General features: G+C 45.5%; 1 protein-coding gene across 1 annotated transcript; it reads left to right on the top strand.

The window, feature by feature from the left end:
• The first annotated feature begins 1,317 nt into the window (after positions 1-1,317).
• RWDD1 (RWD domain containing 1) lies at positions 1,318-47,225 on the top strand. Its single transcript, XM_040350278.1, has 7 exons — positions 1,318-1,707; positions 20,156-20,221; positions 25,129-25,259; positions 35,186-35,329; positions 38,388-38,520; positions 40,747-40,809; positions 46,197-47,225. The coding sequence occupies exons 1-7, from the start codon at positions 1,635-1,637 to the stop codon at positions 46,304-46,306; spliced, it is 720 nt and encodes a 239-aa protein (XP_040206212.1). The 5' UTR covers positions 1,318-1,634; the 3' UTR covers positions 46,307-47,225.
• The last annotated feature ends 24,864 nt before the right edge of the window (positions 47,226-72,089 follow it).

The raw sequence follows: 72,089 nt of genomic DNA on the forward strand, positions 1-72,089 counted from the left end.
TCTACCATACTCTACATGACACCATCCACATTAATGAGAAAAATTGTCGATTATCTTTATTAACATTTTTCTATGTATGTACACTTGAACTTCCAAATAAAACAATTGTAAACAAACAAAAAAAAAAGAATAAATATTGGCCTAAAGCCCTAAACTGATGAAGAAATTTGTTTTTTTGTATTCTTTTATTGGGTGTGCTTTATAGCAGAAAGGATGAAATCCAGGGGTCAAGTCCTGGGGAAAAAAGTGTGGGAACTCCCACCCAAGATCCACTCCCCCACCAAAAAAAAAAAAATTATACGCTCATATGCATAATTACTAATACGCATGTTTTTTTCCCCGATCCACTGTATCTTAATAATCCTTTATGTTACTGGCCGCTTCCTGTATATGGATTCATTGGGTAGTGTGCGGGTATTCCGTCACTTCCTCGATGCCGCAATGTCTCCTGGGAGCTTTTGTCATTGTTCCCATGAGAAATTGCGGAGGTCTACCGCGAGTTGTCGCGGGATTTAGAAAGAAGCAAGTTCTTTCTAAATCCTGCGATAACTCGGGATAAGGTTCGCCTGCCCCTGACAGTGACTCAAGCTGGGCATTACCGCTTGGTGAAGGATTGGCTTGGGCGGCTCGGCTGCTCTAGTCCTGCAAAGGGAACTGAGTTCCTGCTGTGAAAAAAGTGCAGGAACTCCGTTCCCACGTGTTCCTGCAGGACTTGAGCCCTGATGAAATCCCGCGTGTTCGCACAGTCCATGTGCAGAGCCCGCCAGGAAGTCGGGCACCATGCTACGCTAACCACAGGCAGGGAGACATTTTCCGATCTCTGCAGCTGAGCATCAGGACCCCATCCTTAGCAGAAAGTAATATTGTTGTTGTTTTTTTTTTCTAAATTGTCAGCTTTTATTTGATTATAGCACAAAAAATAAAAACCGAAGAGGTGATCAAATATCACCAAAAGAAAGCTCTATTTGTGGGGGAAAAAAGGACCGTGCATTTGTCAGTTAAAACGACGCAGTGCCGAATTGCAAAAAATTGCCTGGTCATTAAGGGGGCAAATCCTTCCAGGGAAGTAAAATTAAATTGGATTGGCTGCAAAAGTGCCCCATCAACACATTCCATTCCACTAACAACTGAAAGCAGATGACAATGCCCAATGGAATAACTGTGACATATAAAGAATACATATTATATTTCCGTTTTATCTATATCAGAGCTGACAGATGGGCAGTACATTTATACACACATGCTAAGAAACGCTTCTTGATGACATCATATCCTGCGACAATTCAAGCACAATCTGTCAATAGCCGATAGAAAAAGAAGGGAAACTCGAGCTTTAGTACTTCCACTTTCATGTGGCACGCTTGGCGGGCCCTGTTATGGTATACACATTGGTGTCTATGGCAGCTGCCTAAAAGTGGAAAATTAGTGCTCTGTAGCCAGCAATCTCTTGTGCGACGTGCCCGGTGTCCTAAGGCTGGCACCGGAGGAGTTAAGAGGGTGGAGGTGCAGTCTAGACGAGAGCAATCGATGTCGGAGCGAGCGATTCTTTGCCGAGCGTGGCCGGCTGGGTGTCAGTAAGGGGTTCGCTGTACGTATTGGTCTCTGTCCCGTCCTCGGTCAATGGCCCGATAACCATGACGGATTACAGAGAGGAACAGCGCAATGAGCTGGAAGCTCTGGAGTCCATCTATGCTGACTCCTTCACAGGTGAGCCGGGGCCCAGGGCCGGGGTGGCATAGACCAGGGTGACATAAAGGAGACCCCTCTCTGGGGTGGTATAGACCAGGGTGGCATGGAAGAGCCCCTCTCTGGGGTGGTGTATACCAGAGTGGCATGAAGAGCCCCCTCTGATGTGGTATAGACCAGGGTGGCATGGAAGAGCCCCCCTCTGGGGTGGTATAGACCAGGGTGACATGGAAGAGCCCCTCTGGGATTAACTCAGCCTGGATTGTGAGTCTGCTTTACAATTCTCAGTCCCCCTGGACCTAGCTATAAAAGTAGGGGAAACGCTTAGAAGGGTACTTACATTCTTGTAGAGCCAGGCTCAGCATAGGTTCACATATGTGCATGCACAGCGCTTCATTCATTTGAAAGGGCTGCTGTGGCTGCGGGAAACACAGGGAGAAAAGCCCCCGACCCTTTTCTATAAAAATTGCATCACATGGAACCGCAGGGTGCTGGAGTGCCAATGCGTGGGGGTGTCTTGAAGATTTAAAGGCTACCCCAATGACATGCGTGCAGCGAGTTTCTGTGTGGGTCAGGAACGCATGCATAATCTCTCGCACCCAACCCACACAGAAACACGCAGCTCTTTGCACATATGTGACTCTAGTCTGACAGAGGAATCTGTCAGGCCAGGGTGCAATAACCCCCCCCCCCCCCCCACTGATGCCAGCGATGGGTGCAATTCCCACACACACGCTGTTGCCAGTGATGGGTGCAATTCCCCACCCCCCTTACTGTTGCCAGCGATGAGTGCAATTCCCCCCCTACTGTTGCCAGTGATGGGTGCAATTCCCCCCCCTTACTGTTGCCAGTGATGGGTGCAATTCCCCCCCCCTTACTGTCACCAGTGATGGGTGCAATTATCCCCCTCCCTACTGTCGCCAGTGATGGGTGCAATTCCCCCCCCCTTACTGTCACCAGTGATGGGTGCAATTATCCCCCTCCCTACTGTCGCCAGTGATGGGTGCAATTATCCCCCTCCCTACTGTCGCCAGTGATGGGTGCAATTATCCCCCCCCCTCCCTACTGTCGCCAGTGATGGGTGCAATTATCCCCCCCCCTCCCTACTGTCGCCAGTGATGGGTGCAATTATCCCCCCCCCTCCCTACTGTCGCCAGTGATGGGTGCAATTCCCCCCCCCTACTGTCGCCAGTGATGGGTGCAATTCCCCCCCCCTACTGTCGCCAGTGATGGGTGCAATTCCCCCCCCCCCCTACTGTCGCCAGTGATGGGTGCAATTCCCCCCCCCCCTACTGTCGCCAGTGATGGGTGCAACCCCCCCCCCCTCCCTACTGTCGCCAGTAATGGGTGCAATTATCCCCCTCCCACTGTCGCCACTCACTCTCTGCCCATTTTTGCTCTGCTGTTCCCAGGGCAGCTGTGCCTTCTATCCACCCCTTGTCCTGGCCCTGCCTTACACTGACCCCCAACGATGGGACTTTATTACCCCCCCCCCCCCCCATAATACCAAAGATTCATTGTTTACTCACACTGAAACCAGGGCAATCTATTCCCAATGGCCACAGTCCCCCCCCCCCCCCCCGCAAACTTTGAAGGACCTTAAACAGGTGGCTCTTTGCTTAGAATGTTTGGAGAGCCCTGGCTTAGAGGTTAGGAATGTGGGAAGGGCCATTTCCAATGGCTCATTCACACGGACGTGCTGTTCTGTAAAGCCTGGGGTAGATTCAGATAGAAGATACGACGGCGTATCTCCAGATACATGGATTTCCCTAAGATCTGACCGGCGTAAGTATCTTACATCGTCGTATCTTAGGCTGCATATTTACGCTGGCCGCTAGGTGGCGCTTCCATAGATTTACGTGAGGAATATGCAAATGAGCTAGATACGCTGATTCAGAAACGAACGTCCGGCGCATTTTTTTACGTTGTTTACGTTAGCCTTTTTTCGGCGTATAGTTACCCTTGCTATATGAGGCGTAGCTAATGTTAAGTATGGCCGTCGTTCCAGCACCGAGTTTTGAAATTTTTACGTCGTTTGCGTAAGTTGTTCGCGAATACGGCTGTACGTCATTTACGTTCACGTCGAATCCAATACGTCCTTGCGGCGTAATTTGGAGCAATGCACACTGGGATATTTTCCGGACGGCGCATGCGCCGTAAAAAAAAACGTGAAAAACGCGGGGTCAAGTAAAATTTAAATAAAACACGCCCCCAACATCCCCATTTGAATTAGGCGGGCTTACGCCACCACACATACGTTACGCCGCCGTAACTAAGGGCGCAAGTTCTTTCTGAATACAGAACTTGCGCCCAAAGTTACAGCGGCGTATCGTATCGGAGATACCCCCCTGTCTTTACCTGCATGGGTGGCTTGATTAACCTCTTGACCACTGGGCACTTAAACCCCCTTCCTAACCAGACCAATTTTCAGCTTTCGGTGCTCTCACAATTTGAATGACAATTACTCAGTCATACAACATTGTACCCATTTGAATTTTTTGTCCTTTTTTTCACACAAATAGAGCTTTCTTTTGGTGGTATTTGATCACCTCTGGGTTTTTTATTTTTTGCGCTATAAAAGAAAAACGACAAATTCTGTAAAAAAAAAAAAAAAAAACTTGTTTCTGTCATATTCGCAGGTTATTTCTCACACACAGCATATGCATACCACAAATTACACCCCAAAACACATTCTGCTATTCCTCCCGAGTATGGCGATACCCCATGTGTGCGACTTTTACACGGCGTGGCCACATACAGAGGCCCAACATGCAGGGAGCGCCATCAGGCGTTCTGGAGCACCCAGGCCAATTCTGACATTTGTCTCCTACATGTAAAAATCACCATTTATTTGCTAGAAAATTACATAGAACCCCAAAACATTATATATGCAGAGTATTTGGGTATTGCAGAGCATCGGGGTATTGCAGAGCATCGGGGTATTGCAGAGCATCGGGGTATGGCAGAGCATCGGGGTATGGCAGAGCATCGGGGTATGGCAGAGCATGGGGTATGGCAGAGTATGGCAGAGTATGGCGCAGGGATAGCTGAGCTGGGATGGATGGATGGCTGGATCTGTGACTGCAGTTGTCACAGATCCAGCCACAGAACTGCTGACACACGCTCTCCCTCCCTCCCCCCCCCCCCCCCTCCTCTCGCACTGTACAGAGAGGAGAGGGAGGAACCGGCGTCATCAAATGACGCCGGTTTGTTTACAAGTGATCGCTCCGTCATTTGACGGAGTGATCACGTGGTAAACGGCCGCGATCAGCGGCAATTTACCGTGATCCGTGACGCGCCGGGTCTTCTAGACCCGGCGAGCACGGACACTTCCGCGAGCGCGCCCCAGGGGACGCGCAAACGCGGAAGTGCACGAGGACGTCCTGTCACAGTAACTCGACCGCGCTGTAGCAGTATTTTTTGTGGTTAAATCACTGACAGGCCGATGGCTGTTTAGATCTACAAATGCATCCCAGAGCAATCCATGCCGCATTGATGCACAGATTAGAACTCAAACAGCTTAGGACACACTGCGGATTCCTGCAGCTGAAATTACAGGTGTGTGTAAAGAGTTGCAGCTGCCCATATAATGCAATGACTAGGTAAGCTAGCAAGCGTAGCTGGATGCAGACACGATCATCTGTCACTAACCACAGGGAATTGCTAGCTGTTCGAATAGTCATGAATAACTGCGGTCACCCTCAGCCTGTCATTGCATTGTATTGTGTTTCATTTGCCAGTATAAATGTAGCCTAATTAGGTTGCTAAAGTAAATGTGTTGGGGTTTCATAGTAGGTAAAGTTGAATAAAGTCAATAGTCCATCAAGTTCAACCTGTGTAGGTGCATGTGTTTCAGTGTCGATAATCATTTCCCAAATTCCTGTATATTGTGTTCACTAAGATGCACATCCAAGAGTCTCTTAATAATATAAATTCTCCTTGCTGACACCACCAATTGTGGAAGAGAGTTCCACATCCTTATTCCCCTGACAGAGAAAAACCCCCTACGGAGCTTAAAGAGCAAGTTCACCCTTACAGAAAATCTGTAAAGTAAACTTACCCTGGACCCCCTCCCAATCCCCCCCATCCCGCTGTACACGAGTCCTGCGATCACCTTCTGTGAGACATCAGGTCGCCACTTCACTGGTCCAAAGATATGAAATCCCCACAGCTAAATCTCCTTATTATACATTGTAAAGGTATGTATAGGAGGCATTCTAATTGGTCGGCGCCAACCAATCAGGATACGCCTAGCCTGTTCTGTCAGCACTGGAAAAGAGGAGAGAAAGCTGCATGGATTCCAAATACTCTGACTGGTAAAGTGGCGACCTAATGTGTCACAGCGGGTGACCGTGGGACTCGGGTACAGCTGGACTGGGTGGAATGGGGAGGGGGTCCAGTGTAAGTTCACCTTATAGATTTTCTGTAAGGTGATCTTATACTTTAAGGTTAAACCACTTCTGCTCTATTCTCATTGTGTGACCCGTGTACCCTTATATTCCCTGAGACTGAAAAGTTTTTTTCCTCTGCTGGGATCACCTTTGAAGTATTTTCCCATTACTATCATATCTCCTCTCAAGCTTCTCTTCTCGTTCCTCATCCTGGTCTTGGCTTTGATATGTACTCAGTCATTGCACCTGATTCAAAAATGTTTTTTTTGCGTAAATACATTTTTGAGGTTATTCTAAAGGTTAGAATTAAAATATAAATAAACCTGTTCTACTTACCTGCTCTGTGTAATGGTTTTGCATGGAGCAGCGCCAGTCATCTTCTTTTTGAGTCCCCTGCTGAGTACTTCCAGTAGGAAGCCTCTTTCCATGAGGGCATTTGAGCAGGCTCGCACTCAAGTCGCACTCCTGTGAATGGACATTGTTCATTCATACACAGACCGCAGCTTGACCCTGCTCTCTCCTCATTGGCTCACTGGCTGTAATTAACACAATGATAAGAGAGAGGTCCAGCAGAGCCACTACTCTCTTGTACATCGCTAGATGGAGATGGCAAATATAAGGGGGGTGGGCCTGTACTCAGAAGTTAAAGTACTACTCATCCTTCTCCCCACCCTTTTAACATTTGAGTTTTTTATGTTTTACGGAGATCACATTTTTTTTTTTTTTTTTTTTTTTTTTTTTTTTTTTTTTTTTTTTTTTTTAGAGGTAGTCCCTTAACTCTTTTCTGGGTTAGTATGGCATCGCTGGTACCACCCAAGCCCTTAGCCTGCCAGGACAGATCACTTGAGGCTGCACAACCAGTCTTGCGCAGTAGGGAGCAGGCTGTTATTGATCAGAAAGTCACAGCCGGCTCCCAAATGCAAGATGGCTGCATCAGGGAACCACAGTGGTGGGAAGATCGCACTGGTAAGTTCCTGCTTTTCTTAAAGTCAGCAGCTACAGTATGTGTAGCTGCTGACCTTTATTTCTAGAGAAATGGATGAAGTTCCTCTCGAATTGCTTAAAGCGGAGGTCCGCCTAAATTTTTTTTTTATTAAAGCCTGCAGCTAAAAATATTGCAGCTGCTGACTTTTACTATATGGACACTTACCTGTCCAGGGTGCCCGCGATGTCAGCAGCCAAAGCCAATCAGTTGCTTGGCTGCCCCTGCCGCCATCCTCGGTGAGGGAATCGGGAAGTGAAGTCTTGCTGCTTCACGCCCTGGTTCCCTACTGCGCATGCGCGAGTCGCGCTGCGCGTCCTCACTGGTCCCTGCTGTCTTCTGTGACCTGTGTGTGGGGGAGGACAGTGTATGCGCAGGAAGTGGCGTAGGTCACCGTGGTGATCTATGCCAGGGAGTGGGAGCAAATACCTGTATTACACAGGTATCTGCTCCCTCCTCCCCCCTGAAAGGTGCCAAATGTGACACCGGAGGGGGGGGGAGATTCCAAAAAGTAGAAAGTCAATTTTTGGGTGGAAGTCTGTATTACCCCCTTCATTATCTTCATTTATCAGTTTTTAGTACTGATGGTATGACTGAAAATTACGCTGTCATGCAACACTGTATCCACATTAATTTTTTATCCATAATATAAAAGACCAAACATTTAAAAAAAAAAGAAAACCACTTTCCTTACTTTCCCGTAAAATAAAAATGTCAGGACAGGGCACCGGCAATTTTTTTTTACAAATTTACAAATTTCTTTTGGGGGTTTTTATTTTTTGCGCTATAAACAAAAAAGGGCAACAATTTAGAAAAAAAATATTTTCTTTTTTAAGTTTGCACAAAAGTTTTAGCATCTACAAATAGTTTTTTTTTTTCCTCCTCTTCTTTTTTTTTTTTTTTTATACTAGTAATAGCTGTGATCAGCGAATAATTTATTTTTCTCTTCCGTTCATGGACGGACACAGCAGCAATCTTGACAAAGTGGGTATTCAGCCTTCAATCAGGAGAGGACTAGGCAGAAAAAGGTAAATGTTTAAACACATCAAAAAACTGTAAAGTACCGCCCCGGGGGCGGTCCCTCTAGGTACAACCCCTCTCCCTACATCATGCAGCTCAGTTTTTTTCTGCCGAGTGTAGAAGCCCATGGTAGTAGTTCCCTTGCTTCGGCAGGCGGACTTAGCTGGACATTCCTGGGGGGGGGTCGATTTGGGGGTTTCCCAGCCTACCTTCCCTCCTCCCTGGACTCTTGAGCTGGGTGGCTGCGTGTGTCTGGGGGTTCCGCCCGGGGGGGCTCCATCCGCTGGCGGAGGGCTGCGCTGTTGCTCCACCCTCCTCGGGTGCTCATTGGGCTGCCATAGTGTGGGGGACCTCTGTGCGGAGGTCCCGGGTGTTGCGGCCTGCTGTGTGCGCGCTATGTTTTTTCTTTCTTGGGAAGGCGGCGGTTTTGTGCTCTATCTTCTTACAGCCGCCATTTTCTTGTGGCTACGTGCCTATTTACAGTGCGGCCGCTCGGCGGCCATTTTGGGGAAGTGCTTGGCCTCGTGTGTCTGGGATACGGAGCGAATAGCATAGCCGTGCTACAGTGAGGCAGGTTGACACAGGCAGCGGTGGGAGACATAACCTCAGGCGGGAGGCGACAGCTGGGCAGTACCGTTTGGATGGCGAGTCCTCTGGGGGGAGCCTCTCATTCTTTCTGTGGCAGCTGGGGCTGTGTAGCTTGCCTTACATTCCAGAGGTGTCAGGCGCGTGGGTCAGCATGGCGTTGGAAGCGGACACCTCCTCCTCAGGAACATCTGAGTTGGCAACTGGGGCCCCTTGCACCTGCTGTGTCGGTGGACGCTATGTCGGGGGTCCTGGAGGCCTCTGTTGCCAGGGTGGAAGCGGCGCGTAGGAAAACGGGGGGTAAAAAACGCCCCCTCTCCCCTCAATCTCCCAGGGATAATTATGCAGAGCCAGGCCCAGCTATGGCTCATGGCCCTGATTGTGATGCGTCAGAGGACGCGGATCGCGACCGGTCAGACAGTGAGGATTTCCTGTCGTCCTTGGATATCAAGGACGCATACTTGCATGTCCCCATATGGACCAGGCATCAGTGATTTCTGCACTTTGTGGTCAGCGAAAGCCACTATCAGTTTACGGCTCCCCCTTTGGCCTGGCATCGGCCCCGGGGGTGTTCACCAAGGTGCTCGCCCCGATTCTGGCCCTACTAAGACAGCGTGACATCGCTATCGTGGGCTACTTGGACGATCTTCTTCTGAGGGCCACTTCAAGCTCAGAATTAGAGGTGAGCGTGTCTATAACCTGTCAGACCCTCTGAGATATTGGTTGGGTGCTGAACTCTCAGAAGCCAGTGTTGGTGCCGTCTCAAAGAATAGTGTATCTGGGGTTGATTCTGGACTCCTCAGAGGCAAAAAAAATTGTCCCTGGGGAAAAGTTGCAGACCCTTCGGGCTGCGGTGCGGCAGCTGACATCCCAAGGATGGTTGTCACTCCGCTTTGCATGAGAGTCCTGGGTCTCATGGTAGCCTCCTTTTGAGGCGGTACTGTATGCTCAATTTCACACTCGAGTGTTGAAGAAGGAAATTCTGTCCAGATGGGACAAGTGCCCATCGTCCCTGGATTGTCCAATCCGGGTGAGCCACCTAGTCAGGACCTCCCTGGACACTGGCACTTCTGTCCGGGAAATCGTTTCTTCCTTTTCACTGGATGGTGATCACAACGGACGCCAGCTTTACCAGTTGGGGGGGGGGGGGGTCTGGGGGGTTCAGTCGACCCAGGGTCGCTGGACTCCGGAGGAATCCTACCTGCCGATCAATGTCCTGCAACTCCGGGTGATCAGGCTGTGCCTCTCCGCGTGGTCTCAGAGGCTCCAGGGGCATCCCGTCAGGATCTAGTCGGACAATACCACAGCGGTGGCGTATGTCATCCACCGAGAAGGAATAAGAAGCGCGGCGGCTGCTTCAGAGGTCGCTTACTTTCTGAGGTGGGCAGTACGGATTGTGCTGGCTCTCTTGGCCGTATACATATTCCGGGCTTGGAAAACTGGCAAGTGGACTACCTGAGTCGCCAGATGCTGGACCAAGGACAATGGACTCTACACCCGGATGTGTTTTCATCTCATTCACCGGGGATGGGGCATGCCAGACGGGGACTTCTCGTCTCAATCGGAAAGTTTTGAGGTTTGTGGCCAGGTCGAGGACCCCTAGGCAGGCGCGACAGACGCGTTGGTGGCACCGTGGGTTCGGTATCGGCTGATCTATGCCTTTCCTCTTCTAAAACTTTTTGCCACATCTGCTTCGCAGAGTGGAGGTCGAAGGGATTCCAATGATCCTGATTGCTCCAGATTGGCCTCGGCGTCCCTGTTGCGCCGACCTAGTGCGTCTGGTGGCAGACGTTCCCTGGTGTCTGCCACTGTGAGAGGACCTTCTGTCGCAAAGTCCCATACTTTATCCTGCTTTGCGGTCGCTGGTGTTTAACAGCATGGCTGTTGCAAGCCAGCTGTTCCGGGACCTAGGCCTGTGGGTTTCGGTGATTTCTACCATGTTGAGGGCACGAATGTCATCCTCTCGGAAGATTTACCGTCGTACCTGGATGGCTCGCAACTGTGTGTGTGAAGAGATGAAGTGGCATCGGCGTACTTATTCGGTTTTCAGGGTCCTGCTGTTCTTACAGCGTGGGGTGGACCAAAAACTTGCCTTAAGTACATTTAAGGGGCAGATTTCTGCTTTGGCTGACTTCTTTCATAGACCCTTGGCTGCTCACTCTCCCGTGACTAAGTTTGTACGGGGGTTCACCATGTGGCCCCTCCGGTCCGTCTTTCACTACATCCATGGGACTTGACCCTTGTCCTCTCGGTGCTTCGGAATCCACCGTTTGAGAACTTTAGGGGGATTCCCTTACTGACGCTTTCTCAGGAAGTGGTCTTCTTGGTGGCTCTTACGTCAGTTAGAAGTGTTTCTGAGCTGGCAGCCTTGTCTTGCAAGGCTCCTTATCTGGTCTTCCACAGAGATACGGTGGTGCTGCGTCCGCAGCCTTCTTTTCTTCCTAAGGTCGTTTCAACGTTTCATCTTAATGAGGACGTTGTACTTCCATCCTGGTGTCCTCGCTTGTCGCGTCATAAGGAGGCGACGCTGCATTCCTTGGACGTTGTCCGGGCTCTGCGGGTGTACCTGTCTGCTACTGCTCCGTTCCAGAGGTCAGACTCACTTTTTGTCTCGGTGGCTGGTCCTAAGGAGGGCCTGGCAGTCTCGTCGCCCACCATTTCTAGGTGGATCAGGCGCCTCCCTTTTCCGATCACGGCGCATTCGGCCAGGGCCATAGGTGCCTTTTGGGTTTTCCGACACCAAGCTTCTGTTTCCTGGTGTGTTAGGCGGCGACCTGGTCGTCCGTTCACTCTTTCTCAAAATTTTACATGATTGATGTGAGTGCATCTTCGGATGCTTCCTTCGGCCACAGGGTTTTGCAGGCGGCTGTTTGAAAGTTGCAACTCCTCTGTTGAGCTCTGTTTTTTTTGGGGGGGGAAGTTGGTTTTAATGCTGTTCCCACCCCTCGTTTTTTTGACACTGCTTTGGGACGTCCCACTTTGTCAAGATTGCTGCTGTGTCCGTCCATAATGGAAGACAAAATAGGATTTTTGTACTTCCCCGTAAAATCCTTTTCTCTGAGTCAATGGACGGACACAGCACCCACTGTTTGTACTGCTTTTTGACGAACTGAGCTGCATGATGCAGGGAGAGGGGTTGTACCAAGAGGGACCGCCCCCGAGCGGTACTTTACAGTTTTTTGATGTGTTAAAACATTTAACCTGTTTCTGCCTAGTCCTCTCCTAATTGAAGGCTGATACCCACGTTGTCAAGATTGCTGCTGTGTCCATCTATGAAGTCAGAGAAAAGGATTTTACAGTGAGTACACATCCTATTTTTGTTTTTGACATTGCGGTGGTCAGATCAGACACCCAACTGAAATTTTTGCCACTTTTTTTGAGAACCAGTGACATTATTACCGTGATCATTTGTCATATAAATCCACTGACCCTCTTTTGGTTTCCTTTTTTCTTTTGGTGATTTTAAAGTTTATTAGAACCTAACTGCTAAAGGTATTGATACAATTCTGATTGATGTGTCAGAGTAGAATGGATGTATACTTTAGGGAAATAAATTCTGACTTTAGTCCTTTTAGTTTACTTTTTCTGATAGTTGATAACCAGCATTTTCTTAAAGTGAAGTTCCACCCAAAAGTGGAACTTTGACTCCTCTGATTCCCCCACGGTACCACAGTTGGCACTTTTGGGGGGGGGGGGGTACCTGTCTTTGATCAGGTATCCTTTTTTTCCTATTTCTGGGAGCCTCAGCCGCGGATATTGACGTCACGGCTGGGGTTCCCCCCTCCTCCCTCCCCCTGTCGCCGGGCAAGTAGGAGAGAGGAGCGGGCCTCGCGCATGGCGGCGGCAGCACCCGACAGCTGATGAAATCATCGCTGATGCTGATCTTTTCTGCACAGAGCCCTTAAAGTGATTGTAAATGTTGGATTTTTTTTTTTTTTTTTTTTTTTTTTTTTTTTTTTAAATCAGTTTTTTTAAAGGCAGTACAGTACATAGCATGAGCCTCCAGCACAACCTGGGGCTAAAAGGTATACATACAGTACAGAGACTAAGGTAACAATATTGTCAGAAGGAGTTTAGTGCAAGGACATCACATATACATGTAATAGGATAATTTCACCACTTTGAGACTAAAGTCTTCAAAAGGGAGAAAACGAGAATAAGAATGCGATCAAAAAAAAAAAAAAAAAAAAAAAGGGAATAAAATGGCACCTGGTACTGACTGCATTCCCGGCACCCCCAATGGGTTCATACTGTGCCTAAGAACCAGTGAATGCGTTCAGCTTGCAATGTGTGCCTAACTAGGGTAAGAATGGACCCCCTATCCCGGAATAACAGAAATTTCCGAGACCATGGGCCCATCCCAACGTAGGGATTAACCTAGCCTATTTCCATATTTTAGTAAAAGCATGAGACTCCTGACGAGAGCTTACTTAACAAGCAGTAATCTCCAGTGCTCACTATAACACATAAACATAAACAAAGAAGAGAGAAGATAAAGTTCTCTACTGTAGTCTTTTCAAGATGCAACTGCCTATCATACCTTAATATATTTATGGAGATATGTAAAGGAAAAGGAAGAGAAAGAGGGTAAGAAAAGAAACAGAGAGACAGAGGAAGACCAGAAAGAAAGAAAACATAGATTAGTGTCGCCAGCTACGGACTATATGATTCGCTCTATACGTCCCAATATCAAAAATAACAGCAATCCAAAAAGGATGGATATCCCCCACCTTCCCTTATCCTTATAACAAAGAGATGCCTATATATCTAGCCCAGGGTTCCCATACTGCCTCGAAAGATTTGGAAGAATCGAGTATTGTACTGACCATTTTCTCCTGGTGCATGATCCAAGAGATTTTCCTTTTGGTCTTCTGGAATGATACAGAAGGTTGTTTCCACGCCCCAGCCAGTGTGATCCTAGCACCAGTGAGCAAGAAGGCTATCAATTTTTGAGTGTATTTGGTGGCCTGTGGGACATTAACCCCCAATAACGCTATTTGTGGAGATTTGTCCACCGGTATCCCGGTCACCTTCCTAATGAGAGAGAACACTTTGTTCCAAAATCCCCTGATTTTAGGGCATTCCCACCAGGTATGCAACATAGAACCCTGGGCTAGGCAATTTCGGAAACACAATGGAGAAGTGGTTGGGAACATTGCAGCTAGCTTGCAAGGAACCAAATACCACCGCATAAATACTTTGAGGTTAGCTTCTATTAGAGAGATGTTGATGAGACCCCTAGAAGCCCTCAACCCTACCTCATGCCACCTCTCCATGGTCCATGACATCTGTAGATCCCTCTCCCACGCCTCCATGTAGGAAGATTTGGATGTAGGTTCTGATAATGAATTGTATACAATGGAAATGCCACCTCTTTGTTCTGTAAAATTGATGCACCATTTCTCATAAGGAGTAAAGTCAGGGGGATTTGGCTTATTTTTCCAGATTGAGTTAATAAATTGAGATATTCGGGAAAATCTATCTTTTTCTGTATCCGGCATTCCTAAGGTCCCCACACAATGTGCTAACGAGATCAGTCCCGATGGGGCAAGAAAGTGTCCAATCCTGTAAAGTCCCTTGTCCGACCACCAGCGATAAATTGTAGAGTCCCCCCTCGGATTAAAATAGGGATTTTGAAATAGATTAGCCAAAGGTTGTATGGCAGAGGTTATAGCTGGAGACTTCCGCAATTCGTCCCAAAGCCTGAAGGCTTGGGAGAGTGTAGGGGCCATAATGGCCGGTCTCAGTCTTTGGGGACACCAAAGCAGGTCATCCAGAGAAATGTGAGGAACTGCCTGTCCCTCCATCTCCATCCAATCCGGTTTCTCTCGACCGGAGTAGATAGAAGACAACTGAGCCAGCCGGGCTGCTTGATAGTAGCGAAAGAGATGAGGTAGTCCTAGACCCCCTTTAGTTATGGGCCCATATAAAACATTTTGGGGCAACCTGTATCCTCTACCACCCCACACAAACTTAAGCACCCTTCCCTGAAATTTTTTAAGTTGATCTTTCTTTATTGCAATGGGGAGAGATCTGAATAAATATAGCAGTCTGGGTAGGAGCGTCATTTTAACAGAATTAATTCTCCCTAGCCAAGATATTTTGTGAGTGGCCCATGTTTTTAGGTCCATTTCGAGTTTGCGGTACATAGGAGGAAAGTTAGCCTGATAAAGATTTTCAAATCTGTTAGTTAGATTTATCCCAAGGTAGCGAATGGAAGAAACAGCCCACTGGAATTTGAAGGAAACCTTCAGATTCTCTACCATTGTGGATTTCAAATTTATATTTAAAGCATGTGATTTGTTCATATTCACTCGCAATCCCGAGACATGTCCGAAAGATTCAAGTACTTTGCAAATGGCCGTCAAGGATGTATTTGGGGAGGTAACAAAAAGGAGACAATCGTCAGCAAACAAAGCACACTTATGAGTGTGTTGTCCACAACAAACACCAGTAATGTCTTGATTAGATCTAATGGCAATGGCCAAGGTTTCTATTGCCAATGCAAAAATCACCGGTGACAGGGGGCAACCCTGCCTGGTTCCTCTTCTAATCTGTATCGGATCTGAGAAGTATCCCTGTAGTTTGACCTTCGCCTGTGGTCCTGAATATAAGGAGCGCAGTATACCCATAAAACTCTCTCCAAATCCCCACCTCCTTAAAACCTCAAATAAGTATGGCCACGATATAGAATCGAAGGCCTTCTGAAGGTCCAGTGAAAGGAGCATTCCCTCCTGGGGATGACCTCCATCCCACCCCGACTGCAATATTGAGACCACATCAATCGCCCGCCTGATCTGGTCCGGGCCCTGTCTCCCTGGTATGAAACCTACTTGATCTCTATGTATATAATGGGAAATGAACGAATTTATTCTGTTAGCCAAAATTTTTGTGAGAATTTTCATGTCGTTATTGATCAGCGAGATGGGTCTATAATTTTCAACTAATTCCAGGTCCTTATCAGGCTTGGGGATAACAGATATGAACGCTTCGTTCAGATGAGGGTGTAGGTCCTCCCCCGTTCTTTTGGAGTTGAAAAACCTTGTAAGGTGAGGGGCCAGGGTATCGGCAAAGCTTTTATAATAGGGGTTTGAGAAGCCATCCGGCCCCGGGGCCGAACCGCCCTTCAGGTTCTTGATCACCTCCAATGTTTCCCTCACGGAGATAGGAGCCTCCATGAGTTCCACATGCTCCCTGTGAAGGCTAGGAATAGGTAGCTTGGCAATATAGGACTGAATCTCAGGAATCCCAGCTGAGTCATCGGACTGGTAAAGTGTAGAGTAGAAACCTTGGAAGGTTTTAAGTATGTTTTCAGGGTTGAGGGTTGTAGTCCCGTCCCGAGTTTTAATTTTTGGGAGAGAGAATGTGCGATAAGTCGGTGATAGTTTGGTGGCCAGCATAGTGCCCATTCGATCCTTATGTTGGTAAAATTTTGCTCCGCTCCAACCCAGGGACCCTTCCGCCCTTACGGTAAGCGCTAGATTAAGATTAAGTCTAGCGGATTCCAACTGGGAAGTCGTAATTGTTGTTTGTTTTTTTTTGTGCTGTTTGCAAAGTTCTGAAAATTCCTTGTCTAATTTTTCTATTTCCAAAGCTTTGGCCTTTTTCAGTTTAGCAGCAATTTGTATCATCTTACCTCGGATCGAGGCTTTATGCGCGGCCCACAAAGTCTCAGCTGAGATCCCTTCTACATCATTTAAGCTAAAGTATTCCTGTAATGCTTTCTCAATGTCCATGATAACATTTGGGTTTTTAAGGAGGGTTTCATTAAGGCGCCAATGAAATTGACGATAGTCACCTGTTCGACCTCGCAGGGAACAGATCACCATTGAGTGGTCGGAGAGAGACGTATCCTTAATAAGTGCTTTAGTGATCAGGGGGACATGCCTCGAGGTGACAAGAATGTGGTCTATCCTTGAATAGGAGCGATGAGGGTTGGAGAAATGAGTATAATCCCTTTTAGAGGGATTAAATTCCCTCCAGACATCCACAAGACTTCGTTGGAAGACCAGCTTTGCTAAGTGTGAACTAATCCTTGTAGGACGGGTTAATTGTGATGATAAAGGTCTGGACTTATCAAGACTTTGATCGAAAGCCACATTGGAGTCTCCTCCAAATATGACTATCCCCTCCAGTAGTGAATCTAAAGTGTTAAACATATCTTGAAAAAATTTAAGTTGGCCTCTATTAGGAGTGTAGTAAGAAACAAAAGAAAAGAGTTGCTCATCTAACCACCCCTTCACTAGAATAAATCTGCCGTCCGGGTCCCTGTGTATCAGCTGCGATTTAAATTTACAAGATTTAGCGAAAAGAACTGCGACCCCTCTGGTCTTATCCTCAGCATTTGCCAGGAAGAACTGTGGGTAATGAGTGTGGATGAACGAAGGGGAGTAACTTGCAGGGAAGTGGGTTTCTTGTAGAAGAAGTACTCCCAATTTTTGTGAACGATAGGATTGGAACACTTTCTTGCGTTTGACCGGGGAATTCAGGCCCTGGACGTTGTGGGACACCACTCTAAGGAGTGGAGACGGAATGGTATTACGTGGCATAACCATTGGAACACAAAATCATATCATAGCTATGAGAACTTACCCCGGACGGTAGGAGGCGTGGGATCCGAGAGCAGACGATACCAGTGGGACCATACCCCCGAGAAGGGCATGGAAGGTGCTGTGTCCGTAGACTGGCGACAATAGAGGACAGACTAGAAGAACAGGAAAGAAGAAGAAAAATGCATATAATAAAGCATATTAAATGAAACCAACGAGAGTGGTGGGGGGAAATCCCCAACCCCCTCCCGCCAAACAAAACATTCACATAGCCCAAGTTAAGGGCTACCAGTCCAACTCCCGACTGCGAAGTATCCACAGTCGAAGGTCGGACGTGGGCACAAGGCGTCTGCCCCGGCCATAGCCATCCCTGAGAGGAATAAGGCTCATAAAATTATCATAGTTATGTAAATCCAGAAAAACTGTAACATAGTAGAACTTGTAGAACGAGGGCAGCCGGAGCCCTTTGATCAGGAATATACTTAAATCAAACACAGCAACATGTAATTCTAGAACAGTAGCATATTGCTAAATTTTGCATCTATGTTCAATGACCATGAGTCAATGATAACTAAATTGAGGTTCTGAGAGGACTAAAAATAAGTGTAGATGTTATCAAAAAATACCAAAAAATACCAAAGGAGTATTTATCTCAGATTTTCTCACCAAACTGGAACAATCAAGAACTTGTATAAGTAGCCTAGTAGTACTGAAAAGCCAAAAAAAAAAAAAAAAAAACAGGTAATAATAAGATTTGCAAAAGTCGATCCTGAGGAGGAGCAATAGCAAACGGAATTGGTTGAACATATTTTGGTCCAAGTAGACCAGAGATTCCCCAATGAACTTGGGAACTCCTGGCAGAGAAGCCCCCATAAGGGACATCTCAGGAAACCTTTTAGGAGGAAAGCAGGTGTGTTGACATGAAAAAGTCAAGTCGCGGCTGATTCTTTTATGCGTCTGCTTTTGTTAGACTTCCATGGCGGCGAAATAGGGCTAGTGGGAGTCGGCCTTTTGGACGATCCTGTCTGTGGGGCAGAAGTGTCCATTGCTGGATCCAATGAAATGAGCTTCAGGGACAGTAGGATCTTTTCTCCCTCAGCTAGGGATGTGAAGGAATAATTTTTCCCATTAATGGAAAATTTCAGGGCAAATGGAAAGGCCCACCAATACCGAATTTCCTTTTGAGACAGAACAGATAGCAGGGGCTTCAGGGACCTACGCCTCTGGATGGTTAGGGGGGATATGTCTGCGAAAATTTGAATGTTGAATCCTTGAAACAAGATGGAGGGGTGTTGACGTGAGGCTTTCATTACTTCTTCTTTCACTGAGTAGTAATGTGGTTTTACTACAATGTCTCTGGGTGAGCCGTCCTTCCTGAGAGGGCCTAAGGATCTGTGTGCCCTGTCCAGTTCTAATTTATGACCATTAATTGACGGCAAAAGGTGCTTTAAGAGGTCTTGAACTGCTGTGGGAACATCCAAAATGGATTCAGGGAGCCCCCTGACCCTAAAATTCTCTCTTCTCGAACGATTTTCGAGGTCGTCAATTCTGTTCAAAGCAGTGTCCAGTTGTTCTTGTAAAGACTGTATATGGTCAGTGTTCTGGTTGGCCCTGGAAACTGTGATATCCAATTTTTGCTCTATCACCTCCATTCTGGATCCAAGGTTTTGGAAATCAGATCTAATATCATTAGTTATCTTATTAGCAGTAGTGGCTAAGCCCCTTTCCAGCAATTCAGATAGTTTTAAGAAAAGTTCCCCTGCGTTTTGAGGCATAATGTGTTCCTGGCTGCCTGAGGAGAATATGGCGCCTGAGGGGGACAGAGCGGCTCCCATATGGGTATTATGAGGGACAGAGTGCTGCTGTGATGGGTTCCCTTTATGAGGCTCTGAGGCAGCAGATGAGAGGGACAAGAGGAGAGGAGCTCCATGTGCAGCCATTTCAGCATAAGAGACCGGGTTCTGGGATGCAGCCTGTCTGCCCTCCTGCTTTCCCCCAGCGTTAGCGTCTGTTACCTGAGGTGCGGTCGCCATTTTGGATTCGACCGCGACCTCCGTCGGCGTATAGCTTGTCCTCCGGTCCCGCCGGACCGAGCTGCTGTGCATGGGCTAGTAGCCCTGAGGTTCCCCGGGATGTACAACCAAAATTATCGGCTGCCCTCGTCCGAGGCTAGGACGGCGGAATGGCCGGGGCAGTGCGGAGCTCCGAGCTTAAGCCGCCATCACAGGAGCCTCCGCGCATGCGCCCTCCGTTGGATTTTTTTTAAACCACAAACTTATCATACTTAACTGCTCTGTTTAATGGTTTTGCACCGAGCAGCCCTGATTCTTCTCTTCTGGGGTCCCCCGCTGGCACTTCTGCCTTTAGAGTGCCCCTATAGCAGTCTGAAAAGTATAGTATAGAGTGCCCCTATAGCAAGATAAAATCTTCTGCCTTTAGAATCATTTACTTCCTTCTCCTGCCCAGGACTATATGTCCTATGAGGCAATGCCATTTACGCATTCACAATTCTCAGGCACTTGCTACATGTACACAAATAATGCATTCTGTATGCAGGCCAACTAATCAGCTGACCTACTAATCGATTATGAAAATAGTTGGCCCCTCCTTGCCGAGTGCCCCCATAGCAAGCCGATTGTTGGGGAACTCATGCGTGCTGGCTCTCTGCGTCTATAAGACGTGATTGACAGCTGCACGAGCCAGTCAGGAGGGGAGAGCCTTAGGTCTAGTGCACATCACTGGATTGAGATCGGGCTTGGGTCATGTATAGAATGCGTGAAGGTAAAACATTTTCAACCTTTACAACTACTTTAAATATTCCTCTTGTTATTGATAGGTTACTGTAATGAGGACTATCATCACTCAAGCTGCACATTACTGCCTTCACTGTGACAAGCTTTATGCGACTATAAATTAACATAAGTTCATTTTTTTTTTTACAGTTTTAGCTACATCCCCAGCAAGTTTCTCTATCACTGTGTCATCTGAAGCAGAAGAAGATGAAGAAAGTAAGTTATAAAAATGTATACATTTATATTTTTAATTACACTGGTAGTCTTTCTTAGTCCGTGAACAGGTTAAAGTAAGTAGTCAAGCCAGTTAGAAATAGGTTATTTGTGGCTATTGACTACAATTTAGGTAGAAAAAGCTGCAAGCTTTCTCTTGTTTGTAATGTACTATTCTAATGCATCAGAGAAGGCTTAAATGCTGATCTATCTTTCAGTCTTTAAAAACCACGTATCAAGAGTATTACTGTATAGTGGGATTTATTAATGGATTGCTGAACCCGCCGCAGTACATTTACTGCAGCAGGTGAGCTCGTACAGGCACAATCGTGTCCCTGTATGTCAAGGCTCGCCGACCCATAAGACTGTGCTGCCATTCACTGCAGCACAAGCCAATCAACAGGTTACAGCCAATAATTTATGGTCAACACCCACTAATCAACTCAGCGAATAACAGAAGAGAGCCCTGTGTCCGTATAGTGTGTGGTCCTCCCCCAATGCATTCCAGGCTCTTGGGAATGGTATGCTTCCACATAATGCACTAAAAAACGCATAGGTGTGAACCTAACCTTAAAACTTTTACATAGATTTGGCTGGAGATACTTGCTCAACCTAAGTCCTTTTAAAGGGTAATTTTCACCTTTTTACAGAAAAATCTGCAAGGTGAACTTACACAGGACCCCCTCCTCGCACCCTCCCAGTCCCGCTGACCTGGATCACGGCAATCTCCCATTCTGACCCCCGGTATAGCCGCATCACAGGTCCGGGGCTTAGAAAAAACCTGCAGCTGAATCTCCAAAACTTACCCCATCAGGAGGGTCGATTTGGAGCATTCTAATTGGTTGGTGCCAACCAATCAGAACCTGCATGGCTCGTCCTGTCAGTGGGGAAGAAGACATGTGAATGCAGAGGAGATTTATAAGCCCGGACCCGTGACATGGCTATACCGGGGCCCAGAACGGTGGCATTGCAACAGGTGGTTAGCGGGGGTGAGGGGGGTCTTGTGTAAGTTCAACTTACAGATTTTGTGTAAAGGTGAACTTACACTTTATACCTAACAGGTTGCTTTTTAAAGCAATTACTCTCGTTTCATTCATTGGATAATGTCACTGTTTTTAAGACTTAAAGCGGGGGTTCACTTTATTAATACATTTTTTTTTTTTCCCTCTAGCATAAAATGAGGCATAGTAGCGCGAGCTACAGTATGCCTGTCTTTATTTTTTTATCCCCGTACTCACTGTGCACTCGTAGATACAAGATTACGACTCCCAGCGGGGAATGGGCGTTTCTATGGAGAGAGAAGGTGATTGACGGCCGGCTCTGGCACGTCACGCTTCTCCGGAAATAGCCGAAATAGGACTTGGCGCTTCACGGCGCCTGCGCATAGTCTGTGTGCAGGCGCCGTATAACGCCGTGAAGAGCCGAGACCTGTTCCGGCTGTCTTCGGGGAGCGTGACGTGCCAGAGCCGGCCGTCAATCACCTTCCCTCTCCATAGGAACGCCCATTCCCCGCGGGGAGTCGTAATCTTGTATCTACGAGTGCACAGTGAGTACGGGGATAAAAAAATAAAGACAGGCATACTGTAGCTCGCGCTACTATGCCTCATTTTATGCTAAAAAGTTGTTATGGAGGGTGAACCACCGCTTTAAATCTCTTTCACCACAGTCATAAAATCTAAAATTTTAAGAGCACATAGTAACCAAAATGTCAAGTGCACTTCATATTCTGTACACTAAAATTTGTTCATAAATGTTTGGAGCTATATGTTAACAACAATGTTCCTTCTGATAAATCCCTAGTCTACAGTGTTGCATTTTCTTCTAATTTAAGTGAATGGCCATGTGTCTTATAAAATTTCCCTTTGCGGAAAAGCTTTATCCCTATTATGGGGTCACCAGTATGGTATTTGTACATTGAAATCATATCCCCTCTTAAGCGTCTCCTCTCCAGAGAGAACAAGTTCAGTGCTCCTTAACATTTCCTCAGAACAAAGGTCCTCCAGTCCCTTTATTTGTTTTGTTGCCCTTCTCTGGACTCTCTGGAGTTCTAGCACATCCTTCCTGAGGACTGGTACAGTTGGACCAGAGACTTGTAGAGTGGGAGAATTATCGTTTTATCTCTTGAGTTGATCCCCTTTTTAATGAATACCAATATTCTGTTGGCTTTGCTTGCAGAAGCTTGGCATTGCATGCCATTGCTGAGCTTATCATCTACTAAGACCCCCGGTCCTTTTCCAACCTAGATTCCCCCCAGAAGTTCTCCCCCCCCAGTGAGTAGATTGCATTCATATTTTTGCCACCAAAATGCATTAGTTTACATTTTTCTACATTAAACCTCATTTCCCATGTAGTTGCCCACCCCATTAATTTGTTTAGATCTTCTTGCAAGGTTTACACATCCTGCAGAGAAGTTATTGCCCTGCTTAGCTTTGTATTGTCCACAAATACTGAGATTGAGCTGTTTATCCCATCCTCCAGATCATTTATGAATAAATTAAATAGGATTGGTCCTACGACAGAACCCTGGGGGACCCCACGTTCCACCCTGGACCATTCCTTGTACTCTCCATTTATCACCAACCTCTGAACTGTAGTCCCTTATCCAGTTAGTAGACTGTTCGTAAAAATTAGGAACAATGGTCTGGCAATTACTTAACCGAGTTCCTTAAGGACCCTCGGGTGCAAGCCATCTGGTCCCAGTGACTTATTAATGTTATGTTTTTCAAATCTATATCTAATTCTTTCCTCTGTTGGCCATGAGGGTGCTTCCTGTGACACTTTAGGAGAATAAACATTGCAGTTTTGGTTACTGAAGCCCCCCGATTTCCTCGTGAAGACCGAGGAGAAGAATAAATTCAAAACCTTTGCCATCTCTCCATCCTTATGCCGCGTACACTCGACCATTTTTCATGACGTGAAAAATGCCATTTTTTTTTTAAATGTCATTAAAAACGATCGTTTGTAGGCTCCAGAGCATTTTTCATGACGTGGAAAATGGGCATTAAAATTTTAGAACATGCTCTATTTTTTTCACGGGTGTGAGTAGGCTTTAACGACGTGAAAAAACGCGCATGCTCAGAAGCAAGTTATGAGACGGGAGCGCTCGTACTGGTAAAACTAGCGTTCGTAATAGAGAAAGCACATTCGTCACGCTGTAACAGACTGAAAAGCGCAAAACGTCTTTTACTAACACGGAATCGGCAAAAGAAGGGTAGCTCCATCCGAATGGAACTTCCCCTTTATAGTGCCGTCGTACATTTTGTACGTCACCGCGCTTTGCTCAAGCATTTTTTTTTCCACAATCGTGTGTAGGCAAGGCAGGCTTGACAAGAATCACGTCCAAAAAAGCTTTGTTTTTTTCTACACCATTTAAAAATGGTCGTGTGTATGCGGCATAAGTAACGAGAATCCCTTTTATCATTCTTTATGGGACCAATATAATCTGACCTCTCTTTCTTACTATTTATGGGCCAGATTCACAACGAGCGGGGGCGCAACTTAACTTTTCCTATTTAAGTTACACTGCTGCAAATTTTCTGCCTAAGTGCCCGATCCACAAAGCACTTACCTGGAAATTTGCAGCGGTGTAACTTAAATCCGTCTGGCGCAAGGCGGGCCCAATAGAATGGGGCGAGTCCCATTTAAATTAGGCGCGCTCCCGCGCCGGATGTACTGCGCATGCTCCGTCGGGTAAATTACCCGACTTGCATTGCGCTAACTGACGTCGCACCGACGTCATTTGCTTAGACGTTAACGTAAATGGCGTCCAGCGCCATTCACGGACGTCTTACGCAAACGACGTTGATGTTTAAATTTCGACGCGGGAACGACGGCCATACTTACCATGGCTTAAGAGAACTAGGGCTCAGCCCTAGTTTTACGCGGCGTAACTCGACGGAAACTACGTAGATTTAGATCGACGGGACGTTCGGGGATCGCCGTAAGTCTTCATTTGCATATTCTACGCCGGCCGCAATGGCCTCCCCACCTAGCGGCCGGCCTAGAATTGCATCCTTAAGATCCGACAGTGTAATTCAATTACACCTGTCGGATCTTAGGGCTAGCTATGCGTAACTGATTCTATGAATCGGTCACATAGTTAGAAACAGAGATACGACCGCGTATCAGTAGATACGCCGTCGTATCTCGTTTGTGAATCTGGCCCTATATACTTAAAGAATTTCTTTACACTACAGGATAGTCAGGACGCTCTCTACATTGCAGATAAAGAAGCTGTGTGTTAGTGGGCATCCTGACTCTTCTGTAGTCCAAGGGAGGGGTCGAGCACGACACTACACACCGGGGAGAAAGCCTTGCATTACTGTATGGAGTTAGACAGAAGAACAGGAAGTGAGGATTTCTCAGAAGAAATAACATTTTAAAAGCAAAATGGAAGGATGAGGTAAGTGAAGGAGGACTGCACTAAGTTAAAGGAAGCTATTTAGGGAACCAAATTGTACCTTTACAACCTCTTTTAAGGTTCAAGTTACCAAATGTTAGCCTCAAAACCTTAAAGGGTAAGTTCACCTTTACAGAAATATCTGTAAGGTGAACACACAGTCCCACCTCCCGCCATTGGCATTGGACCAGCTCCTGTGATAGACAGAACACTGCCGGTGGCAGAGGCAGGACTGTGTGTGTGTGCGTAACGTGAGAGCGTCGTAAACGGGAGATGACGGCTCGGTGAATTCCGGCTGCACTCGTTCCCCTCCGAGGTACACTATCAGTGTATAACACTCACCCGTAATTTGCCCCCTATTTTCAGGGGGAAAAGGTGCATGTTATGCGCCGATAAATATGATCCTTCCCCCCCCCCCCCCTCACTGTGTGTGCCCAGGTCGGATTTCATGAATCGGGTTTACATCCACTTTAATGATCTAATATATGCTGAATTTCATTTGTCTTTACAGATGTGGTGGTAACAGTTAAATTTACATATGTAAAAACTTATCCAGATGAAGCTCCTCTTTATGAAATAATTTTCCAAGAAAATCTTGAGGATAGCGATAGTCCTGGACTACTGGCTTTATTGCAAGAACAGGTAAGTCTTTTAGATGTGAAGACCTGTGTATTCTCAATATGCACCACTATGGGAATATTTAAACTTTATTATTATTATTATTATTAGAGCTGGGCGTTCTTAATTGATTGACATCCTTCCGACCGGCGCATACAGCGCGTCACGAGTTGCCGAAAGAAGCCGGACTGCGAGTCGGCTCTATACGGCGCTTGCGCACCGACGTTCAGCTTCTTTTGGCTAATCGTGACGCGCTGTATGCGCCGGTCGGAAGGATGTCAATCAATTGGGAACGCCCAGTGCCGCAGATTACATACCCGGAAGCGGCGGTGAAAATACGGTATGTACGGCAATGAAATAAAAAAAAAAAACACAGCCGATTGTCATTCTGGCAACTCGGCTGAAAGTAATGTTAAAAAAAAAATTTTTGGGTGAACCCCCGCTTTAAGGACCTTGGGTGTTTTTTCAGATTTGGCATTTACAAGACTAAAACATTTTTTTTTGCAAAAAAATTACTTGGAACCCCCAAACATTATATATATTTTTTTCTAACACCCTAGAGAATAAAATGGCGGTCATTGCAATACTTTTTGTCACACCGTATTTGCGGTCTTACAAGCGCACTTTTTTGGGGGAAAAAAAACACTTTTTTGAATAATAAAATAAGACAACAGTAAAGTTAGCCCAATTTTTTTTTATACTGTGAAAGATAATGTTACGCAAAGTAAAATGATACCCAACATGTAACGTTTCAAAATTGCGCCCGCTCGTGGAATGGCGTCAAACTTTTACCCTTAAAAATCTCTATAGGCGACGTTTAAAAAATTCTATAGGTTGCATCTTTTGAGTTACAGGGGAGGTCTAGGGCTAGAATTATTGCTCTCGCTCTAATGCCGCGTACACACCATCACTTTATGTGATGAAAAAAAATGACGTTTTTAAAAACGTCACTTTAATTGACTGTGTGTGGGGGAAAACGTCGTTTTATGTCTTGTAAAAAACGACCAAAAAAAATTGAAGCATGCTTCAATTTTATGTGTCGTTTTTCAAAAGTGCACTTTTTACTTCACAGAAATTGACCGTGTGTAGCAAAAAACTTCGTTTTCTAAGACGTTTTTTCATCCACGCATGCCCAGAAGCTACTTATGAAGCAAGCTTCAATGGTAAAACGTGGTGGAACGTAACCTCGCTTTGCAAGATCATTGTGAAAAAAAGGTTGGTGTGTAGGCAACTTCGTCTTTGAAAATTGAAGTTTCAAAAATGTCATTTCTTTATCGTACATCACGGGACACAGAGCGGCATATTCATTACTATGTGGGTTATATGGAGTACCTTCAGGTGATGGACACTGGCAATCTCAAACAGGAAATGCCCCTCCCTATATAACCCCCTCCCATAGGAGGAGTACCTCAGTTTTTACGCCAGTGTCTTAGGTGTTGGTCATGGTTTAGCTCGCCTCCACATCCTTGGGATTAGGTGGGCTAACCGGTTCTGTCCAAAGGCCTCAGCGCTAAAGTGGTCAGTAACCGGACCCCAAACCAAAGGGGTCGGTAACCGGACCCCAAACCAAAGGGGTATAGCCCATAATGCTTTTCTTTTTAGAGAGCTGGACCCTGGGCCCAGAACTTAGAAACCTTTGGGGGCCTAATGTTTCTGTTGCCAGAGTGCTATATGGGCCCAGGACAGTGGATCCTTCATAGGAACCCAGGGCCTGAAGGTCAATGCCCCACGGAGATGGGGGAAGATTGGGCCTCTTGCTTTGCAAAGTCCTGCGGCATGGAGCAGGTAAGTGAGGGGAAACTTGCGGAACTTGGTTCTTAGCAGGTTTTTCTGGGGGGTTCACAGGGGACATGCCTAAAGTTATGCGCTGCATCTGGCAAAGTAAGTCACATGTCTTAAAGATAGGATGGCTCTATGTGTATTCCCCATAAAAGGTGAACTCCCTGGTAGTATTGTAACATTGAGAAAGAAGCCTGTGTGTGTGTGTGTGTGTGTAAAGAGAGCTGTGCTTACCTGCAAAGCCTCCAGGCGATTGCTGCCATGGTTTTTCCTCCTAGCCTGGAGACAGGACAAACTGCCTCCTCGTGTGGTCTCCTTAACAACCCCCCCCCCCCCCGCCGGCGGGCGCGCGCGTCCCCGTGATATGGGCGCAATTTCGCGCCGTTAGCTGAGGGGGGAAGGGCGGGCCAGCATGTTAAAGGAAGGGGCGGCCCTTCCATTTGTTCCCAGCTCAGTGTATGCTGGAACTAAGAGAGGAAGAGACCAGAGCGGCAGCACGGGGCGCCGAGGACACACAGTGGCCGAAACAGATATTACAGTCTTCAATAAGACTGTCCTGGAGCCTAGAGTTAGGCTGTTCTTTTCTATCTCAGCAGTTTTTTGGCAATACTACTAAGGGGGACAGAATGTTTTTTCTCTCTTGGGTTTGAAAAAAGAAAAAAAAAAACAACCATTAAAGGGAAAGAAGGCATTTTTTATCCCCCAAACGGGTTTTTGGGCAATAACTATTTATAGTTCCAAACACCAATAAGTTAGCGGGCGTACCTCGGTATTGTACCATGGCGTCTGGTTCAGAGGGTACAAGAGGTGGGGATTCCCCCAGAGAGTCTGAGGTCTCGGACAAAGTTATGCCGCTGCTTTCCCGAGAGGGAGCCTTGATGGGACCATCGGGATCTGGGGCTGGAGCTGGCACGGGTCAGTCCAACCCTAGGGTGGTCACGGACGAGGTACTGTCCACCTCCTTAAAGGAGATGGAAAAAAGAATGGAAAAGATGATAGCCAAGGCTATGCGGGGCAGAAAACGGAATAGATCTCCGTCGCCCGAGCGTGGACCCTCAGAGGAGGAGGTCCTTTCCGCAGGGGAATTGGACGACCTCTTGGACAAGGACCAAGCAGGTTCGGGGATCGAGGATCCGGATACAGGGGAGTCTGGGGCAGCCTCCCAAGGGGAGAGCTGGTGGGTTCAAGCCTTAACGGACTTGGTCCATAGTGCATTCAACTTGCCAGTACCAGATCTCCAAGTATCGACTGTTTCAGCTTTGGGCTCACTAAGGGCGCCTCAAAACAACGCAGTTTTTCCGATCCATCCTCTGCTAGAGGAAGTTATGTTCCAAGATTGGACCAAGCCAGATAGAATCTTTTTACCACCTAAAAGATTCTCTGCCTTATATCCTATGGAAGATAAATTTTCCAAGAGATGGGCAACCCCGGCGGTGGACGCAGCCATCTCATGTGTTAACAAATCTTTAACATGCCCTGTAGAAAACATACAGGTGTTCAAGGGATCCGGTTGATAAACGCTTGGAAGCATTACTTAACCACTTCCAGACCGCTGTACGACTATATACGGCCTAACTTTAAAGATACATATCTCGGTAACGGCAGCAGCTGCTGCCACAACCGAGGTATGCATCTTTAGTGTCAGCGGTCCGGTACATGATAACGGCGGTCTCCGCGGCGGATTCGCCGCGAGATCGCCGTTATCGGCGGCGGGAGAGGGCCGCTCTCCCGCACCCTCCGCTGCTTACCGGAGCCGTCGGTAGCGGCGGAGGCGATCGGGACCGTTCGGCATCTGAGCGGGGACGAGACTGAAGGAAAAATCTCCTTCGCCCGTCCCCATAGCTCGGCTGGGCGGAAGTGACGTCAAAACGTCAGTCCCGCCCAGCCTCTTAAAGAAACATTTTTTTTTTTTGTCATTTGAAAAAATGACATTTTCCAATTTTTTTTTTTTTTTTGCATTTTAGTCTAAATATAAGATCTGAGGTCTTTTTGACCCCAGATCTCATATTTAAGAGGACCTGTCATGCTTTTTTCTATTACAAGGGATGTTTACATTCCTTGTAATAGGAATAAAAGTGATCTTTTTTTTTTTTTTTTTTTTTTTTCCAGTGTAAAAAAATAATAAAATAAATAAAAATAAATAAGAAAAAAAAAAAAAATGTTTAAAGCGCCCCGTCCCGACGAGCTCGTGCGCAGAAGCGAACGCATACGTGAGTAGCGCCCGCATATGAAAACGGTGTTCAAACGACACAAGTGAGGTATCGCCGCGATCGTTAGAGCGAGAGCAATAATTATAGCCCTAGGCCTACTCTGTAACTCAAAAAATGCAACCTATAGATTTTTTTAAACGTCGCCTTTTAATTTTTAAGGGTAAAAGTTTGACGCCATGCCACGAGCGGGCGCAATTTGTAAGCGTGACATGTTGGGTACCATTTTACTCGGCGTAACATTATCTTTCACAATATATAAAAAAATTGGGCCAAATTTATTGCTGTCTTATTTTTTAATTCAAAAAAGTGATTTTTTTCCAAAAAAAGTGCGCTTGTAGGACCGCTGCGCAAATATGGTGTGACAAAAAGTATTGCAATGATCGCCATTTTATTCTCTAGGGTATTAGAAAAAAATAAATATATAATGTTTGTGGGTTTTAAGTAATTTTCTAGCAAAAAAAAATGTTTTAGTCTTGTAAACACCAAATCTGAAAAACACCCAAAGTAGAGAAGTGGTTAAAAGCTCCTTCACTACTGCAGGGGCAGTAGTGCAGCCAGCTGTGGCTGCGATTGGGGTTGCACAAGCATTATCGGATCAAACTAAGCAGATGCTTAAACTTATTCCTGCCCAGCAGGCAGAAGAATTTTCGGATGTCCCTAGGGCCATACGCTTTACGGTAGATGCGATTAAGGATTCTATCCAGCAAGCGTCACGTTTATCGTTATCCCTTATCCATATGAGAAGACTCTTATGGTTAAAGAGCTGGGAGGCCGAGCCCCCATGCAAGAAGCTCCTGGTAGGGTTCCCCTTCCATGGAGGACGACTCTTCGGAGAAGACCTGGATAAATACATTCAGACCATTTCAAGCGGCAAAAGTACTCTTTTGCCAACCAAGAAAAAATTTCAGGGGCCTGCGTTTAAACGACAGCACTCCCCTGGGCAGGGGCCCTCTAATGCCAAACAGTATCGACGGCCTCCTGCAAGATCAAACTTTAACTTCAACAACAAATCGCAGGGACAGGCCGCTAGAGGCAAGAAGCAGTGGTTTCGCAAACCAGCAAAACCAGCCCCCAAGCCGACCTTATGAAGGGGCGCCCCCACCCACGAGGGTGGGGGGAAGGCTGCGTCTCTTTTCAGAGGTTTGGGAAGCCAGCATTCCCGACAGATGGGTACGGTCTTCCGTGGCTACGGGCTACAAACTAGACTTCCTAAAGTTTCCTCCTCCTCATTTCCAGGAGTCAAGGGTTCCAAACGATCCGGAGAAGGGAGCCGCATTAATGACGGCATTGAATCATCTACTCTCCCAGGAAGTAATAGTAGAGGTACCAGTCCTAGAACAAGGGCTGGGTTTCTACTCCAACCTATTCATCATCCCAAAGTCCAACGGAGATGTCAGGCCAATTTTGGACCTAAAGATGGTAAATGCATACCTAAAGGTCCGCTCATTTCGGATGGAATCCGTGCGGTCAGCAGCTGCCACACTCCAGAAGGACGACTTCATGGCATCCATAGACATAAAGGATGCCTACCTTCATGTTCCAATTTATCAGCCACATCAAAGATTTCTACGCTTTATGGTGGCTTCGCGTCATTTCCAATTCGTGGCGCTTCCCTTTGGGTTGGCTACGGCCCCCCGGGTGTTCACGAAGGTCCTAGCTCCAATCCTAGCCAGGCTAAGGATCCAAGGGGTCACGATCCTAGCGTACCTGGACGACCTCCTAGTCATAGATCACTCGTCTCCTGGCTTGGAACGAGCAGTGGCCCTCACGGTCCAGTACCTCGAGAGGTTCGGCTGGGTCCTAAATCGAGAAAAGTCAGCATTCCAGCCCACAAGGCAGTTGGAATATCTCGGCATGAGGTTAGACACAGAACAACAAAGGGTGTTTCTACCTCTGATAAAGGTCAAAGCCATCAAGGTTTTAATCCTACTGGTTCTAAGCAAGAAAGAACCGACTATTCGCCTATGTATGCGGTTACTAGGCAAGATGGTGGCCACATTCGAGGCGGTACCGTACGCCCAGAGCCACACTCGCATCCTGCAGGCAGCCATCCTGTCAGTATGGAGCAGGAGGCCACAGGCCTTGGATATCCCTTTGCCGCTCTCATCAAGAGTCCGACAAAGTCTATGTTGGTGGTTAGACCCTCAGAATCTAGTGAAGGGGAAGTCTTTCAGCCCAGTGGCTTGGAAGATAGTAACCACGGACGCCAGCCTGACAGGCTGGGGAGCAATTTTGGATGGTTGCACTCGCCAGGGTACTTGGGCAAAGCCAGAGAGGCAGTTGCCCATCAACATCTTGGAGCTCAGAGCTGCTCGACTAGCCCTCAGGGCTTGGACGTCCAAATTGCAGGGGTTCCCGGTGAGAATTCAATCAGACAATGCCACGGCCGTGGCATACATAAATCACCAAGGGGGAACCAAGAGTCAAGCCACTCAGAGAGAGGTGAGCTTGATTCTCCTGTGGGCAGAGGCTCATGTGCCCTGCATATCGGCAATATTTATTCCAGGAGTGGACAACCTTCAGGCGGACTTCTTAAGTCGCCAGACTCTGTTGCCGGGGGAATGGTCTCTACATCCACAAATCTTTCAAGCACTCTGCCAAAGATGGGGAGTGCCGGACGTGGATGTCATGGCATCGAGACTCAACAAGAAGCTAGACAGGTTCATATCCCGCTCAAGGGATCCGATGGCCTACGGAACCGATGCGCTGGTTTGCCCTTGGCATCAGTTCAAACTTCTTTATGTATTTCCCCCGCTCCAGTTACTACCCCGCCTGCTGCGCAGGATCAGGGTGGAGCACATACCAGTCATCCTGGTAGCTCCAGCATGGCCCAGAAGGGCATGGTATTCACTAATCCTGAAGATGGTAGTGGGAGACCCTTGGACTCTTCCTCTACGGCCAGACCTGCTATCGCAAGGTCCGATCCTCCACCCTGCCTTACGGCATCTAAATTTGACGGCCTGGAGGCTGAATCCCTGATTCTCAGGGGTAGAGGTCTGTCTCAAAAAGTAATCTCTACCCTAATCAGAGCCAGGAAACCGGTCTCTAGGGTGATTTATTACAGGGTCTGGAAGGCCTATGTAGGCTGGTGTGAGTCCAAGCGATGGCTTTCTCGCAAGTTTACCATCGATAGAGTATTAAGTTTTCTCCAGCTAGGAGTGGACAAAGGACTGGCATTAAGCACAATCAAGGGACAGATTTCAGCTTTGTCAGTGTGGTTTCAGCGGCCGCTGGCCACCCACTCGCTAGTTAAGACCTTCCTTCAAGGGGTCTTACGTATTAATCCTCCAGTTAAATCCCCGCTTTGTCCGTGGGATTTAAATCTTGTTCTGTCAAGTTTACAGAAACAACCTTTTGAGCCGTTGGCTGAAATTCCTTTGGTTTTACTGACAAGGAAGTTAGTATTTTTGGTCGCCATAGTTTCCGCCAGAAGAGTATCGGAACTGGCAGCCTTATCCTGTAAGGAACCATATCTTATTTTACATAAGGACAAGGTCGTTCTCCGCCCTCATCCTTCCTTCCTACCGAAGGTTATATCCAGTTTTCATCTAAACCAGGATTTGGTATTACCATCCTTCTTTCCTAAACCTACTTCCAGAAAGAAAGGGTTGCTGCATACCTTGGATATTGTCAGGGCCATGAAGGCCTATCTTAAAGCTACAGAGAAGATCCGGAAAACAGATGTGTTGTTCATTTTACCGGATGGGCCCAAGAAGGGGCAGGCAGCTGCAAAATCCACCATCTCGAGGTGGATTAAACAGTTAATCACTCAGGCCTACGGCTTGAAGGGGTTGCCTCCTCCGTTATCATTAAAGGCTCATTCTACTAGGGCCATGGGCGCCTCCTGGGCAGCACACCACCAGATCTCTATGGCTCAAGTTTGCAAGGCGGCAACCTGGTCTTCTGTCCACACGTTTACAAAATTCTACCAGTTGGACGTAAGAAGGAATACTGATACAGCCTTTGGGCAGGCAGTGCTGCAGGCTGCAGTTTGAGACCCTCGGATTCCGGGGGCTCCCTTTTGAGTTAAATTTAAAATTTAAAATTATTTTTTCTCAACTAAGTTGGATTTATTATGATTTGAGTATATCTCTAAATTAAATCCTTTTGTCTTTGGAAGATGTTCTCCCTCCCCTCATTGTAAGCATTGCTTTGGGACATCCCACATAGTAATGAATATGCCGCTCTGTGTCCCGTGATGTACGATAAAGAAAAAGAGATTTTTAATACAGCTTACCTGTAAAATCTTTTTCTTGGAGTACATCACGGGACACAGAGCTCCCACCCCTCTTATGGGGACTATTTTGGGAGGCATACTGCTTGCTACAAAACTGAGGTACTCCTCCTATGGGAGGGAGTTATAAAGGGAGGGGCATTTCCTGTTTGAGATTGCCAGTGTCCATCACCTGAAGGTACTCCATATAACCCACATAGTAATGAATATGCCGCTCTGTGTCCCGTGATGTACTCCAAGAAAGATTTTACAGGTAAGCTGTATTAAAAATCTCTTTTTTTTTCATCACATAAAGTGATGGTGTGTACGGGGCATAACAATCGCGGCGATACCTCACATATGCGTTCGCTTCTGCGTGCAAGCTCGTCGGGACGGGGCGCTTTAAAAACATTTTTTTGTTTGTTTTAATTTATTAATTTTTACACGGTTTAAAAAAAAAAAAAAAATGGGTCACTTTTATTCCTATTACAAGGAATGTAAACATCCCATGCAATAGGAAAAAGCATGACAGGTCCTCTTAAATATGAGATCTGGGGTCAAAAAGACTTCAGATCTCATATTTAGACTAAAATGCAAAAAAGATAAAATAAATTGTCATTTGAAAAAATGACAACAGGAAAATGTGCCTTTAAGAAGCATGGGCGGAAGAGACGTTTTGACATCGCCTCCGCCCTGCTATGGGGACGGGTGGGGGCCATCTTGCCCTCACTCGTATCCCAGCCAAGCAGGAAGAAGGACACGATCGCCTCCGCCGCTGCCGACGGCTCCAGTAAGCGGCGGAGGGGGGGCCCTCTCCCGCCACCGAAAACGGTGATTTTGCGGCAAATCCGCCGCGGAGACCACAGTTATCGTTTACAGGACCGCTCACAGGAAAGATGGATATCTCGGTTGTGGCAGCGGCTGCTTCCGCTATTGAGATATCCATCTTTAAAGTGCCAACATATATGTACGTGAGCGGGTCCTTAAGTGGTTAAAGGTTTGAAATCCATTTAAAATTTTCCTTCCACTTTACAATTATGTGCCACTTTGTGTTGGAATATCGCATAAAATCCCAATAAAATACATTTAAGTTTTTGGTTGTAACATGACAAAATTTCAAGGGGTATGAATACTTTTTCAAGGCACTGTACCTAAAAGATATTTTCACTACTCCTTTGATGTTTTAGCATCTCTCTATCTTGTCTTTTTATCTGTCATTTGCATAAATGCATTTATTCAGATTTTACTCTAGGTAAAATTAAAATTTTAATAACCGTGCTGTTTTTTTACATTTAAAGTAAAAACAAAATGCATATGGACATGTGCTGCACTGTGCAATTAAACCGATGCTAGAATAGAAAAACCCTTAGAAATGTTGACATTCACAGAATCCTAATGGCCTCATGTAGATGGTCATTTCACCACTGCTGGTCTCTGTCAAACACACTGTTTTTTGTGGCCTATATGCCATGCATGTGCAGCGTTTGGGCAAGATCAAATCAGGAGGTTCAATTCTTCTGAAAATTACTCAAAAATGGGAATCCAATAAGTCATGATTCATAGACTGTATTATTTGTTACAACAAAAGTGTTAAAACACCTGTAAAAAAATGTTTGGATATGAATTTTTGGTTCAGCAATTTTTTTTTTTTTTTTTGCATTATTGACTTTATTTAGGTATTCAAATAAACCTTTATAATCAAGTTGCTGTTGTTAATGTAATGTTTTTATTTTATTCTCTAATTCTAGGCTCAGGAGAATCTAGGAATGGTGATGATTTTCACCCTAGTGTCTGCAGTTCAAGATAGACTTAATGAAATTGTAGACCAAATAAAAACTAGAAGAGAAGAGGCAAAATTAATAGTGGAAAAAGAGGCAGAGGAAGCAGAGAAGGTAAGCGTTGGTAAGAATGGGCATTCTGAAATGTGAAGGTACGGAATCGCCACTCATCATGCTCCATCATTTAAAGTACCTGTGCCAACAGGCTACTGTATTGTGTCAATGGCATCAGTTTGGGATGCTTCTGTGATTGTTCAGAATTTGACAGGTGCACTTTACTTGCAGCTGACAACCTTCTGACCTTTCCTGTAGCACATTTTATTAGACTTTTTTTTTTTTTATATTTCCTAATTGAAAATAAAGTAAAGGAAGAAATGGTGGTACATTCTTATACTTATCAATACCGGTAACAAATGGGTGTAAAACCATAATATATAGTTGGGTATGCAGGGGGTACATATTGACCAGAAGTGCCCTAGAGAAGGTCTGAGGGGGGCAATAAAGGAGAAGCAACGGGGGAGGGGCAGGTAAGGGAAGGGGTTGATGGGGATAAGGGGGGGGGGGGGTTGTGGTAAGTAAGGGATGAGAGGTTGGTACGGTTTTTATTAAGTGTAAAACAAATTACTTTGCCCATTATGGTATGTTGCAGATAGGGTAAGGATTATAGTATACCAAATCATGTAAGAGCATAATAGGAAGAATGACTTGTAGATGCCATTTCTCCCTAGGAACCTTTAGACTTAAACATAAGCTCCAGGTGTAGTTCTGGGGCAATCGTAGTGAGATTTGTCTAATTACGGTTGGAAAGAGCAGTTAGGGTGTTGAAGCCATGGAGTCCAGTGACAGATACATTTGGATAGTAGTAGGTGAGCTCTAGCGAAAGAGTATTCATAAAAGGCATGCTCGTTGAGGATTAGGATAAAGGAAGCATAGTCAGGGGTTGTTGAAAGTTTCCAGTTGCGGGCGATAGATAATCGGGCTGTTCTGAAGATGTGGGTGATTATGGGATGGATGTTGATTGGCCAGGAGTTTGTCTAAGCCCAGCAAAGCAGATTTAGGGTTATGTGAGCATGAAGTCCCTGATAACAGCAATTAGCGAAAATACTTTGAACCAAAAGGCCTGAACGTTAGGGCAGTGCCACCAAATATGGGCCAGGGTACCTGGCTCGCCACATTTTCTCCAACAAAAAGGAGAATGTTCTGAATACATTTCCACTAGTTTGGAGGGTGTGATGTACCAGTCATGCAGATGTTTCTGGGAAGATTCTCAATGTGAAATGCAGCAGAAGTATTTTAAAGTTAAGGAGTATGTGGAATGCCTGGAATCTGAGGCAGAAGTAAAGGAAAGAGCACATTTCCAAATACATAATGTGGAGGTTTTTTTGGTAGGAGGAGTTCTTTGCATGTAGCATTGGGAGAATCGGTAAGTTCAAGGAGGCGGTCTAGACATTTTCCAATTCGTTGTAAGGCATGTCGTATTTGCAGATATTTGAAAAAAGTAGATCTTGGGATGGAATGGGTCAAACATAGGTCTTGGAAGGAGCGAAGAATTGTAAGCACATTTTACTAGAATTTTATACATGTTAGTAAACTTTAAAAGTCATCTATTTTTGTGGAGTCACTCCTCATTATTGTGTTGGGCAACTTGCATGAAGGCAAAATATTGTATGCAGAACTTTTGTTCTGCTGATTTGCATTTTTCTATTTTACAGTTGTTGAATGGAGTTTTGGAAAAATGTTAAATACAATTTTCTGAGTGCCAAATCCAACATGCCGTTTAACTTTTGCCTTTGCCACAGCATGGGTATAGCTGTAAGCATTGCTTTATTAAGGTGGATGGTTGGAGGCAGCAAAACCACTACTCAAATTCCATCTAATACTGCCTGCCGTCTGCTTGTGTGGGCAGGACCTAAAGGGCATATTTTTGAAGCAGTGAATGTGACATTTGTTAAACATTTAGTGCTGGCCAGAGTTGTCAGGAAGAGGCCTTGTCCTCCTCAACATGGGGACAAGGTGCTTTGGTTGCCTGGTATGGTCTGGGGGGGGGGGGGGGGTGTGAGCACTCGTTTGCTGACCTGCTGGGCTGAGTGTCCTGATAAGGGTCTGGAACTTGGGGTGGTACCAACAAAATGGTGTGGGGGTTACCCTTTAAAATCTATACCAGAGCAACGGGTCTGGTATCGTCCTGGGGGGGGGAACCCCACACCATTTTTTTATTTTGGAGGGGGTTCCCTTTGAAGATCCTCAGCACACAAGTCGCATCATCATGATCCGACTTGCGGTGCGACTTCTATTCAAATCACTGGGCTTCCATAGGGAACCATTGATTTTTGAATTGAGGCAGAAATACGCCTGACAAGGCTTAACGCTCTCTATACAACGTTAAACCGCGTTTAACAGCTTTTACCGGCATCTGGCGGTTTTACAGCTCTAGCGCTGGAGCCTCAGAACGAGCTGGTCCTGTTTTATTTTTTTATTTTTTTGGTGCTTAAAAACGCCTATGCCACTTACAGCTCCTTAATGTGTGTGTGTGTGTGTGTGTGTGTGTGTGTGTGCGTGTGCGCGCGTGTGGCAATAGAATTACATGGAGAGGCATTTTTAAGCTGTAAAAAATGCTCCTAAAAGCGGCTGTAAAAACGCCCGTGGGCATGAGGCCTTAAAGGTACAGGGATGCGCTGGGCACCCAGCAATGGCAGCAAAGGTATCCAGTGCACCAAATCGCCAACAATACAAACTTTTCCCCATAAGTACTTGTGAGAATATGTCTTACAGTATCCTCTTAGCTTGAAGATGGCGTTGGGCTTCATGCCCCTTTCACACTGCTGCGACTTGAATGTTTTTTTTTTTTTTTTTTTTTTTCGAATTCAGGGAATGCCTGTGTAAACTATGGACCTCAACTTGCATCAAATTCGCACCAAAGTAGTACAGGGACTACTTTGAAGTCGCACAGATATTAATGGGTATCATGGGATACAACTTGTAATGCGACTCTGATGTCCAAAGTCGCACAAGTGTAAAAGGGTCCTTTAAAGATCCATTTGCCACAACTACATAAAAAAAGAAAAGCGTTTGCCAACATTTTAGGGATAAAATATTTTCATATTTTGTGTTGTAATAGACATGTACAAAAAATATGTATTTTATAAACAACATTAACATTTAAATATTCTAGGTGCGTTTTCATGGAACTCCTGTAACAATTGAAAACTTTCTTAGTTGGAAGGCCAAATTTGATAGTGACTTAGCAGAAATGAGGCGAAAAAAACTGAAGGAAGAAGAGCAATCGGGAAAGATTAAATTAACTGGTAAGTTTTGTATGCAGTGCCATTATGTGAATGTTTTGTAGCGTTCACTAAATTTTTTATTTGGCCATCGCCCTCTTAAGCCTGGTACACACTACAGTTTTTTTTCAACAAAATAAAACTGACAGCTCCGGTCAGGAGCCGCTGTACTAACCATGCAAGGTCGGCTGCTGGTTTTCCAGCATGCACGTCCGACAGAAGCAGACCGACATACACACGGGCAGAATATTGGTCGGTATTTTTTTTTTGTACCTGCAAGTGTCTCCTGACATTCTGCCAGTGTGTACAGGGTCTTGTACAGTCTTATGTTAAAGCTTCAATATTTTTAATTTATCAACATGTCATACCTCCACTGTGCAGTTAGTTTTGCACAGAGTGGCCCGATCATCCTCTTCTGGGGTCCCACGGCGGCTGTCGGGGCTCCTCCCCGAAAGAGCTAACCCCCTCTGGGAAGCTCTCTCCCAAGGGGGTTACCTCGGGAGAGAGCCGCCGATTGTATGACTTGGCCCCGCCCCCCGGCGGCTGCGTCATTGGATTTGATTGACGGCAGCGAGAGCCAATGGCTGCGCTGCTATCAATCTAACCAATGAAGAGCCGATCAGTCATGGGGGAGAACAACGCGGGATCGCGCCCTCGGAAATTAGGGGCTCAGGTAAGTGGGGGACGGTGACTGTAAGGTGCATAGGATGCATTAAGGAGAAAAACACGAAGGTTTACAACTTCTTTAAGGTAATTGTACCCTTAGACCAGTGGTTCTCAACCTTCTAGTGCCATAACCCCTTGAAAAAACTTCCCAAGTTGTAGCGAACAGTAAAATAAATTTTGTAGCGTGGGAGGTCAGCACCCAAGGCAAGACAAGTAATTTGCACCCCTAACCCAAGGACATTTAGTACTCCCTTCCACTCGTACAGTATTAAAAAACACTTTAGGATGTACCACTCTTTCTCTTTGTTCTCCTTACTTTCCCTTTTATCTCTCTCTGTCCTAATTTTTTTTTTTTTTTTTTTCCCGTCCCTCACTCTAGCCTCCTTTCTTGTTCTCTTATTCTTTCTCACCCTTTTTTTTTTTTTTTTTGTTCCCCCCCCTCTTTTTCTCTCCCTTCCTTGTATTCTCTATTTGTATTCCTTATCTTACTCCTTGGTTGGGGGAATGGGATGAGTGGCTGTGCTGGGGGGAGTTCTGATCAACCAATTTAGGTGCTCTTGATTAAGGTCATCTGTTGATCTGAGAACCGTAGCAGGGGCTTTTAATGGCAACTATAATCGCAGGTAGTGTTATTCACTGTGTCTCCGACTTTGTGGTGTCTCGTAGCATTAACACCTATGCCAAAATCGAAAGATAGGGTCTCCTCCGGCCCCTCCCACTTCACATTCCTCACCAGTCAGCTGTGATCAAATGCTGACATGCTAAATTTTACCACAGCACAGTGCACAGGATCAAATGTTACTGTACAGCAGTGCAATTTTTGTTCTTTGGTTTAGTTACACTTCTGCTTTTAGTTTGTTGCTATGTCTTAACTACATAAACTCTGTAGTAAGCATTATCCAGAACAAAATAAGCTCATTAACCCTATCCTGAATCCACTGTGCTTTTTTGAAATGGACCTTTCCTGTATTCACGTGTTAATTGGTGTGTGTGTGTGTTTTTTCTACTGTATAAGGGCTCTTTCACACGGGCCGTATGTCCGCTTTTTCATTCATCCATGTACGAATGAAAAAGGGACATTTATTGGTCCCTATGAGATTGCGGGTGTCAGCGGATGAACATCCGCTGACACCCAATCTCACCCGGTTCCGCAATCGTCCGATTCTGCAGACGGAGGCAACCCCCTATTTTTCCATTCGTCATCGGATCAGATGAACAGGGACAGACGGTCCGTGTTCATCCGATCCCCTCCCATAGAGGAGAGCGGAGAAAAGACATGGCGGTCCCTGCACAGTGTGCGGGGACCGCTCTGTCATCTGCTGGCTCGGCGTGGATCAACGGAGCGATCCCTGCTGAGCAAGCGGAGATTCACGGAGTGGATCATCACTGATCCGCCCCGTGTGAAAGAGCCCTTATGCTTACTACATAGTTTTCTTTCTCAACTCATTGTTACAAAAGCATGAGCAGAATTCTGTATGTTAAAGTTAAACATTAATTCTGTTTTTAAATTGTGGTATTTTATTTCTGTTGTGTTAATTGATATCACTGAATGTAACATACACATTTCTACATTTTATCATGCAGGAAAGCAATTGTTTGAAACGGACCATAATCTGGACACCTCTGACATCAAGTTCCTGGAAGAAGGTTTGTTCTCATTTTCTGTTTGTTATAGATACCGTTGTGCTCAAATGTTTGCATACCCTTAGTGGTATACAGTATGTACCATTTTTTTTTTTTTTTTAAAGAAGAAATGAGTAAGCAGGCAAAACACATTTTTTTTATTTTTTATGGGATTCATATCTAACTGTAGGTCATACCAGAATGGCACAATCATAAAAGAAAATATGGCAACAAGTAAAAAACATGACCCCTATTCAAAAGTCTGCATACCCTTAGTTCTTTACATTGTATATTGCCCTTTTAGCATCAATGACTGTGTGCAGTCTTTTATAATAGTTGTCTTTGAGGCCCTGAATTCTTGCAGGTGGTATAGCTGCCCATTCGTCTTGGCAAAATGCCTCCAGGTCATGCAAAGCCCATGGTCGTCTTGCATGAACCGCACGTTTTGAGCTCTCCCCAGAGTGGCTTGATGAGATTAAGGTCAGGAGACAGTGATGGCCTCTCCAGAACCTTCACCTTTTTCTGCTGTAATCCCCGGAGGGTCAACTTGTGCTTTGGTTCATTGTCGTGCTATAAATTTCAAGAGCATCCATGCTCATGGAATTTTCACGCAGAAGAATTGAATTGGTATGCCAGTATTTTTTGATAACATGCTGCATTTATTTTGCCATCCATTTTCACAAGATTCCCCGTGCTTTCAGAGCTCACACATCCGCCAAAACATCAGTGAGCCACCACCATGCTTCACAGTGGGGATGGTATTCTTGTCGCTTTATGCCTGGTTGACCCCTCTCCAAACATGGCGCTTATGGTTGTGACCATCAAGCTTTATTTTGGTGTCGTCACTCCAGAGTAGTGTGTGCCAGAAGCTGTAAGGTGAGTCAAGGCTTTTGTTAGGCTTTTTTCTGGCAACTCGACCATGCAGCACATTTTTGTTCAAGCATTGTGCTCCTTACCTGTGAGTATTTCTTTTGTATACCAAACAATTCTTCTGACAGTTGTGGCCGCAATCTTTCTTGGTCTACCTGACCTTGGCTTGATATCAAGAGATCCATAAATGTTTCCACTTCTTAGGTGATTGAACAGTACTGACTGGCATATTCAAGTATTCAAGGCTTTGAATATAATCTATATATATATATATATATTTATTTTAAAGGGGTTGTAAAGGTATTTTTTTCCCCCTAAATAGCTTCCTTTACCTTAGTGCAGTCCTCCTTCACTTACCTCATCCTTCGATTTTGCTTTTAAATGTCCTTATTTCTTCTGAGAAATCCTCACTTCCTGTTCTTCCGTCGGTAACTACACACCGTAATGCGAGGATTTCTCCCTGGTGTGGAGAAAGCCTCTTGAGGGGGGAGGGGGCGAGCAGGCAAGTCAAGGGATCTGGCGGATCCCAATTATGTGGTCGGGATGACGTGGAGCCTGAACTGACTTCTGTGATGTCAGCAGAGAACTGATTTCAGCCCGCACTTTGGTCACAGGAGTGCAAAGCGAATTGCAGCCAAACGAGAAGTACAGCTACATTTTAAAAATTTTTTTTTTTGCATGATCAGTCATATTTTCAATGTCAATCACAAACTTTCTGCCGGGGTATGCAAACTTTTAAGCACAACTGTAAATGAGGAAAAAAGGTCAGCTCATGTTGCCTTTATTTTACATCAGGGATCGGTTTCCTGAGCCACTTGAGCCTTGAAATTAATGAAGAGGTCGGAGAATGCTTCCTGTTGATTTAATCTTTTATGTTAATGGCGGAAGGTTTTGTGTGTGTGTGTGAGCAAATATTTAAACCGTGCTATCACAAAGATGCATACAATAAATAGTCATGCATCACAATAAATAGATTCCTTAAAAAAAATCATTATTTCACTGTTCTATATCAGTTCATCAAAATCTAATAAATATTCTAAAACATTTAAAATAAAGTGTTCAGTATGTAATGTGCAAAAAATACAAACATAAAATAAAAGTGTCCCATCTTGTAATTACATTTCTTCCAAAGAATTTTGCAAAAAAAAGTCTTCTCTATGTCAATATGTATTTCCACTCAATAAAATGTCACGTGGAAAAACTTTAAATCCTTAAAGTGCACAAAACTGCCACCATCCACAGATTCTATCAGTTTACACCACAGATGTGCCATCCAACGCCAATCAATCTCATCTAATAACTCACCAGAAATAATTGCTGGTTAACATGGAACACCAGCTAAAGAGCATACCATAGAACCATAGAAATTTCACTGAAATGCAACTTATTGGAACTAATAATGCCTTCTGAAGAGCTTCTGGTTGTGTTCACACTAGTACGAATTGGATGTGGTTTTCTTACGCATCCAATTCACATGTCAGGAGATTGTGACCGACTCTCTATGGAGCAGGTTCATACATCTCCGGAGCGGCTCCGGTGAGAATTGCACGGGAGACCTGTGTGTCTTCTGGTCTGTTTCCGGTCCGAATTCAGCCTGAAATTTGGGATGTAATCAGACATGAAACGGAGAACGGGAATGCACATGCCCCCTGCTGTGAGCTGCTACGTGCTGCGGTGTAAACCCAGCCTAAATCTCACAGCAGCAACCTCAATGTATGCTCACAGTGCACAGCAGGATCCCGCGGAGCTTTTATACGTGACGTTGCCATGCACGCCGAGTTTGCAGCCAGGAAGTGTGGCTGGAACTGGCTTGGTTAAGAGATACTGTTTGTTTCTAGTGTTGGTCGCAACACAGTGATATGTAAGGCCCCTTTCAGACGGACGGATAGAATGGTGCTTTTAGCTAGGGATTTTACCGCAGCTAGAAGCACACAATGCTTTCCTATGACATCATTCACACACTACGGTTACCTGCGTTTTTTTTCCCCGCGGTTTTGTGCGGATAGAAAAAATAGAACTGGATGCGGCCAGCTGCGAAATCCCGCAGCTATCGGCACATAACCGCAGGTAACCACAGTGCACTGTGTCAGCTGCATTTGGTATAAATCTTGAGGAGGAACTCCACGCCAAATTTCAACTAAAAAAGTGCAGGTCTTCACCGCCGTCTGGTTCTCTTCCGCCGGGGGGGCGCTTTCTTCTTTAGCTCTTTTACAGCGGCCCCCTCCCGGTCTTCTCATTCGACGTCTTCGGGGGGGGGGGGGGTGCAGGTCTTCACAGTCCCAGCATGCTCCAGAAGAGAACCACACGGCGGTGAAGACCTGCACAACCCCCTCCCCCCAGAAGACATCGAAGAAGCATCCCCCCCTCGTAAAAAAGCTAAAGAAGAGAGGGGGGGGGCCCCGGAGCTGACTAATAAATTACTTTAATAACCCTGTGTCGTGTTTTTTTTTTTTTTTTTTTTTTTTTACATATTGTTTTTCTGCCAGGTGAATGGGTAGGGGTACGATGTACCCCATACTCATTCACCTAGGGTGGGGGGTCGGCATCTGGGGGCTCCCTTATTAAAGGGGGCTCCCGGATTCCGATAAGCTCCCCTCCCGCAGACCCCGACAACCAACGGCCAGGGTTGTCGGGAAGAGGTCCTGTCCTCATCAACATGGGGACAGGTGCTTTGGGGTGGGGGGCCACAGGGCGCCCCCCTGCCCCATGTTGAGGGCATGCGGCCTGGCACGGTTAAGGAGGGGGGGTGCTCGCCCGTCCCCACCCCTTTCCTGACCGGCCAGGCTGCTGCTCGGATACGGGTCTGGTATGGATTTTGGGGGGACCGGTTTTTCGGCGCAGGGGGTGTCTCCTTAAAATCCATAGCAGACCCAAGGGCCTGGTATGTTCCTGTAGGGGGGACCCATGCCGGTTTTTAGTTGAAATTTGGCATGGAGTTCCCCCTCAAGATTCATACTAGACACAGTTCTTGGTATTGGTCGGATCCCCGTTCAATATCGTGCCGCGGCTAAACGCAACCGCAGCTAAAAGCACTGTACAAATGCAGCTGATCGCTGTGCCTGGAGTCTTGAATTCCAGCAAAACATAAACATGCTTTTAGCTGCGGTAAAACTGCCGTTCGTCTGAAAGGGGCCTAAGTGTATGTGGTGATGTTTTTAAATATATTATTAGAAGGTTTTTCACTATGGAGCTCCCTTTTTTCTTTCTTGCTGTATCCTACTGTGAGCACATACTGAGGTTTTCGCTGTGAGACTGAGGCTCCTCAGAAGGCATTATTAATTCCAATAAGTGGTGTTTCAGTGTTATGTTATATAATGTTTTATAATATTTATTATTTTTTTGATGAACTGATATAGTACATTTTTTGAAGGAATTATTATTTATTGTGATGCATGACTATTGCATATATTTATTTTTGATAGTGCTGTCTAAATATTTGTTCTCGGGTGTTTTTGTGTATCTTACTGACAGCAGCTGCACCTTTACATACACCTAGTAGTGTTGAGTGGTCCGTTGCATAATTAGCGTACACACTAATACATATTTTTTTATATGTATGTATGTTATTCTTATTTAATATTGCACATGGAAGGACCATATGGCTGAAGCTGTTGCCATTTGTTAATGCAAGTTTTTTTTTTTTTTTTTTTGTCCAGCATACCTCGCTATAAAATTATGCTATAACATTGTATAGTTTTTTGTTTTTTTTTTGTCTCATTTTCTTTAAGAAATCTATTACTTGATGATACAACCACTAGATGGCCTTTATAGTAATACAACGTGCATTTACAGGCTATCCCCTAATTTATAGCTTTGGTCTTTGTGAGTCTTGGCACATTCTGTTGGCCAAAGTGAAAATTTGGACCACCATTGTAACTTGTGTTTTATTTATTTTTTATTTTATTTTTCATGTTAGGCCCTTTTCACACTACAAAATAAATCCGTTTTAATAATCCGTATTAAAATCCATCAGATAATGTTAAAAAACGGAAGTTATACGTCCTTTATAACATATCATTAAAGTCTATGGGATTTTTTTATGTTCCGTAAAGATCCGTAATAGTCCGTTATAACGTACGGACGTTAGTTATTACGGAATATGTGACGGGTCTTGCACTAATTTTTTTTCCGTTGCAAGTAACGGATATATTAACGTCCGTTATATTTTAACATTGAAGTCTATGGCGCACGGACGTTAGTAAATGTCTCCGTAAATGTCCGTTATGTTAACGGACGTTAATTTTACTGAGCATGCTCAGTAAAGACTTCTGGAGCTGGCCTTCAAGAAAGGGTGAAATGGTTTTTATTAACGGACGTTGGAAAGGAATGATATAACAGATGTATACGGATATATACAGATAAACATTATCCGTTTTCAATAAAGGAAGAATGGTAAAATATTTATCCGTATGTATCCGTTATTAAATCCGTTAATAGGTGTAATAACAGTAGTAACGGATATTATAAAACGGACATACAATCCATAGTGTGAAAGAAGCCTTAGATGTGGTAAATGACATTGTCTGTCTTCTTATTTACAGCAGGCAGCAGCGTCGAGGTGGATGAATCCCTGTTCCAAGATTTGGATGATTTAGAATTGGATGATGATGAAGATCCAGATTATAACCCACTTGATGTAGAGAGTGATTAAATAAATATGTTGGATTTGGCACTCCTTGAAGAAATAAGAAAGTCGCAGTATCTGTGACTATACCAAGCATACATCCATGGCTGTTATTTTTTTAAGTCCTATTTTAATTATTAGGAGAATATTCTTCTGATAACTTTCACAGCTGATGCTGATTAAACTGACTTAAAAATCGGTTAACTGGGATTGGGATGTTTTTTTATTGCTAGATTAGTAACTTGAGGAAGACCCAGGTGGTTGTAGTTTGTGGCCTTCTATGTTACACTGAATTTGGCAATCTACCTGGGTAAGAAAGCTTTGATGTAAGTAACCTTTTACTTGACTAATGTGCTACATTCTATTTCTGGTGCAGTGAAGTGGAATCTATTCATTGGGTTCTTGCAATGGAAATAGTATGTGGTCTGCTTTCACACACAGGAGTTTTGTTTCATGATGGGGCCCTTTAACTTACTGAGACCAACTAAGAACTGTGATCTGGGGCATAAAATTGAGGATACGGATACAATTTTGCAGGAATATTCAGCTTGCGTTTGAGATGAATATGCATTTTTCACACTTCAGCGCATTAATGTACGCCTGATGAATGATAAAGAATACTAAAACTGACCCCCCAACTAACAAGGAGGCACTATGCAGTGCCTTATGCTACTTTTACATCTGAGCAATGTCATTTCTGTGTGCACAGGGATCCCTTGCACCCACCCTCCAATGTCTGTCCAAGCTATGCACTATGTTTTTGCAAACTATTCCATCAAGCTCAATGCTACCAATGAGTGTGTGCCTAGGGTTTGGGGCCCTACTTTTCAGAGTTGACTTTGGTAGCAGTTATTTTGCCATATGTTTCCATTAAAGTGATCTAATGCTGCAAAATGTAAACAAAATTGCATTATACTACAAGCCAAATAAAAGCTTGGTAGCTCTATAGGTTTGCTTGGCTCATGCATTTTCTAAGAAATGTCAGATATGAAGTTATGACAATTTTTTTGCATAAATTCCACGCTAATAACTGATGCTGAAAAACTTGAGTCTATCCAAGTGAGCGTGTGTCTGTTGACAGATATACCTAATTATTAATGAATTTTTATGTCTGCCTAGGTGATAACTTTATGCTGACACGTATAAAGGTGAAATCAAGTGTAAAGGATAGTAATTCTTTTAACACCTTAGTCTTGTGGGGAAAAAAAAGTTTTCTCCTGCTGAAAAATATCAAAATGTGCTAGCATGCATAGCATACTCGCACATTATGAGAAACTTGTCTTGACATGAAGCCCTCCAGAGGCACGCTCTCACCGCTGCAGGCCCTTCACTCGGTTTTCTTTCCGGGTCCGTGGGCTGCCGCTGCTTCAATGGCACAATAAAGTCACTCCCGCGCATGCGTGCGCGTGACTCGGTCACGGCACACGGCTCTGAATGAACGGTACCCGTTTTAGGAGACATTCATTTTACCTACAGGTAAGCTTTATTATATGCTTACCTAGAGGTAAAAATCACAAATGAGAGTTTACTACCACTATACCTCAATACTGGGTACTTTCACTCCCTTCCCAGACGAATGATCATCTTTCAACGCTGTCGCACTTTGGGAATGTTGCGGTCATGCAACACTGTACCCAAATGTATTTATTTATTTATTTTTTTTCACACAAATCGAGCTTTCTTTTGGTGGTATTTAATCACCACTGGGGTTTTTAGTTTTGTGATACAAATGGGGAAAAAAAGACTTAAAGAGGAAGTAAACCCACAAAAAATAAATACAAATAAAATACACCCTGCAAGACAAAGGCATAATGAGCTAGTATGCTTAGCTTACTAGCTCATTTTTAATTGCTTACCTGAGATCAAAGCCCCCGCAGCGGTCCTTGTTCCCCTCTTTCACCGCCGTCATCTCTCCTTGTATCACAGCTCTGGCGCTGTGACTGTCCGGAGCCGCGATGACGTCACTCCCGCGCATGCGCGCGGGACCCGTCAGGGACAGCACGATCCCATTCAGAAACGGCAAGCTCAGTGCGCCTGCGACATTGTCTACGGCGTGCAGGCACCGTAGACATCGGTGCCATCTTTCTTGCAAATATCTCCTTAACAGTGTCATTGGATTTGATTGACAGCAGCGGGAGCCAATGGCTGTGCTGCTATCAATCTATTCAATGAAGAGCCAAGAAGCTGTGGGGAGAACGACACAGGATCGCTCCCACAAAAATTTGTGGCTTGGGTAAGTAAAACGTGAGCTGAGCTGGGGGGGGGGGGGGGTGGCGGACAGTGCAAGGTGTTTTTTTCACCTTAATGCATAGGATGCATTAACCACTTAAGGACCAAGCCTGTTTTTCAGATTTGGCGTTTACAAGATTAAAACATTTTTTTTTTGCTAGAAAATTACTTAAAAGCCCCAGCAAGTAAATATATATTTTTTATAACACCCTAGGGAATAAAATGGCGGTCATTGCAATACTTTTTGTCACACCGTATTTGCGCAGCGGTCTTGCAAGTGCATTTTTTTTTGGAAAAAAAACATTTTTTTGTATTAAAAAAATAAGACAACAGTAAAGTTAGCCCAATTTTTTTATATACTGTGAAAGATAATGTTACGCTGAGTAAAATGATACCCAACATGTCACGCTTCAAAATTGCGCCCGCTCGTGGAATGGCGTCAAACTTTTACCCTTAAAAATCTCCATAGGCGACATTTAAAAAATTCTATAGGTTGCATCTTTTGAAAAAATGACAACAAGAAAATATTGCTTTAAGAAGCATGGGCGGAAGTAGACAGTCCAATGTATTTAGTAAAAAGCATGACAAGTTTTTTGAAGTTGTCATTTTTTTCCCACAATTCTTTGGGAATTTAAGATTTTAATTTAAGTCATATTAAGTTATTTCCCACACACAGCATATGCATACTTTCAACTACATCCCAAAATACATTCTGCTACTCGTCCTGAATATGGCAATACCACATATGTGAGACTTTTTCACAGCGGGCCACAGGTGCAAGTAGCACCTTCACCTCTTATCCACTTTAAGACCAGGCCGCCTTTTGACACTTTTTGTTTACAAGTAAAAAAAAATCTGTATTTTTGCTAGAAAATGATTTAGAACCTCCAAACGTTATATATATTTTTTATAGCAGAGGCCCTAGAAAATAAAAAACGTAAAAATAAATAGCATGCTAGCGCTAAATAAAGTCCAAAAAGTCTTTAAAATGAAAGCAAAAAATAGTTAAAGTTCCACCAAAAAAGGATATGGTCTTATAGGTTTAAAATAGTCTTTCAAATCTCTTTGAATCACCAATGAAGGGGTTAACTTGGTGTGGCATGCACTGTGCTATGCAGCTCCAGCCACCAGCAGGGGAAAACTGATGGCTGCAAAATGCAAAGAAAGAGAGACGGTACACAAGCCCCAAGTGCAACACCGTTTTAATCAATAGAGATGCAAAAAAACACTAAACACACATGGTGTTCTTAAAACAGAAGCATCTATGGTTTTGCTGTGATGTAGCTCCGGCACGCAGGATTTGGAACGAACGGTGATGAGTAGCCCCAGCTTTTGCATCAGGTGTCTGCACAATTCAGCCGGGTTCTCTTATCTCTGGGGTGTACAGCTGCCGACAAGCTGCACGTGGGCCACCCACTCACATTAGAAATCCCCCTGGAGATAAGAGAACCCGACTGGACTCCACAGACAGCTGATGCATGAGCTGAAACAGCTGAGTGACGCTGATGGTTGCTATGTCATGTTTCAGAGGGTGTGGCCTCCTTCCTCAGGTCTATCATGTGTTCACAAGGGAGCCCCTAAGTAGTGTCCATTCTGGGAGTATTAACCCCTCCATTACCAAAATAATGGGATTATGGTGTTCTTAAAACGGAAGCATCTATAGTTGTGCTGTGATGTAGTTCCGGCACTCGGCTACAGGCAGGATTCATGGCGAGGGGTGATGAGTAGTCAGAGCTTGTGCATCAGGTGTCTGTGGAGTCCAGTCGGGTTTTCTTATCTCTGGAAAAAGAAAATATTGACAGCCGCACTCCAAAAAACCTTGATGGTTGTCTTTATTTAAAAAAGGAAAAATGCACTACAAGTCACAGCACACAATACGGAAGTAAACCACTGACGCGTTTCGCACTATAAATTAGTGCTTAATCATAGCGGGCATTGCCAGCGCCCTTGATCTCCTGAGACCATACTGATCATCCTAACACAATCCACCTGGAGCGGTAACTTTCTTTCCGTCTCTTATGTCTGGAGGATTTCTGCTGTGAGTGGGTGGCCCACGTGCAGCTTGTTGGCGGCTGTACATCATCCCACTGGGACTATGGCACATCAACGCTCGCTCCGAATCCTGCATAGTTGTTTCTCAGACTAGGTGCTGCTGTTCTTTCTCCTTGTGAAAGATGACTGTTCTTGTATCTCTTCCCTGTAGTTTTCTGCAGACAGCCTGTAGTGTTAGAACCTGCAGCCCTGATCTTTGTACAGGCTATGTCTAGCACAATAATAATGTCACTGCTACTTTAACAAGGTAACATCTGGGTTTACAAAGGCATTTGGTGCACAGGAAACAGATTAGCATTTATTGTGACTATTGAGGAATGCTGTATGTTTAAATTAAATTTTGTGTTCCACTTTATTATATTCAGGGATGTAATGCTACTTTGTACTACCTCTGCATTCTCATTTATTGTTTCTTTTAGAGTTGCTTATGGGCATGGGCCAATGTAGAGTTTTTATTTCTTTTGTTTACATTTAGCTTGGTTTCGTCAAGTTTAGTAGAACTAAAGGCAAAAACTTTTTTTTGTTGTTGTATAGAGTAAGGGAGGATTATAACCCCTGTTAGGGTTTTTTGCCATCTGTGTCTTATAGGGATTACCCTTCACTTTGTTGCAGCAATTTCTACTGCAACCGGCAGCAGATGGGCAGAGGACCCGCTAGTGGTCAGAAAAATACATCAGCCTATTGGACAGGCCTTCTCCTGGGACCTCTCCATTGTCCTAGAAGCCTTAGCCAACAAACCCTTTGCTCCTTCAGAAACGGCATCACTATGGAACCCAACTCTGAAACTATACATTTTAATTGCAGTAGCATCTGGCAGAAGGGTATCAGAGCTTCATGCTTTAGGGGCAGATGACAACCATATTGTTCTACCCAGACAGGGTGGAACTTAGGACAGTTCACAGGTTTGTCCCCAAAGCATCTTCTTCTGCTAGTCTCTCTGAACCCTGGACCCTACCAGCCGTTTCCGAACAAGATTCGGAGTCTTGATATAACAACTATCCTAAGACATGGAAAGAACAAGGACAAGAAGGCGACGACTAGGACAATCGTATCATGGATAATAAAATTTATCCAAAAGTCGTACAGGGCAAAAAGGTCTGGAACCACCTACTTCAATTAAAGATCATTCCACCAGGTCGGTCTCTGCATCTTGGGCAGCAGGGGCAAACGTATCAGCTGAAACCATCTGCAGAGCAGCATCATAGTCGTCTCAACACACGTTCATAAAACATTACAGGGTAGATCCAGGGGCTCTTATCTGCTGAATTCGGCAGATAAGCCATCAAAACAACATTATCTAAAACAAAACAATCGTCTCTCTTCTAAATAAATTATTTTCTAAGCATGATCCCACCCGTATAGCTAGTTATTTGTCTGTGTATGCTCCCGTGGAGGCACTAGGAAAATAGAAAATTGTATCATACTTGCCGTAATTTTCTTTTGCTGGTGCCTCTCCATCGCAGCATAAAAACCCACCCAAAGTATGTTATATTTAAAGCTATTTACTGATACTGAGGGAGGAGCAGAGGCGGAGCTTGTCATGGGTATGCTGCCATGGATAGGCACCAGAAAAAGAAAATTTCACTGGGGGGGGGCAGAGGTTTGGCAACACTGATTATATAACTGTTGTGGCAATGATAGGGGACACTGACTGGTGATTGTATGTAAAAACCAGTCACCATGTACTAGTTAGGGGGCAGCAGTGACCAGTCTGCATTACAGAAAACTCCTGCATAGAGGTAACGTTGTTAAAGGGGTTGTACAGCTTTGTGTTTTTTTTCACCTTAATGCATCCTATGCTATTCTTTTAACCTCTGGACTCTGAACTTGTTTTTGGCAACACACGATGTTTTCTAAAATACTTTTGAAGTTTGACTATTGGCCAAGATATTTAGAGCTGCTGTATACATGTTGTACTGGGATAATATTTAGTGTGCCAAATTCTAGGAGGCTGTTGTGCGTATCCAAAAGCTAAATTACACCTAACCTAATTAGAAGATGAAAAGAGTGTTGGCTGTTTTGTTTCTATACTTTACTTAACAGGCCCCTGCCACTATAATGTTCGAAATTACAATTAAATTACACCTACATGCACTTCCTAATCTTAAATAATAGGGTAGCCTTTCATTTACACCAAGCAAGTTTATCTTAAGAAAATACAATTAGATATTCTTACCTTGAGTTTATAGCAGATTTCTTCTTATAATGTTTAAATACCTTCATGAATCAAAAGGCTTTAAGGCACAGGCACATTCCAAACATGCAAAAAATACAAGACAGTGCAAGCTTCTAAGCTAGGGGTAGGCAACCTTTTGAGGATAGTATGACGAAAAATGTTTTCAAAGAGTTTGGGAGCTACATAAAACTTCACACTCTCAACCACAAATAGGAATTTTTATAAAGTAAATGATGTAAACAATATGAATAATAAGAAGTGAACATTTGAACTTTCAAAGATCAGTGGTAAGTAGTGTTGCTCACGAATATTCGCATTGCGAATATTCGACTCGAATATAGCATATTCGAGAAATCGCGCTATATTTCGAATTTCGCGGTGAATATTCGCAATTCCGAATATTCGCATTTTTTCAATTTGATTTTTAAAACAGATCACATCCTATCGACGTCTAAAAGCATTGCTGGTATGATTAGAGACCCTGGGCCGAGTAGCTAAGCTGAGGCGATCCTTTTATGTTGCCAAATTGAAAAAAAAAAAATTGCGATTTTTCGCTATTGCGAATGCGAAAATGATTGCGAATTTTCGATAACTGTGGTAGGAGAACTCTGATTGTCTCTGATGCAAAAGGGGGGGGCTTTGTGTATGTGTATGTTATGAATATTTGTATGTTTGATATTATTATTTTTTGTAAGAAGGAAAAAATTGCGCATACCTTAAAAAAGGGGAGAATACAGCAGCAACTAAAAAATGTTATACAACATAAATTAATACAAGACAGAAAATGGAGTCGCTCTACAAGAATAAAAAATATGTCTAGTGACAAGACATGTGGGCAAATTATAAAATAAGCAAGCGCAAATAACTTGTGAAATACACAGTGAAAAAAATATATAAAGAAATATAGTCCCAATAATAGAAAAATAATCTTTCATAAAAATGTCTTTGATATGTGAAGTGAAAAAAAGTCCAAAGCATGCAGCATGAACGTGTTCAATCTTCAAGGTGTTTGATTGACAAATGGCTGTGACAGATGGATAGAGTAAAGAATCACCACCAATGCAAAACACTTTTTATTTTCTATTGTAAAATATCAAGAATATTCTGAGCCAATCAGAGTGCTCCTTCCGCATTTCCCGAATATTCGCAATTATTTTGTATTGTAAAATATCAAGAATATTCTGAGCCAATCAGAGTGCTCCTTCCGCATTTGCCGAATATTCGCAATTATTTTGTATTGTAAAATATCAAGAATATTCTGAGCCAATCAGAGTGCTCCTTCTGCATTTGCCGAATATTCGCAATTATTTTGTATTGTAAAATATCACGAATATTCTGAGCCAATCAGAGTGCTCCTTCCGCATTTGCCGAATATTCGCAATTATTTTGTATTGTAAAATATCACGAATATTCTGAGCCAATCAGAGTGCTCCTACAGCATTTGTCGAAATTGCGCAATAAATATCGCATTCGCATGTTGCGATATTTCGATAAAATATCACGAATATTCTGAGCCAATCAGAGCGCTCCTCCAGCATTTCTCGAAATTGCGCAATAAATATCGCATTCGCATGTTGCGATATTTCGATAAAATATCACGAATATTCTGAGCCAATCAGAGTGCTCCTACCGCAGTTATCAAAAAATCGCAATTATTTTCGCATTCGCAATAGCGAAAAATCGCAATAATTTAATTTCGATAAAATATCACGAATATTCGAATTTAGCGAATATATTTCGAATATTCGAATATATATTCGAGATATATCGCGAAATCGAATATGGCATATTCTGCTCAACACTAGTGGTAAGTAGTAAAGTAAATGGTAACTTAATCTTGTTCCAGAAGATGTGTGCTGCAAGGTAAGTAGGATTTGGCTGCCAGCTGCCATATTCAGTTCCATTATACTGTTGAAAATAAAGTGTGAGGTGATTGCGTTCAACCTAAAAAAAAGTTCTCTCAGATTGGGCCCAACTCCTGCACCTTCCCACCTCTGAACAGTCCCACTTCCTACACCATCACACCTCAACAGCCCCAGGTCAACCCACTTCTGGCACCTTCACACCTGAGGTTGGTCCCAATAACTGTCCCTTTAAAGGATAAGTTCACAAAATTTGAATTTATTACTTTTTTTTTTAGTAGGAGCCAAAAATGCATTGCACTAGTGATCAGCAGATTGCTAATGCCATGCAGGTCTGTACACTGTCAGTGTACAGACATACCCCGCTTTAAGTACACTCACTTTACATACACTCGCGAGTAAGGACATACCCGTGAGTGTATGTAAAGTGGCTTACAAGTACTGTACAGACATTTTGCAGCCACAGTAGAAGGAGCTGATGCTCCGAGAGCATAGCCCGCCCTGTTCCAGTGTGCCCCTGACACCCCCACTACAGCCCCTGGGACCTCAACTACAGCTTCTGACACCCCCACTACAGCCCCTGACCCCCCACTACACACTAGAAGTGAAAAAAGGTATTGTTTCACTTTAAGTACATTTTCGTTTTACATACATGCTCTGGTCCCATTGTGTACTTAAAAGTGGGGTATGCCTGTATCTGCTTACTCGTACATCCCGTACGGGTAAGCGGATAATCCCTGACATGAAGACTCAATGGAAAACAGCGCTGTGATAGTTCATTAAGAACTATAAACCGACAGCCACTAAGGATGTCAGGGATTGTAGTTTATTCAGACACACAGAGCTGTGTGTATGAATAACATAGCCATGTGGACAGAGCCCCACACAGCTGTGCCATTTTCGAACAGTGACAGCTAGTACGGGGGAACTTCTCCCCATACTGCTGTCACAGGGATAGAGAGCAGCGGGTGGTGGCTGCAGCATTGGGAACATGTTAAGGCTCCATTCACATCTATGCGACAAAACGCCCGACGCCGGACGCTTCTGCGGCTAGAGGGGAGAATTCCCATTGCTGTCTATGGAGATGGTTCACATCTCATAGACGCCGAACGCCTGTCGCCTGAAAAAAAGTCCCGGACCCTTTTTTTCAGGCGACATTGGCGTTCGCTCATTGACAGCAATGGGAATGCTTTGTCAAAAAAAAAGTTTTACACTCGCGGCAAAATACACCGCGTACGCCGTTGTCGCATAGATGTGAATGGAGCCTAAATGTTGCACCCTAAAATCGGGTGAAACATGTTCCCAAAGGTGAATTTATCCTTTAGATTGGCAGTGCCAAAAAGCTGATTAATTACTAGTACACAAATAGAGCAGGCAGCTTGGGGTGTCTGACTGGACACCAGGACCAGATCTAGCCTATCTGATGTGGGGGATGCAGTAAAAAATGATGGTAGGGGAGTATACAGAGCCATTCGTTTATAAGGCAGTGTACAGGGGTCAGAAGGGAAGTGTATATTGGGCAGAGGATTGAGTCACTGCTGGCAGAGCTGATCATCCCCACACAGCACATAGCTGAGATCAAATTCTCTTCCACACAGCCTCCATCTGCACAGTGTGTAGCTGTGCTGCTGTTTTGATATCAAGATTTCATAACTGCAACATAGCAGCGACACACAGATGGAGCCTGTTTGTAATAGAATCTGATCTCAGCTATGTGCTCTGCGGGGAAGAGGAGCTCTACTGCATGTCCTGTGCCCAGGCTGTGTGAGTGATGGAAGGAGGAGCCCATGGGGCTGGCACAGCATCCAAGGTGTGGCTGCATCACTCCCTAGAATCTGTCCATGCTCAACACTGCCTAATGCAGGCAAGCAGAGTGAGATGGGCGGGATTTGAGGCGGTGGGAACCGAGCTGGGAGGGAAACCGCCATGCTCCCTTCTTCGTACAAAGCTGCAGTCACTGACTGACTTTGTTGATGTGTGGGAGGTGGGTTTCCCAGGCTTCTGTTGTGTACCATTATGGATGCGACCGTGTGCCATGTCTAGCACACATGCTGGTTCTGTCAAATGTTTTTTAATATTAAGGATACATTTAGTAAACAAGTACACCTATCTGTAGGCTTCTGTGAAAATTCTCCTACCCAAGTTTTGTATTATCAGCACCACTGAAAAAGAAACCTGTGCTGAGAGAAACATATACTATGGAGGATTAGAATGGTCAAAGGTATGAATTTGGGCTGGAGTAATGTACCAACGTTGTCTGTCTTTGGCCTCCACACCTTTTGAGTTACTACTATGCAACATACACTATATTGCCAAAATTATTGGGACACCCCTCCAAATCATTGGATTCAGGTGTATAAAATCAAGCATCTAGGCATGCAGCTTGCTTCTACAAACATTTGTGAAAGAATGGGTTGCTCTCAGGAGCTTGGTGAAATCAAGCGTGGTACCTGTGCAATAAGTCCATCCATGAAATTTCCTTGCTACTAAATATTCCACAGTCAACTGTTAGTGGTATTATAACAAAGTGGAAGCAACTGGGAACAACAGCAACTCGGCCATGAAGTGGTAGGCCATGTAAAATGATAGAGCAGAGTCAGCACATGCTGAAGCGCAGAAGTCGCCAACTTATTGACCTCCAAACTTCAGATTAGCACAACACCAGTACTTAGAGTGCTTCATGTAATGGGTTTCCATGGCCGAGCAGCTGCACCCAAGCCTTACATCACCAAGTGCAATGCAAAGCATCAGAAGCAGTGGTGTTATGCACATCACCACTGGACTCTAGTGTTCTCTGGAGTGAGGAATCATGCTTCTCTGTCTGGCAATCTGACCTGTCTGGGTTTGGCGGTTGCCAGGAGAACAGTACTTGCCTGACTGCATTGTGCCAGGTGTAAAGTTTGGACGAGGGGGGATTATGGTGTGGGGTTGTTTTTAAGGGGTTGGGCTTGGCCCCTTAGTTCCAGTGGAGGGAACTCTTAAGCTGATAGCATACCAAGACATTTTGGACAATTTCATGCTCCCAACTTTGTGGGAACAGTTTGGGGATGGCCCCGTCCTGTTCCAACATGACTGCTCACCAGTGCACAAAGCAAGTTCCATAAAGACATGCATGAGTGAGTTTGGGGGAGAATCTTGACTGGCCTGCACAGAGCCCTGATCTCAACCTGATAGAACAACTTTAGGATGAATTAGAGCGGACCTGACAAATGCGTTTCTGGAAGAATAGTCAAACATTCCCATGCACACACTCCTAAAACTTGTGGACAGCCTTCCCAGAAGAGTTGAATCTGTTATAGCTGCAAAGGGTGGGCCAACTCAATATTGAACCCTACAGACTAACACTGGGATGCCATTAACCACTTACGGACCGCCACCATCGATATACGTTGCTACTTTGATGTTACATACCGTTGTTATGGCAGCAGATATCTGTTATAACCCCAGTATTTTTCTCAACGGCGGGTGGTCCGCTTTAGGGATAAAAGTGGTCTCCGTGGCGGATTTGCCAGAAGATCACTTTTATTGTCGGCAGGAGAGGTGCCCCCCCCCAGATCTGTCGTAAGTGGTGGAGACAATGCAATGCTTTTCCCTGATGCGCATGAAGTCGAGTGAGGGAATGATAGCCCCCACTCGACTCTATGCCCTTGGAGGATGGGAGCGACGTCAAACGTCACTTCCGTCCTCCGGCCTTAAAGGGACCATTTTTTTATAAAAAAAAATGTATTTTATTGCTTTTAAGTGTAAATGTGACATCTGAGGTCTTTTTGATCCCAGATTTCACATTAAAGAGGTCCTGTTTTTTTCTATTACAAGGGATATTTACATTCCTTGTAATAGGAATAAAAGTGATCCAAGTGTTATTTTTTATTTTTACACAGTCCTTTTAAAAAAAATTAAGAAGTAAAATAAATAAAAAATATATATTTTTTTTAAAGCGGCCCGTTACTCCGAGCTCTCCTGCAGAAGCGAATGCATACGTAATTCACGTCCACATATGAAAACGGTGTTCAAACCACACATGTGAGCGATTGCCGCGATCGTTGGAGCAAGAGCAATAATTTTAGCACTAGAACTCCTATGTAACTCAAAACTGGTAACCTGTAGAAATTTCTAAACGTCGCCTATGGAGATTTTTAGATGCAATTTTGAAGCATGACATGTTGGGTATTAATTTACTCGGCGTAACATTATCTTTCACAATATAGAAAAATGGGGCTAACTTTACTGTTGTCTATTTTTTTCCCCCAAAAAATTGCGTTAAGACCGCTGCGCAAATATGGTGTGAAATAAAGTATTGCAACAGCCGCCATTTTAGTCTCTAGGGTGTCTAAAAAATATATAACATGTTTGGGGGTTCTAAATAATTTTTTGCAAAAACAAACCAGACAACCTAAGTCTCCTGCGAGTTACGGTAGTCTACCGCATTTGGCTGTGGGGTCTCGGACACAGACGAGCACTGGGCTGCTCTGTCTTCTGCAGAGGCGTATCTGGGGAAAATGGCACCTATGGCAAGCACTGAAACTGCGCCCCTGTCAAAACATTTGAAACCTTTCAGATAACCAGGGACAGAGAGGGACGCAGTGCGACGAGGACAGAGAGGGACACTGGGGACCACTGGCGGCTGGTGCTGAATTTTTTTTTGGGGAGGGGGCGCAAACAAACTGAAAAAAAAAATCAATTGCAGCCACTGTGCCCATCAAAAGCAGCCACTGTGCCATCAATGGGCAGTCATAGGCCGTCATGGGTTTGCTGCCCCCCTCCCCATGGCGCCCATGGCACTTGCCATGGCTGCCATACCCTAGATACGCCACTGGTCTTCTGTCTGTGGCCAGGGGAGGGGGCAGGACAGAGTCTGGATGGACACTGATGGGCTGCACTAGTGGGCTCTATCATATGTTATAGGTATTTATGTCTGAATAGCTTTTCTTTCTGTAATTCATGTGACAATCACAATGATACAGCGTTCTGAAAGACACAGACACTGCAAAATGACCACAGATTCCCAATTATCCTAATCACTATGTAAAGCCCATCACTAAACAGTTTTATACATTTTAACATGTTATTGTAAATTTAAAAGTAACTTTCAATATATTTAAAGTATAACTAAAGGAAAACCTTTTTTTATTTTAGGTTTGAATAGAATGCAGAGGAATTAGAACACCCAGGGCTGTCTTTTTTTTTTTTTGAAAATGTTTTATTGATTTTCAACATTCACATTCAACAAATAGTAATGTACAATTGTCGCTACAGTATCGCCATAGGATGACTCACAGGTCAAGCATTCTTACACAATAAGCCATTACCCCTTCCTGAGATTTAAACACCCCATCCCCTCAACGGAGGGACAATAATCTACTGGGCACCCTAATAGGGCCAAATTTGCCCCACGGTCATAAGAAACCAACAAACACTGGAGATAACGGATAGAACCCCCAACCATGCATACCCCTCCAATCACACACCTCCATACACACCCACACACCCCTACATCCCATACAGACATCCCTACCCTCCCCTCCCCTTCCCCCACATCCAGACCACACACCGCTCCTCTCTTTCCCCCCTGCGGCCATCAGAGCCCCCCACGCCCCCCCCCACCCGCAGCCATTTATGACTGGGATAGCGGGGTGTCCTTCCAGAAGGAGTCCGCTATATCCAGCCAGGGTTGCCAGATCTTGCTGAACTTTTTGTGACAAGCCCTGCCCTTATATATACACTTAAACATGGGTAAAACTTTGTTAACCATACGGTATAGCATTTGGATGTCCGGTGCAGAAGTGCTCTTCCAATGCAACAATATCAACTTTCTGGCATAGAACAATACAATTCTTATCAGAATTCGAGCATGAGTTGTAGGTACAGAGTCATTGAGCACCCCCAGCAATCCAGTTTCCGGAGTAAGAGAAACCGATACATGTAGATTGTCCTTAAAAAAAGAGAACAAGTCCCTCCAGTACGGTACAACAGCAGGGCATGACCAAAACATGTGTAAGTAATCAGCCTCAGTGGAGTCACACCTGGGACAGGAAGCACTAGACATCAGACCCATGCGGGTCAATCTGGCAGGAGTATAGTGTAGCTGATGGATAAATTTGAACTGTACATACTGATCACTTAATCCCACAAGATCAAGGAAGCACGCCTCCGAGGCCTCCTCCCACCCCTCCTCAGACAGCCCCGGAATGTCCACCTCCCACTTCCGTCTGGCGATCTGAAAGGGTTTAACCCCCGCCGCCTGGAGGCGAGTGTAGAACGTTGTAACCAGTTTCTCGATATCTGAACATGACATGAGCGCCTCTAGAGGCGATTCCGTGAGCTCCAGGGTCAGACCCCCAAATTGAGTCCGCACCGCATGGCGGAGAGACATGTATCTGAACAGACAGCTCTGCTGTAATATAACAGTACGTGCCCTCAGTTCCTCAAAAGAAATAAATTGGCCATGAACAAAAATGTGAGATACACGCGTGACACCCATCCGTGTCCACCACCCCGAGTCCGGATGACCCAGGAGCTCAGGGAAATTAGCATTTTGCCACAGGGGGGCCCTGGGGGACACCCCGTCCAGGTTTGTAAGCACCCCGTTACCCTCGTGCCAAGCCGACCAGCTAACCTCTATCGGGGAGTTACGAGAGCATTTACCGGCCCTTGACCTGAGTAGGTCATCAACCATCATGTCCCTGGAGCCCCTCTGAGCGGTCAATAGAGCGGTGGAACAGGACGGGGAGGCCTCCAAAAACCAGTCATAGACATACGTAAGCTGAGACGCTATAAAGTACTGTCTCAGGTTAGGACATGCCAGACCCCCATCCAGCTTCGCAGCCTGGAGAGAGGCCCTAGCAATACGTGGGTTCGACCCCTGCCAAAGAAAGCCAAACAGAATCGCATTAAGTTTCTTAAATAGCTTTTTTAACAAAAAAATTGGGGATGCCCGGAATACATATAAAAATTTGGGTAGGTATATCATCTTAAAAATATTTACACGGCCCATGAGATTTAGCGGTAGAGAAGCCCAGGTTTTAAGCCTGGTCTCCATATGTGTCACAATGGGGGCAATATTGAGAGCTTCAAAGGAAGACAGGTCTGCATTAATATGTATCCCCAGATATTTGAAAGTAGGGTGAATGGACAATTTAGACCTAGAGAGGTATGAGTAATCAAGTGCAGGACCTATAGGAAATGCCACCGACTTTTCCCAGCCCACCCTCAACCCAGAGACCCTCCCGAACTCCTCCACCACTCCCATCAGAGAGACAAAGGACCGCTCAGAGCCATCCAGGTAAATTAGGGCGTCATCTGCATATAAAGAAATCTTTTCAGAGAGGGAACCAAAACAGATGCCACCCACCTCCGCCGTCTGCCGCACCGCCAGAGCCAAGGGCTCAATGGCCAACGCGAACAGGAGTGGCGAGAGCGGGCAGCCCTGCCTGGTACCCCTCTGCAAAGGAAATACTTCAGAAACATCTTTATTAGTGCTGACCCTGGCTCTGGGGCTAGTATACAACAATCGGACCCACTTTATAAATTGAGTGCTAAAGCCCATGCGATGCATGACCTCCCATAAAAATGACCAATTGACTGTGTCAAAGGCTTTTAACACGTCCAGAGACAGCACCAGGCCACCCCGCTTGAGGGCCTCCGCCCCATGGATGTGCAAGTATAGTCGCCGGATGTTGTCGTACGTACTCCTTCCAGGCATGAACCCCGCCTGGTCCCTATGAATGAGGTGCAGAATAACCTTCTGTAGTCTTAGGGCCAGAATTTTGGCGAGCACTTTAACATCACTGTTTAATAGAGATATGGGGCGGTACGACCCGCACAACAACTTATCCCTGTCGGGCTTAGGGAGCACCACAATTAGGGCCTCCCTCATAGAAGAGGGAAGCTCGCCCTCCTGCAGAGCACGCCCAAACAGGGAGTGTAACCTTTGTGCCATCTCTTCCGCATAATTTTTGTACCACTCGGCGGGCAAGCCATCCAACCCGGGGGCCTTATTGGGAGGAAGTGAATAAATAGCCTCAGTGACCTCTTCTACCGTAAGGGGTTTATCTAGTATTGTAATATGCGATTCTTCCAGGACTGGAAACTGAAGGGATTCAAGGAATCCCATGGTCTCCCTCTCGTCTGGGGGGGGAGGGGCAGTGTACAGGTCCTCATAAAAGGTTCTAAAAGCATGATTTATGGCTAAGGGGTCCGACGTGACAGAGCCGTCCAGCAGCCGGATGTGGGGAATCGTCCGATCCACATACTCCGTGCGTGACAGAAATGCCAACATCTTACCGTTCTTCCCACTATGTTCGAGCAACCTGGCTGACAGAGACAACTGCTGTTTCCGCGTTGCATCCACCCTGTGAAGGTCCAAGGCCCTGTGCGCTCCCACCAGGGCCCCATGAGAGTCCGGGGTGGGGAGCGCAGAATATCGGGCCCTGGCATTCTCCAGGGAGGATTCCAAGGCCAAAAGGGCAGCCCGGGAGGATCTCCTGTGTTGAGCTATATTAGAAATATACGAGCCCCTCACCGACGCCTTAAAGGCATCCCAAGTGGGGCCAAATGAGGCCGAGCCAGCATTGTCCCCCCAATAGTGGGCCATGGCCTGCCGGACCGGCTCCTGAAACTCAGGAGTGGAGACCCAGAAAGGACTGAGCCGCCACACCCGAAAGGAGGGCCTATGTCCTACCACCATGTCCACCGCCAGGGCAGAATGATCAGATAGTGTCTGAGGTATGTGGGAAACCGACTGTATAAAGGGAACCAAATCTGGAGTCCCCAAAGCATAGTCCAACCTGGAGAGAGTACGGTACGTCCTTGACTGGCATGTATATTCCCGAATCCCAGAATGGCTAATCCTCCAGAGATCTACATAGCCAAAGGAGGTACACCACTGGCTAAACAACCTAGATTCGTACTGAATGGGCTTCAATCGGTCCAGAGCAGGGTCGAGCACCGAGTTGAAGTCCCCCACTATAAGGGTGGCCATCGCAGGGAACGTGGCAAATTGCACACTTAAATCCGCGAAAATGTCCACCGTGACAGGGGGGGGGGCATATACCACCACCAACAACAGTGGCGTGGCATGTACCGTGCATTGGAGAAACACGTACCGACCCTTAGGGTCCAACACCACCCGCTCACAAGAAAAAGGGAGACCTTTCCGCACCAACACGGACACCCCCCTTGCATAGCTAGAATAGGTAGAATGGTAACCATACATAACCCAACACTTCTTTAGTGCCATCACCTTTGACCCCAGAAGATGCGTTTCCTGCAGACATAATAAATGGGGATTGTGTGCTTTGAGGAAGTTAAATAATAAAGCTCTCTTAAATTTGGAGTTTAGCCCCCTGACATTCCAGGAGATACACTTTACCACAGACATGTTAAAGCTTTAAACATACTGAAACACAGAGCAAGTCATTTAGCAGCATCCCAGACTGGGCATACTTGGGGGCAGAGAGAGGGCCACAATCATACACACCCAGACTCACACACAGACACACCACACTCATCACCACAGACAACCAAACAATCAAACCCCAAAACAAACACAGTCTAGGCAACAGCCCAGTAACATTAACCCCTGCCAGGCCCCAAAAACGAGGGGCTGGCCTTGACCCTGAACTGCATGTATCTGCTAGGTACATGGCCCACCGCTAGCAAGCCAGCAGGCAAAATAGGAACAGTCAACGTCCATTAAACTAATGGAATTAAAGTGAGGAAGAAAAAGAAGTAGTCGTTGTTAACATTATAGCAGCACATTCTTCCTATAGAGACCTATGTCCTCTTGCCACCGCAATTAGCTAGAATCTCCTGCCCCAGGAGCACTTCAAATGAAAAAGAACCCGGATGCAGGAACAAATGAAAAACAAAATTGAGCAAAATAAAGGAAAAAAAAAAAAAAAATAGAAGAATCAAGCATCGGATGCCCTGTCAGATCCACGGCCAGGCTGGTGCAGGGATTCAAACCAGGACAAAGCATTAGCAGGGGTTTGGAAAAAATGCACTTGGCCTTGATGCACCACCCTCAGCGTCGCAGGAAATAGCATAGAATACTGGATGGTCTTCTCCCTCAGTTTCTGCTTGACATGCTGGTACTTCGCTCTCGAGGCGCGGACAGCAGGGGAGTAGTCAGGGAAGAGGGACACAGAGGCGTTGTTAATCTTCAGGCTCCCCTTAATTCGGGCAGCACGCAGGATAGAGTCCCGGTCCCTGTAATTAAGGAGACGCATTATCATAGTGCGAGGGGGGCCTCCAGCAGGCAGCGGTCTGCCAGGCACCCTATGGGCCCGCTCCAGGACAAAGCAGGGGGATAGGCAGTCCCCCCCAAACTCCTGGACGAACCAACTCTCCAGGAAAGCCACCGGGTCAGATCCCTCGACCCGTTCAGGAAGGCCCACCAGGCGCAGGTTATTCCTGCGTAAACGGTTTTCCAAATCGTCCATTTTGTCCTCCAGTGAACGAATTTTGGTGCCCTGGGCCTTCACTATAGGATGGATTGGGCCTACAGTGTCCTCCAGATCACTGATGCGGCGTTCCGTCTCGGTGACCCGGTCCCGCATTTTGTGCATGTCCTGGCGCATTATAGTAATGTCCAGCTTAAGCTCCTCCATCTTCCCCATAGTATCAGAATGGTTTACCTTCATCAGTTTGAGGACCGCCAATAGCGTGGGCTCCGGTTCCGGGCCTTCCTCCAGACCATCCTCGCTGGGCGACCCAGGGGGAGGCAGCGCTGGTGTGGTAGAGGTCCCAGGAGAAGGTGGGGGAGATGTCTCAGGGTCCTCAGCAAAGAGCTCCGGCGTGGATGCCAAGGAGGAGAGTGGCGCGACGCTGCGGCGGCCATCATGGCCGGAACGCGTGGTGACATTCATCCTGACCGCGGGCTGTTTCTTTCGCCTTCCCATCCACCAGATTCCTCTCAGAAATATCCCAGGGGCTTCCCCAAGGGAATAGTAAAGTTTTTAGCCGGTTTAGTAGGGCAGGATCACAGGATGGCGCAGGATTGTTCAGAGGGATCTCGGAGCTGCTAGGAAAGACGTCCGCTCACATGCTGCTCCAGGCCACGCCCCCACGCACATACCCAGGGCTGTCTTTAATGTTGATTGGATCCTGGGCAAAAAAATTATTGGCCCCCCACATGCAATTTTGCTCTCCACCTGCTCTGAGACATACAATAAATATCAGCTAGATTTAAAATCTGTTTACTGTATCAGATCAGGCAGTGATTGTGATTGGTTGCCAGAGGTTAGCATATCATTACCACTTACTGACTGGTTGCTAGAGGTTACAGCGCACATTACGGCTCACTGATTAGTTGCTAAAGGTTACAGCACATGATTTCTTCTTGTTGATTGTTTGCTAGAGATTACTGTACATTAATACTGCTCATTAATTGGTTGCTAGAGATTACTGTACAGTAATACTGCTCATTGATTGGTTGCTAGAGGTTACAGCACATCATCTCTTCACTGCAGAGGGGCATAATATTCATATGAATGCTGCCTTTATTTACATATGAATGCCGCCAGCCTCAGCTATTTACATATGAATGCTCCCGTTATTTACATATGAATGATGGTTATTTACATGTAAACACAGGGTCTGCAGGTGAGTCATCTGTACACAAGAATAGGGCAGAGCTGGGCAGCATTAGTAGCAGCACTTCATACTGAGATATCAGGACACAGCACAGGACTAAAACTTTAAGGGACAAGGGAATTTAAACTGGGATAGCTGGCAAGTATGAGGCAACTGCTTTGGGCCCCTCAATAATGACATGGCCCAGGGCAGCTTCCCCTTTTGCTCTGCCTTAAAGACAGCCCTGAGAACACTTGTCAGGTTTTTATTGCTGCCTCTACCCCCATTAAGGAGAATCACCCTCCTCTATTAGTCCTGTTTACCGTTGAGAAAAAATATATCCTGGACTGCCGCAATCTGCTGAAAGGCGTATTTTTTGGTGTAAAATCAATATAATCCAATACAGTGCAGTCAAATAAAAGTGGACGAAACAATGAAAAAAATGGCTAACGCGTTTCACATCGTGAGATGCTTACTCATGAGTAAGCAGGAGCTACATGAGGGATCGGAGGGTATTCTTTCTTTCTCCTGTTTACCATTATCATTGATAGTGAAAGTGAAAGAAAATCCCAAATTTTGGGGTGTCCCCAGAACAGAAATAGTGGGAATATCTTTTAGATCTGTGGGGGTCACCCCACACGGGCACTGAATGTAAGGATTGGTGAACATCTCTCTAATATTCCAATGGTTTCAGGGGACATAATTTGTCTAAGCATTTTCTTCGACACCACAAAGATTCCTCTTTGTGGAAGTTAACAGGGAACAAAACAGAGTCTCCACACTGGCAGGGGAGTAATTTAAAAAGAATTATCTCTTGCCATGAAACCCGCTGGATATTTGATCTTCAACATAGCCACAAGCCACCCTGCAACAGCGAGGCATAATGTAACAACTACAGTGTCCTATGTACAATCCATTTCACATACCACAGTTCACTTGGTCAGGCAGCCGCAGATCCGATTCCCTGGAGATGTCATTTAATTGCATGCGGGGACCAGAGTGGCTGTCACAGCGTAGAAAGGGGAAATCATCCAGTCCAGAGAGGAGGAAGAGAAGACGGCGGCGGTTCACACAGCAAGGCGGAGGCGGGACTCCCGGAGCAATCCAGCCCTGCCACCGCATGTGACCTCTGTTCGTCCAATCACGGGGTGCACAGAACGGAACCTGGTGGCCGGAGCACAGCCAGTGACACAGTCCATACCCAGCAGTTAGCATTTGGACGGATTGTCACGCAGCGACAGCCCTGAGCCCAGCCCACCACAGACACACACACTACGATCGGGCGGGTGACTGTCCCAGCGGTGACCCGCTCAGTTTTCCGCCCTGTTCCCCTGGCGGCGCTGGCGCCATTAGGCAAGTTCCCAACTTGCCTTGTGCTAGCGCCAGCCCTGAGTGTCCCCCTCTGCTCTGTGAATAGCTTTCAATTGTGTCCATGAAATTCCCTCTCCCGTCGAAAAAAGCCTCCTGTAATGTGCGCATTCGACATGGTCACGTCACTCCAGCTGATTGCACGGGCACTTTTTGACAGAGGGCACATATTGATAAAACATCGGCAGCACTCATGCAGCCCCAGGCCATGACACTCCCACCTAGGGTTGCCACCTTTTCTTCAAGCCAAACCCGAACACTTTAGCGGCACAGGGCACGTTTGCGGCAAACAGTGGGTGTGGCCAAACTGCTCTTGCTGACATCATGGCTCCCCATCAGTGATGCCAAACCTGCCCCCAGACAGCGGCCCGCATCTCCCGAATGGCAACAGATTTTTGTGTGACTACCTCAGTTACTTGGGGAGCCACAGCCCAGTCTAAATAATGTGTCCGGGTTTCAGGCAGACTGAAACCTGGACACACAAGATCCCAAACCCGAACTGTCCGGGTGAATCCTGGACAGGTGGCAACCATACTCCCACCACCATGCTAAACTGTAGGCAAGACACACTTGTCTTTGTACTCCTCACCTGGTTGCTACCATCTAAACCAAATAAGTTTATTTTGGTCTCATCAGACCACAGGACATGGTTCCAGTAGGTTAAAGGCAAAGTGCCTGGTTTTAAAGACTTGTAGGGTGGTGTAAGCTTTGAATCCAACTAGTGGATTAATTTGCCATGGAGCAGCCAGAAAGTGGCGTTACCTGGTTTGTTGCAGATAATGTGCATTTGATCTCTTTTTTGGGATTTTTATATCTGGTAATAGGCTTTGAATGTGGACAGCACCTGAAAACTGGAGAAACTTTATTGAGAAGGGAGAGAGAACGGGGGGAACAGAGTATACGGTTCACTATATAAGTTCACTGCCCATTTTCCAGCCCCACTGATAAGCCACCTTATATAAAGCACCTTCATTTTACCTCTAACTTTTCCTGAAGAAGTGTAACCAAGAGTCCACCAAGAGGTACCGGAGGTGACGTCGCACTCTTTCATTTTTACATGCCTGATTTTATCACAGCTATGTGAGCAGTGTTGTAAGTAACGGCGTTTAAATAAATGCCGTTACGTAACGATTGCCCGCCAAGGGGTAACTAGTAATCTACCTGATTACTTTTACCCCAGCGGGAGCGCCGTTGCCATTACATTTGCTGCGTTATCACGTTACATTGAGCGTGAGGGCGCGGCGCGGTGGGGGCAGTTTGGGGTTATGTCTGTTCTAATTCCCCTCACCTCAGGGCCGGCGGGATGGAGCCTGTGATGTTGCATTGACGGTACTTGTGTTGTGATTGGGTGGGTGACTGTCTGTCATCATCAAGTGGGCGGGGGGAGGGTTGGTTGGGACTTTAAATGAGGTAATGGGTCAATTACCTCCATCCCTAATTAGGTATAGAAAAGAGAAACAAGTGCGGGACTTTAAATGAAGCATGTGCGGGAAACTGTTTACAATAAATGGGGGGAATGAATCAAAGATAATAAATCTGGAATAGGTTTAAATATTTTATTACTTTCACATAATGCACCGTCCATGACTATATTGCACTATTGAAGAAATAGATAAACATATATGTTTCACAGATTAGTTGGGGGACAAGGTACGTGGGCAGTGACCCAAATATATAAATGCAATGAGTACAGCGAGCTGTACTATATTGAGACATAAAATAGATATCACATATTAAAATGGAAATTACATTGCATGACACTGCAGTGATAATACATTAATGCATGAGGTAAAGAGCTCTACGCGTTTCGCGACTGTTGGTCGCTCATCAGGAGCAGGCATGCATTACATTGGTTATCTGGAACGACATAAGCACATAGCTGGTTAGACGGGGCATCCAACATTTGTGGGGGCTGAGGACTCATCAAAAAGCCCCAGATGGTACTCACCAGGTTGCCGATTGCCGCTGGCACTAGAGTGAAGCTCCGGATGGACCCCAGGATTGGGGTGGTCACTGCCGGGGACTAGGGCTGGAGAATGAGGGGTGCAGGGCCCGTCAGGAGAGCGCACCCAGGTGGCACAGGCATGAGGCATGGTGTATTGAATGCACTGTGGTCGGTAAGAAATGATGGCTGTATTGGAAATAAATGAAGAATGTATTATGTTTGAATGGGATATGGAGATATGATGAAAAGGAAAAGGGGGGAAGGGGGGAGAAAAACAAGCAAAGGAGAAGGAAAAAAAGAAAAAAGAAAAGGAAAGAGAGAAAAAAAAGGAGAAAAAACAGGGATGGGGAAGAAAGACAAAGAGAAATGGGAATATAAAGATAGTAAAGTGAGGTGAAGGTACTGGGTGTGGTGAGGTATAGGAGAGAGGAAGAGGATCACCTGTGAGTTCCGAGTGTGCTGCATGGAGTGATGACATGTGAAGAGCCAAATGCCTGTACCTGCCATAGGTTACACCCTCTTATAGGGACCACCCCCCCAATGTTACCCGCCCAGAGACACGCATACGAGGGGGAGGAGAAGGGAGGCGTCTGCATTGGTGCGGGGTAACCGCCCAATGATGCCGCGCCGTTTGACTCCTGTAACCCCTCGTGGATAGTATACCAATACACCGCACGGAAACCTAGTTCCGTGTCAGGTGATGGAGGCGTGACATCGACACGCACTGCCCGCCCATCCGTCCGTGCGTCTTCGGAGCACAGGACGGAGAGCGTGTGCAGTGAGTGTTGCTGCCCCCGGATAGGACCACAACCCACAGGGGGCCGGAGATGCCAACACCCTTAGCCAGACAGCGCCAGGGAACCTGTGAACAGATGTGGAATGGCCCAAAATACCCAGCCGTACTCAAAATGTGACAGATACTAATGAAACAGTTGTAAGCACATTGCTGCTAGCACTTAGAAAAACAACAATAGTGCAGTACTGGATATTAACACAAAATAGACAAAAATGTAGTCCCGTAAAATACATGCTTCCATCCCTAGTTATGGTATATAAAGTGGGCGGGGGGAGGGTTGGTTGGGACTTTAAATGAGGTAATGGGTCAATTACCTCCATCCCTAATTAGGTATAGAAAAGAGAAACAAGTGCGGGACTTTAAATGAAGCATGTGCGGGAAACTGTTTACAATAAATGGGGGGAATGAATCAAAGATAATAAATCTGGAATAGGTTTAAATATTTTATTACTTTCACATAATGCACCGTCCATGACTATATTGCACTATTGAAGAAATAGATAAACATATATGTTTCACAGATTAGTTGGGGGACAAGGTACGTGGGCAGTGACCCAAATATATAAATGCAATGAGTACAGCGAGCTGTACTATATTGAGACATAAAATAGATATCACATATTAAAATGGAAATTACATCGCATGACACTGCAGTGATAATACATTAATGCATGAGGTAAAGAGCTCTACGCGTTTCGCGACTGTTGGTCGCTCATCAGGAGCAGGCATGCATTACATTGGTTATCTGGAACGACATAAGCACATAGCTGGTTAGACGGGGCATCCAACATTTGTGGGGGCTGAGGACTCATCAAAAAGCCCCAGATGGTACTCACCAGGTTGCCGATTGCCGCTGGCACTAGAGTGAAGCTCCGGATGGACCCCAGGATTGGGGTGGTCACTGCCGGGGACTAGGGCTGGAGAATGAGGGGTGCAGGGCCCGTCAGGAGAGCGCACCCAGGTGGCACAGGCATGAGGCATGGTGTATTGAATGCACTGTGGTCGGTAAGAAATGATGGCTGTATTGGAAATAAATGAAGAATGTATTATGTTTGAATGGGATATGGAGATATGATGAAAAGGACTGCACTATTGTTGTTTTTCTAAGTGCTAGCAGCAATGTGCTTACAACTGTTTCATTAGTATCTGTCACATTTTGAGTACGGCTGGGTATTTTGGGCCATTCCACATCTGTTCACAGGTTCCCTGGCGCTGTCTGGCTAAGGGTGTTGGCATCTCCGGCCCCCTGTGGGTTGTGGTCCTATCCGGGGGCAGCAACACTCACTGCACACGCTCTCCGTCCTGTGCTCCGAAGACGCACGGACGGATGGGCGGGCAGTGCGTGTCGATGTCACGCCTCCATCACCTGACACGGAACTAGGTTTCCGTGCGGTGTATTGGTATACTATCCACGAGGGGTTACAGGAGTCAAACGGCGCGGCATCATTGGGCGGTTACCCCGCACCAATGCAGACGCCTCCCTTCTCCTCCCCCTCGTATGCGTGTCTCTGGGCGGGTAACATTGGGGGGGTGGTCCCTATAAGAGGGTGTAACCTATGGCAGGTACAGGCATTTGGCTCTTCACATGTCATCACTCCATGCAGCACACTCAGAACTCACAGGTGATCCTCTTCCTCTCTCCTATACCTCACCACACCCAGTACCTTCACCTCACTTTACTATCTTTATATTCCCATTTCTCTTTGTCTTTCTTCCCCATCCCTGTTTTTTCTCCTTTTTTTTTCTCTCTTTCCTTTTCTTTTTTCTTTTTTTCCTTCTCCTTTGCTTGTTTTTCTCCCCCCTTCCCC

This window comes from Rana temporaria, chromosome 4, assembly GCF_905171775.1.
Source record: "Rana temporaria chromosome 4, aRanTem1.1, whole genome shotgun sequence".
NCBI classification, from domain to species: domain Eukaryota; kingdom Metazoa; phylum Chordata; class Amphibia; order Anura; family Ranidae; genus Rana; species Rana temporaria.

Coding starts and splice junctions, on each gene's coding strand:
- RWDD1 (XM_040350278.1), top strand. CDS start 1,635: ATGACGGATTACAGAGAGGAACAGCGCAATGAGCTGGAAGCTCTGGAG. Junction 1,708..20,155: donor CTATGCTGACTCCTTCACAG/GTGAGCCGGGGC, acceptor TTTTTTTTACAG/TTTTAGCTACATCCCCAGCA. Junction 35,330..38,387: donor AGGCAGAGGAAGCAGAGAAG/GTAAGCGTTGGT, acceptor TAAATATTCTAG/GTGCGTTTTCATGGAACTCC.